This window comes from Moschus berezovskii, chromosome 17 (genome assembly GCF_049115385.1).
Source record: "Moschus berezovskii isolate FMDL1 chromosome 17, NW_MosBer_1.0, whole genome shotgun sequence".
Lineage (NCBI taxonomy): Eukaryota > Metazoa > Chordata > Mammalia > Artiodactyla > Moschidae > Moschus > Moschus berezovskii.
Genome location: NC_142476.1, coordinates 37980793 through 38052525, shown reverse-complemented (window position 1 = coordinate 38052525; position 71733 = coordinate 37980793). Strand labels below are relative to the sequence as shown.

Sequence of the window (71733 nt, the reverse complement as noted above, 5' to 3'; positions counted from 1 at the left end):
CTCTAAGAGGTGGGTAGTTCTCTTTCCTTTCTAATCATGCCAGAGTCTCCCTCACCTCCCTTCTGGGGAGGGATATACTGAGCAAGCTTCCCTGATAGCTCAGTTGGTATAGAATCTACCTACAATGCAGGAGACTGTGGCTTGATTCCTGGGTTGGGAAGATCCCCTGCAGAAGGGAAAGGCTACCCACTCCAGTATTCTGGCCTGGAGAATTCCACGGACTGTATAGTCCATGAGGTTGCAAAGAGTAGGATATGACTGAGTGACTTTCACTTTCAGGTGTACAGCAAAGTGATTCAGTTACACGTATATATGGAAATGTATACATTCTTTTTTTAAAACAATCTCTCCCATTATAGGTTATTGTAAGATATTGAGTAGAGTTCCCTGGCTATACAGTAGGTCCTTGACGATTGTCTGTTTTATATAGAGTGTGCTAAGCAGGAGATATAAGAGGTGCTGGTTCAGTCCCTGAGTCGGGAAGATCCCCTGGAGAAGGATATGGCTACACACTCCTGTATTCTTGCCTGGAGAATTCCATGGACAGAGGAGCCTGGTGGGCTACAGTTCATAGGGTGGCAAAGAGTCAGACATGACTGAGCAACTTAGCAAACACTCCCGCGCAGCCACAGGCAAGGTAGCTTCTGCCACTGCCACACCAGCACTTCTGTGTGTCCAGTGTGAGGAGCTGTGAAATTCTAGATCAGAGCAGGGGGAGTGAATTCCCCTCTGACGTCAGTGACTGATCCGACCTGTGTTCTGAAGCCTGTGAAGGAATGACTGGCATTTCTCTCCCACTTGGAGCCTTGTGGATATAATCCCAGGGACAGAGGGAGGGCCAAGCATCCAGGCAGGGCTGTTTATGTCTTCTGAGTGCTGGGCAGCTTGATTTAAGTCAGCTTTAAGTCATTGACTAAATGCTTGCATGTGCTTCTTCAGGTTAGAATTATCCGGAGCCATCCAAGGACATCTGGACCCACGCAGCTGCTTCCTCTGACTCTGTATTTTGCCAACGGATGAGGTTTCTTTTCTTCTGAAGCTTCTCCAGAGTGGAAAAAATGACTTAAGGCTGTGGTTTGTGAGACAAAGTGTTCAAATTGTACTGTGAGCTTCATGTTAAAAATGTGACGTTATGATGTATGGCAGAAACCAACACAATATTGTAAAGCAATTATCCTCCAATTGAAAGTAAATTTTAAAAAGATATAATCTATGTTTAAAAAAAAGTGTGATGTTATTATCATCATTATCATGATTGTTGGCTGTTGATTTACCCAGAACTAAAGGGGAGGTATTGGGGGAAGGAGGAGAAGGGGACGACAGAGGATGAGATGGCTGGATGGCATCACCGACTTGATGGACATGAGTTTGAGTAAACTCCGGGAGTTGGTGACCGACAGAGAGGCCTGGCGTGCTGTGATTCATGGGGTCGCAAAGAGTCGGACAAGACTGAGCGACTGAACTGAACTGAACTGAAAGGGGTGTTTGGGCTTCCCTGGTGGCTCAAATGGTAAAGAATCTGCCTGCAATGCAGAAGACCTGGGTTCTATCCATGGGTCAGGAAGGTCCCTTGGAGAAGGGAATGGCAACCCATGCCAGTGTTTCTTGCCTGGAAAACTCCATGGACAGAGGAGCCTGGCTATAGTCTGTGTGGACACAAAGAGTCAGACAGGACTGAGTGACTGAGCACTCATGCACGCAGAGGGCTGTCTTCTTCTTAGAGAAATGAAAACTTTCATTCAATTAATTCAAGAAATCCTGGGTCTTCCCTGTTGGTCCAGTGGTTAAGACTTTGCCTTCCGATGCAGGGGTTGTGGGTTTGATCTCACGTCTGGGATCTAGGATCCTACACACTTTGTGACCAAAAACCCAAAACATAAAACAGAGGCAACACTGTGGCAAATGCAGTAAAGACTTTAAAAATGGTCCACAACAAAATGAGTAAGTAAATGAATAGAGTTGTAAAAAAGAAATGAATTAAAAAAAATCCTTATTGAGTGTTACCACTGTATAACAAGCAGGAGGTGGGTCTCCTCTGGGCGAACCAAAGATGATAATAATTGCTACTGTCCCAGGGACGGCGGAGCCTGGTGGGCTGCCGTCTATGGGGTCACACAGAGTCGGACACGACTGAAGCGACTTAGCAGCAGCAGCAGCAGCAGGGATCAGATACTGAAGTGGGTACCCTGTGTGTGTGAACTCACTGGAACCTCCAGCCACTCTGTTGAGGGGTGGGGTGTGGGGAGTGTTATTTTATTCCCATTTGACAGGTGAGAAGTCTGAATCCTAGAGGGAGGTGAAGCCATGTGCCGAGTTGCCCAGCTAATATCATGGACAGTTTGGAGAAGACCTGTCTGTGCACTCCAGTGCCCAAGCTCATGATCACCACCCCATCATGGTGGTGGGAAGAAAGTTGATGACCTAAATCCTTTGGCTTTGTCCCCAACCTTAAGATGGGTCTGCCAGGCCCAGTGAAAAGGAATCAGCTTGTCATCACCTCTCTCATCTGTAATCTTAAAAAAAAAAAAAGCTCAACAAATGGAAGATGGATTACTTGATGAAGAATTCTTCATTCCAGAGAGAAGGTTATCAAAGGTCTGACAAGCTTGAAAAACACAGTTCATTAGGAGACCACCTGAGGCTAGATTAAAGGAACCTCAGAAGCTCACCGGGAGTCCACACAAGACCAGGTTAAAGGAATGCAGGTTCTGTACACACCCTGATCCTTCTCAGCAACCCCACCATTGACCCATTGCTGTTAAACTCCTCACCAATCACTCTCAGTTGGAACATACAGGTTTTGAGGGCCTCAGCCCACTGTGTCCCCCCTTGCCTGGTAAAGCAACAAAGCTATGCTATGTCACCCCAAACTGTCTCCAGGATTCACTTTGGCACTTTGCACAGAGGCTGAGTTTGGGACATCAGTCTCTTTGTCGTAGTTTTTCAGTCACGAGTCCTGTCTGACTCTGTAGCCTCACTGACTGTAGCATGCCATGCTCCTCTCCCCACTTCTCCCGGAGTTTGCTCAAAATCACGTCCAATGAGTCGGTGATGCTATCTAACCAGCTCATCCTCTGCTGCCCTCTTCTCCACTGGCCTTCAGTCTTTCCCAGCATCAGGGTCTTTTCCAATGAGTCGGCTCTTCGCATCAGGTGGCCAAAGTATTGGAGCTTCAGCATCAGTTCTTCCAATGAATATTAAGGGTTGATTTCCTTTAGGATTGACTGGTTTGATCTCCTTGCAGTCCGGGGAGCTCTCCAGAGTCTTCTCTAGTGCCACAGTTCAAAAGCATCACTTCTTCAGCATTCAGCCTTCTTTGCCATGTGGCAAAGCTCTCTAGAGGCAGCCTGAGTGTCCTCACCAATGGCAACTGGCTCCCCACCAGAGACTTAGAGATGGTCTTAGGCTGTAGTCTTCTAATAACCGAAAACCAGAATTGACATGCCATGAGCATGGAACCACCTTAGTATGTGTGGAAGGGGACTCAGGGTGAGAAATCCAGGAGAAGGAGCACTGGGGGCTGTCTTGCAGGCCAGCTTCCACATGGTTGTGAAATAGGAACACTGGCGTCTTTAGAAAGTCAACTTGTGAAGCCAGTAGTTGCTCCCCCAGCTTGAGATCCCCAGACTCTGCAGATCTCGGGAGGTTTCAGCGGTCGAACCCTTTTATGCCTGACACATGCTCTGTGGATGGGCTCCCCTCCTGTTCATTTAAAGTTGAGCTCTGAATGGTGGGGTCTTTGTCTTGTCACCCATTCAGCCTCACCTATGCTGTTATGAAAGCCAACGTATTTCATTAGGGGTTTGGATACAACCACTGAACAGCAAAAGGCATGACTGGTTTCTCACCCCTCCCTCCACCAAAGGACTCTTTTTAAAAAACATTTATTTATTTGACTGCATCAGGTCTTGGTTGCAGCATGTAGGATCTTCATTGCATCATGCAGGATCTTTTGTTGTGGCACACGGACTCTCTGCTTGTGGCACACAGGTTCTGGAGTGCACAGGCTCAATGGTCGCAGCAAACAGGCTCTCCAGTTGTGTCATGTGTCACTTGGGTTTCCGTAGCTGCGGTGCTTAGGCTCAGTTACTCCATGGCAGATGGGATCTTAGTTCCCCAAACAGGGATCAAACCTGTGTCCCCTGCATTTGCAAGGAGATTCTTAACCACTGGACCAGCAGGAAAGACCCTGAAGGACTCTTGAGGAAGGAACCTGTTAGAACCTGGGTCTGTGTTGTGTTTCATGTAGCAGCTGAGGTTGTTGCTGGGGGCTGCTGCTTGTTTGGTTTCTTAACTTAAGATCTTTAAACCAGGTATCTAGGGTGAAGTGGGAAATATACAAAACCTAGGGTCATTCAGGGAGAAGGCAATGGAACCCCACTCTACTACTCTTGCCTGGAAAATCCCATGGGCGGAGGAGCCTGGTAGGCTGCAGTCCATGGGGTCACGAAGAGTTGGACACGACTGAGCGACTTCACTTTCACTTTTCACTTTCATGCACTGGAGAAGGAAATGGCAACCCACTCCAGTGTTCTTGCCTGGAGAATCCCAGGGGCGGGGGAGCCTGGTGGGCTGCTGCCTATGGGGTCGCACAGAGTCAGACACGACTGAAGCGACCTAGCAGCAGCAGCAGCAGGGGCATCCAGACCTAGCATGAATTCCAGCTGTGTGGGTTAGTTGCTTTATCTCCCTAAACTTTATTATTGCATAAAAAATGGAAATAATGATACCTAACTCACAGGACTATTACGGGAATTAGATTAGATAGCATGTGAAAATGTCTCACTTGGTTCCCCAAACTTAGTAACTACCTAGGAAGTGGTGGTTGACATGGAAACTATTGCACTATATAGAGAAATAACCCTAGCTATTTTATTTCATGTTTTTTCAGCTTTTATGAAATGTAATTTTTTTTAATATAAGAAAATGGTCAGTTTTAGCTATAAAAATGTTCATATTAAAGGTTTTCTGCAGCCTTAACTGTGGTTTTATTACATTCTACAGCTTAAAATATTCTGTGGACCCATTTTTTCAAGGAAGGTATTGGAAAAAGCATGATTGAGGTTATAAAAATTCCAATTTGCAGTTAACTTTTCAGAAATGCGTCTCTTCCCTAAGTGAGGAGCATGTGTATCCCAGATGAGATGAAAAATTCCCTGTTCCCTTTTTGTCCCTTCATTTCCTCATAATCAGACACTAGTGTCTTTTGGAAAATAGTTGCCTGTTGACAGGCACAATTTCTCAGAATCAATTGCCTCAAAAGTTCTTTTTCTGAGAGTTGCATTGGCAAGGTGCTTTCTCATCAAAGATACATTTCTATTTTCAAGGCAGCAATTCTGCCTGTTTTTTGAATATACATTATCATTCTGTGCAGAGGGCTCCCTCCCTGAGTTCTGCACTTCAGGATATTGAAAATCCCCACAACTCCAAGGTAAGTATCACCCATCAACAGCTCTGGAATAACTAATCAGGAGTGGGAGATGGAGCATCACAATGCAGAATTCATTTTCTTCTCTTACAGGGCTCATGATGAGGCTGAGAAAAAGGCCTTGAGTCACCCTCTGTGTTTATGTATGTGTCTGTGCCTTACATTTGCAGGTGGAGGGTAGACCAGATGACCAGAGGGACTTGGCTTGGAGGGCCTGGAAATGGGATGGAAACTGGTAATTAGGTGTCATTTCTTATGAAACGTCTCCCATATTTTCTTCCCATATTTTCAGGTCATAAAATCCACCCTTCACTGAGGTCATTTGCTCCCTAAAGAATCGGACAGCTGGCCTCCTAATAGACACTGGAAAATTTCCAAACGTAACATCTCCAATCTGACTTAAGTGGCTCTGCCTTAAGTGCTTCTCTCTTCAACCAGTGATGGTTAAGAGCATTTCCACAATGAACAAACTACCTGAAGATTAGACTTCATTGACTGTTGAGAACCAAGCATTCACACCTGCGGCTCAGAATTATACCTTCCCTTGTCTTCCTCTCCTTCTGACTGAATACCTGGTCTAGGACTGGTTTAGGGCTCTGTGTGCACACAGGAGGTGCTTAGTAAATGCTTACCAACTGACATGGATCTTCACACTCACATGTATATAGCTTGTTTAGCTTATTCTGCTCCTTTCCTTGAGTGACTGCAGCTTTAACTGTGCCCACTCACCTTTCCATTCCACCACCCTGGTCACTTGTGAAATCTGTTCCGTCTCATTCATTGATAGGCCTGAATGTACCTTGCATGTAAACTGCCAGTTGTTGCTGTTCAGTCCCTCAGTCGTGTCTGACGCTTTGCGACCCCTTGGACTGCAGCACCCCAGGCTTCCCTGTCCTTCACTATCTCCTGGAGCTTGCTCAAACTCATGTCCATTGAGTTGGTGATGCCATCCAACCATCTCATCCTCTGTCATACTGCTAGGGAAAATACTAATGTCAACAAAAAATTAATCAGAAAGCTTTAAGAACTCTTCCATCCCTTAGCGGCAAAGCACAGTTGTATAGGATTTTTTATTCAGAGGACTGTACATGAAATAAAATAAACAGTTTGCACAATACACATTTGTAAGTACAAAAGTAGTGAGTCATCATGACTGTTTTACAAGATCAGGAGGAAATATTTTTTAAGGACTTGTCTTCTTGGTGATTAGGAGAATATTGCTCTTTATAACTGAGCAGGTATTTCTGTCAATGGGGAGGTTTGTTTTTCTATATTTAAATTTTTCTTGCCTTCAATTATTGTTCCTGAACTCAAGTTTTGTTGCTCACTACTCAAGAGCCAATGCTCAAGAATCAAGTGTTGGTTGGAAAGGAAAGTCTGCTTTATTCAGGAGACTTTCAACCTGGCACCTTGTTCACCTTGGTTTCTCTGGAGGAGAGAAATCAGAAGTGAGTGTGTTTCCTGGGACATCGTTGAAGTCAATTTCTGATCTCTTGAGCAGATTGCAAACTGCTAGTTATTAATTTCATGTTTATGTTACTTGGTTAATTGACTAAAAGTTAGACATCAATGAAAGGAAAATTGATTAAAAGTTAGAAATCAATGAAAGTAAAATTGACTAAAAGTTAGAAATCAATGAAAGGAAAGACTATAATGAACCCTCTTTTGTGTCTCTGGTGTTTTCCCAGACAGCTAGCACACAATTCTCCAAATCTTTGGACATTAGCTGTATACCTAGCTATTTGATTCAATTCTGACATTATCTACATGGAGATCTTAAGTCTCTCCTGAATGTCTCTTTTTCAAAACATTTATTTATTTATTTTTGCTGAACTAGTTCTTCATTACTCTGGACAGGATTTCTCTAGTTGTGGTGTGTGGCCTTTTCCTTGCAGTGGCTTCTCTTGTTGCAGAGCATGGATGGGCTCTAGGGCACTCAAGCTTCAGCAGCTGTGCACCTGGGCTTTGTTGTTCAGCAGCATGTGGAAGCTTCCCAGATGAGGGATCAAACCCGTGTCCTTTGAATTGACAGGTAGTTTCCTATCCACTGGACTACCAGGGAAGTCCTCACCTGAACTTCTGATTGACTGGCTGTAAATCTGGGTTCCCATAACTCCCTCAGGTTTGACAGTTTGATGGAACAGCTCATGGAACTTGGAAAAACACTTCTGTTTACCAGTTTATTATAAAGGACTGTGGATCAGATCGTGAACTCCTTAATGCTAAATTCAGACTTAAATTGAAGAAAGTAGGGAAAACCACTAGACCATTCATGTATGACCTAAACCAGATCCCTTATGATTATACAGTGGGAGTGACAAATAGAGTCAAGAGATTAGATCTGATAGACAGAGTGCCTGAAGAACTATGGATGGAGGTTCGTGACATTGTACAGGAGGTGGTGATCAAGGCCATCCCCAAGAAAAAGAAACACAAAAAGGCAAAATGGTTGTCTGACAAGGCCTTACAAATAGCTGAGAAAAGAAGACAAGCAAAAGGCAAAAGAGAAAAGGAAAGATATACCCATTTGAATGCAGAGTTCCAAGGAATAGCAAAGAGAGATAAGAAAGCCTTCCTCAGTGATCAGTGCAAAGAAACAGAGGAAAACAATAGAACAGGAAAGACTAGAGATATCTTCAAGAAAATTAGAGATAGCAAGGGAACATTTCACGCAAAGATGGGCACAATAAAGGACAGAAATGGTATGGACCTAACAGAAGCAGAAGATATTAAGAAGAGGTGGCAAGAATACACAGAAGAACTATACAAAAAAGATCTTCATGACCCAGATAACCATGATAGTGTGATCACTCACCTACAGCCAGATGTCCTGGAGTGCAAAGTCGAGTGGGCCTTAGTAAGGATCACTATGAACAAAGCTAGTGGAGGTGATGGAATTTCAGTTGAGCTGTTTCAAATCCTAAAAGATGATGCTGTGAAAGTGCTGCACTCAATATGCCAGCACATTTGGAAAACTCAGCAGTGGCCACAAGACTGGAAAAGGTCAGTTTTCATTCCAATCCCTAAGGCAATGCCAAAGAATGTCCAAACTACCCACAATTGTACTCATCTCACATACTAGAAAAGTAATGCTCAAAATTCTCCAAGCCAGGCTTCAACAATATGTGAACCATGAGATTCCAGGTGTTTAAGCTGGATTTAGAAAAGGCAGAGGAACCAGAGATCAAATTGCCAACATCTGTTGGATCACTGAAAAAGCAAGAGAATTCCAGAAAAACATCTACTTCTGCATTATTTATGCTGAGGCCTTTGACTGTATGGATCACAACAAACTGTGGAAAACTCTCAAAGAGAGGAGAATACCAGACCACCTTACCTGTCTCCTGAGAAATCTGTATGCAGGTCAAGAAGCAACAGTCAGAATTGGTCGTGGAACAACAGACTGGTTCCAAATTGGGAAAGGAGTATATCAAGGCTATATATTGTCACCCTGCTTATTTAATTTATATGCAGAGTACATCATGAGAAATGCTGGGCTGGATGAAGCACAAACTGGAATCAAGATTGCCAAGAGAAATGTCAATAACCTCAGATATGCAGATGACACCACCCTTATGGCAGAAAGGGAAGAACCAAAGAACATCTTGATGGAAGTGAAAGAGGAGAGTGAAAAAGTTGGCTTAAAGCTCAATATTCAAAAAACTAAGATCATGGCATCTGGTCCCATCACTTCCTGGCAAATATGTGGGGAAACAATGGAAACAGTGACAGACTTTATTCTTTTGGGGCTCCAAAATCACTGCAGATGGTGACTGCAACCATGAAATTAAAAGATGCTTGCTCCTTGGAAGAAAAGCTGTGACCAACCTAGACAGCATATTAAAAAGCAGAGACTTTGCCAACAAAGGTCCATGAAGTCAAATCTATGGTTTTTCCAGTAGTCGTGTATGGATGTGAGAGTTGGACTAAAAAGAAAGCTGAGCGCTGAAGAACTGATGCTTTTGAACTGTGGTGTTGGAGAAGACTCTTGAGAGTTCCTTGGACTGCAAGGAGATCCAACCAGTCAATTCTAAAGGAAATCAGTCCTGAATATTCCCTGGAAGGACTGATGTTGAAGCTGAAGCTCCAACACTTTGGCCACCCAATGCGAAGAACTGACTCATTGGAAAATACCCTGATGCTGGGAAAGATTGAAGATGGGAGAAGGGGATGACAGAGGATTAAATGGTTGAATGGTACCACTGACTGGATGAATATGAGTTTGAGCAAGCTCTGGGAGTTGGTGATGGACAGGGAAGCCTGGCACGCTGTCCATGGGGTCGCAAAGAGTGGGACATGACTGAGCGACTGAACTGAACTAATAAAGGACAATCCAGAAATAACCCAATGGGAGAGATGCATAGGGCAAGGCATGGGAAAGGGTATGCAGAGCTTCTGGGCTCTCTCTGAGAGCACCACCCTCCAGCAACTGATGGGCTCACCAACCCAGAAGCTCTCTAAATCAACCTATTCAAAAAATTAAAAAAAAAATTTTTAAAGTCGTGTTTATTGAAGTTGAATTTGCATTCAATAAAACTCACTCTGAAATTTGACAAATGTCATCAGCACCATAATCAAAGTGTAGAAGTGTTCCACAAACTTCCTCCACCTCCAAATCCATGTGCAACAAGCTCCTCCACTGTTCTGTCAAAAGGGTCAAATTTAATCATCAAATGATTTATTATAGAAAAAACTGTAAGCAAAGAAACCCAAGGTTTTAAAAGGATACTTCGAAACATACAATGTTTAGAATAGTCAAAAGAATGGGATTTAAAAAACAACCTTTGTAAATCAAAGCAGCTGACAAACTTAAGACCATTGTAGAATAGCTAATCTAGTTACCATGTCAAGCTTCAGGCTGGGATTCATTGGCAGAAAAATTATTTTAAATAATGGAATTGAATTCTACAGAAATTCTCTATGAGGCAGATATATATTCTTACATATTCTTGGTGCCTTTTCTAAAGTTCACTCCAGCTACCACCATGAGAAGGACAGTAGGCAAACACCTCTGTTCTGCATGTATTATTCATACCCTCTAGTTACTTGGTCTTTCTGGTGACCAGTCCTATCCTGAAGTGGTCTAGGGGCCCCACCCTAAGTCATTGCATTGCATTAGCACAAACTCAGGTGTGATCTAAAGAGGCTTGTGTCAGAATCGAGTTGGATTGTTGGGCACGCAAAGAAATGAAGAATTGTGTGGCATCAGAGAAAACACACCAGAAATACAAAAGAGGATTTTGTTATGAATAACAGAAGACACTCCTATCACTCATGGATTTCCAAGGGTTTCTGAAGCTCTGTGCCAGGAATGGGGGCAGAGTTTGAATATATTCTTATTATACTATAACACCCAAAGGTGATTTTTTTTTCAGCCTTTCAGCCCTTCATCTGTGCAACTTACACGGGATGATTTTTCTAAGTGTTCCCACTGTTTCCCCAGGATCTCGGCAGATCAAAGGCACTGACTAGGGCTTCTCTGGTGGCTCAGTGGTAAAGAAGCTGCCTGCCGATGCAGGAGACACAGGTTCGATCCCTGGTTCAGGAAGATCCTACATGCCACGAGCAACACAATTATTGAGCCTGTGCTCTAGAGCTTGGGAGTCACAACTACTGAGCCCACGTACCCTAGAGACCATGCTCCACAACAAGAGAAGCCGCTGCAATGAAAACCCTGCACACTGAAACCAGATAGCAGCCCCTGCTGACCACAACTAGAGAAAGCCCATGTAGCAATAAAGACCCCAACACAGTCAAAAATAAAAATAAATAAATAAAAATTTTAAAAAGAAAGGAAAGGCAGACTTTATTCAGGACTGCAGCAATCGATATACGGTTAGGGTTAGGGGATGGAGCCAGTGCTCCGAACCTGCAGAAGAATGGTGCTCAGTCCCCGAACTGCTGGGGAAGTGGGTGGTTAATGTGAGTTTGTTTCATCTATTTGCCCAGCATGGCCACTCTTTAAGGTGCAGTTACTCGAATAACTGGGTTTGCCTTTTGGTGGGCGATGAGCCAAAAGACACAACCAAGGTAAAGATGAGGAGAAGGAAGGAGTTACTCCTTGCAGCAAGTAAGGAGAACACCAGGGATCTCTCCCAAAGCAGCATCTCCCCGAACTGCACAATGAGGAAAGTTTTAAGCTAGGAGTACACGCATATTCATGGAAGGGCTTGGGCGGTTGGGAGTCCAGGCTTTAGTTGATAGACGTCATGAGGGTCAGAAAAGGACCACATCATCACCCCTCAGAGTCCAGTTCAACTGGTGGTTGAGCACCTGGGGTGGGGGTGGGGGTGGGGATTTAAATTCTGCAAAACAGCTCAGGAAAGTGCTCTAGGCGTGTCTTCATCATTGAAATGGAACTCAAGAGTCTTTAATTGTCATCTTTGCTTTCATTACATCTCTTGTTTGATAGAAGTTTGTTCTCTCATTCCCTTAAGATCATTTTTACTGAGATCTGTTCAAGGACAAGTGTTACAACCAGCCTTAGGTTACAGATGGCTTAGGTCAAAAATGTCTTCACTTCAGTCAAGAAAGCCACGTCTGGTTCTCTTTCTCCAGGGGTCCCCTACCTTATTTGTTTACAGATCCTCAGGAAGGGATATTACACACCATCTAGACTTGGAGTCTCATTTCTGAGATGAGACCAGGAATGAGAGAGCTTTGTGGCTTGCTCCAAATGACAGTGAGTTAGAGGCTGCACTGACTCCATAACACAGATCTGCTGGCTCAGAGTTCAGAGCTCTGTCTCCTGCCTGAAGCTGGCTGGAAGGTGACAGCCTAAGGTGCCCTGGAACCAGTTCCTGTCCACCCAAGAGCCAATCATTAAATATTCAGGAATTTTGCAAGCTGGTTAGTAAAAGAGTCATTATTAAAAATCAAATGCTACAAACATATTAAAAATGAAGACAATTACAAGTGTTCATAGCAGTGCTATCTACAATAGCTAACATGTAGAAACAACCCAAATGTCCATCCACAGACAAATGGATAAATGAAATGTGGTAGATCCATGCAATGGACTATTATTCAACCACGAAAAAGAATGAAGTATTGACATACGCTACAATATGGATTTTGAAAACATTATCATCAGTGAAAGAAGCCAGACACAGAAGGCCACATATTATAAGATTCTCTTTATATGAAGTATCCTCTGTAAACAAATCCACAGAGAAAGAAAACAGGTTAGTGTTTGCTAGGGTCTAGGGGTGGAGGTGGGGGCGTGGTGATGGGTATGGGATTTCAGATGGGGTCCTGAAAGAGTTCTTTAAATAATGGTGTTGGTTACATGACAACATTGTGAATATACTTAATGCTACTGAATTGAGTATATTAAAATGGCAAAACAGGCAATAAATACTCAAAGCTCAACATCTTTTAATTTTTAACTACATTTAATTATTAATATCTATGCTCAAGAGTTTATTTACATCTAAGATGTCTGCCTGGTATAAAGTCTATTAAACCATGTTCTACCTACTGTATATCTTCAAGTCCATATTCAAGATTACCATGAGAAATAACAACCTCAGATATGCAGATGATACCACTCTAATGGCAGAAAGTGAAGAGGAACTAAAGAGCTTCTTGGCAAGGGTGAAAGAGGAGAGTGAAAAAGCTGGCTTGAAACTCAACATTAAAAAAACTAAGATTATGGCATCCGGTCCCATCACTTCCTGGCAAATAGAAAGGGAGAAAGTGGAAACAGTGAGAGATTTTCTTCTCTTGGGTGCCAAAATCACTGTAGATGATGATTGCAGACATGAAATTAAAAGATGCTTGTTCCTTGGAAGGAAAGCTGTGGCAAGCCTAGAGAGCATATTAAAAAACAGGGACATCACTTTGCCGACAAAGGTCTGTATAGTCAAAGTTACAGTTTTTTCCCAGTCACCATGTATAGATGTGAGAATTGGACCATAAGAAAGGCTGAGTGCCAAAGAATTGATGCTTTTGAATTGTGGTGCTGGAGAAGACGCTTGAAAGTCCCTTGGACTGCAAGAAGATTAAACCAGTCAATCCTAAAGGAAATCAACCTTGAATATTCATTGGAAGGACTGATGCTGAAACTGAAGCTCCAATACTTTGACCACCTGATGCAAAGAGCTGATTTACTGGAAAAGACGCTGATTCTGGGAAAGACTGAAAGCAAAAGCAGAAGCGGGGGGCAGAGGACGAGAGGGTTAGATAGCATCACTGGCTCAAAAGACAAGAATTTGAGCAGACTCTGAGAGATGGTGTACAGAGGAGCCTGGCGTGCTGCAGTCCATGGGTTGCGAAGAGTTGGACATGACTTAGCAACTGCCACACTCAGTATCATCACGCTGGTACAAGAGGTTATCATGATGGGAGTTTGCACCACAGAAGCTGGAAAACCTTTACAAATCAGGGCTTACTTGGCTGGGCTTTTAAAACATTTGCATGGATTTAAGAAAGTGATGGGAAAACACTAACAAGGCAAAGTGTATGTGTCTGTGGTTATGACATTGAAGTCAGTCAAAAAACTAAGGAAATATTCTACTATTGGAAAACTGTTACCTGATTCAGCCAAGCAGTTGCTCACATAATTAATGAAATTAATACTCCTTCATTGCTTTACTTTTGCCTTAGTTATTAAGACAAATGAAGACATCAATTAATATTCACATTAGAACTACACTCAGCAGCCAGTGACGTGAGTAACCGATTAGCTGAATCAGAGAGTGATTGAGAAGTTATTTGTAGTCTGATTTTGCTAAATCATGGTTGAATTGTGACCAGAGGTTTGCTACAAGCTCAAGAATTCTAAAAAAAATCAATGAAAACATTCTGTGAGAGTGTCTTGGGCTTATGGAATTCAAAAGAACAGGTATTGCATAATTTTAGAAATTTTTAAAATTAATTAATTCATTAATTTTTGGCTGCTCTGGATCTTCGTTGCTGCTACCCTCTAGTTGTGGGCTTCTAGCTGCAGTTGCTTCTCGTGCTGTGGAGCCTGGCCTCTAGGGTGCCGGGGCTTCAGTGATTGTGACTCGCAGGCTCTAGAGCGCAGTGGGCTCAGTAGCTGTGGTGTGTGGGCTTAATTGCACCATGGTATGTGATTCATGGGGTCGCAAAGAGTCGGACAAGACTGAGCGACTGAACTGAACTGAACTGAATGTGGGATCTTCCTGGACCAGGGACTGAACCCGTGTCCTCTGCATTGGCAGTTAGATTCTTAACCACTAGATGCTTAGAGAAGTCCTGGTATTGCATAACCTATTATTAATCATAAATTGTGTGCTCTATATCTTTTATGTCAGTGAAAATTTTAATTTGTTTATGCATATATGTATTTGGAATATGTGTGTTTTGTTTTTTTTTTTTTTGGTAGAGGCAGATGGTTGAACACAGCACATCACTGGCTACAATGTGATAGGGTCCGATTTAAATGGGTAAAGCACTTCAAAGTTTCCCCCAAACGTGACAATCCCACTAGGGCTATCATAAATTACCATAAAGACCCAGAAACAGAATGTTGGCAGTATGGAGAATAAGGGGAACTGGTATTTTTTGGGAAAAGTAGGATAAATTAAGAGACTTCTTGCTTAGAATTAGGTCAGTTTATTCCTAACTGTCAGCTGAAATAAGAACATTTTCCCCACTCAGAGAACCAGTCTGCGGTATATTCTTTCAAACTTGCCTCCAAGAATTCAACTGGGAAACCAAGTTGTTTGATGTTTCAATAAATGAGAAAAAGGACGTTTATTTAGAGCATGTTGTATAAAGTTCAGAAAAAAGTGTTTTGGCATCCCCCAAACCTACCGGTTATTTATGTGCTTGTCAAGAGAAATACAAAGTCTTCTAGGTATATAAGTGTATAGGATCCCCACCAAAGGACCAAAGTCCCCCCAAAGAACTCAGAACTCATCTGTTTATCACACCATCCCAAGAGGGGAGCATTCTCAGTGAAAAACAGGTGTGTCGGACTTTTCAGCTCTTTCATATTTGAATGAAGAATGGATGGATCGCAGTTTCCAGGGGTTCAGAAAACTGAGGGCCAGATATTTGTGAAGCATTTTAGAATAAATCAGGAGCTTCACAGATGCATCCCATTTAATCCTCGTGGCAAATTTGAAGGGAGTCATGTTATTGACATAGTACGTGAGGCAAGGAAACTGGGGTCCAGAGAGAAACTGGGACCCACAGAGAGAAAATGGTCTAACCTCTTATGACTTTAGGAAAATCAGATTTGAACTCAGCCAGGAGACAAGCAAGGGCCAACAGATTGAAAAAGGGAGTGAAGTAGCACTGTGGATTTTCTATTGATTTTCAGAGATGAAGAAAGTTGCTTTGGGGAGGAGTGGTTAAAACTAGTATCTGGGAGGCTTAGAAAAGTAAGTAAGAAAACGTCATCTGTACAGATTAGGCTTGCTGGGAAGAGGTGGGAGGCTGAGCAGGGACGTGGTAGGATTCCAAGTGGCCTGATAAGTACCATCCTTGTCCCCACCTGAGTCCCGGATCAACTGAGAAACAAGAGAACTGTCAGTGGACAGAGGTCTGGAACATTCATCTTTATTACTAAGACTTTGGAGAAGGTGATTTAAATCTGAGAGCAAGAGGACAGCCCATAGTGGATGGGCAGATGAAGGTGCCAGGTGAATGCAGAGCTGGGCCAGCGTGGTGCTACCTCTGTGAACCCCCAGTGTGGAGGCACACGGCTCCCAGGAAAGAGGTATGAGAGGGGCTGTGTCAGCCAGGCTCAGTTTCTCTAAGCTGCTCTTCTTTCCCTGTGAGGGATGGGTGAACCGACTGAGGACAGCTCCGTCCAGGTTGCGGGAGACATTGCCCACCATCTGGTGCTGAGAGCTGTGGCTGCCATGGCCTTGGATGGTCTGTGTGTTGCATGGCACCTTTCTTAGCCTTGAATCTGCAGCTCACCTATCACGTGACAATGGGCATTCCAGCGCCCGGAACTGGAAATTTCTTTCCCACCTGCACAGCCCAGCAGCTAAGGAATGATGGCATATCTGCCTTCACAGCACTTCCTCTCCATCTTCTTGGGAGGGTTCTGTCCTTTCTATCTTTTCTGGGCTTTTGAGATACCAAATTGGGACCATGAGTGGGGAAAAGCAGAGACAGGATGGGAAAGGCAAGTGGGCTGAGGCTTCGGAGAGCATGGAGAGTGAGGGATTTGGAGGGTTCTGGGACAGCTGTGTGGATTTTTGCTTACATGTGAAATCTAAAAGAAATGGTACAAATGAGCCTATTTATAAATCAGAACTAGTGTCACAGATGTAGAAAACAAACTTACAGTTGCCAAGAGGGAAAGTGGGGGAGGGGGAGAGGGATAAATTGGGAGATTGGGATTTATATATACACACTACTAGATATAAAACAGCTTACCAAAAGAACCTACTGAACAGCACAGAGAACTCTACTCAAAGTTCTGTAATGACCTATATCGGAAGAATAGAATCTAAAAAAGAGTGGATATATCAATATGTATATGTATAACTGATTCACTTTGCTGTACAACAGAAACTAACAGAACATTGTAAATAAACTATACTTCAATAAAAATTAATTAACCAAAAGAGAGAGAGTTGAGAAGAGAATGAGACAGCAGAGATATCTAAAAAAGTTGCCCTAGCTTGTTACTTGAGAAATGGCAGCAAGGATTGAGCCTATATTGTAATTACTTTCAGGTACAGGATGGCACTGCTTTGAATTTGACACGATAGAGACTCTTAATATGTATTCCTGACTTAGAGTTGGGACGCCCTAGGTATTAAAACGACAGGCTTCTACATCTGAAATGTGGTGGGAGCTGACAGTCAGGGTGAGTCTTGGAATCTCTCCTTTTGGAGTCCATGATTTCATGTGAGAGACAGACAGGTTAGCAAATAATCATAACTCGGTGAGGCTAGGGTTGCATCAGAGGATATACCAAGGGTCAGAAGGACACAGATGAGTGTAGGGTCCATTCTATCCTGGGGAGCAGAGCAGGCAGAAGGGGGCCCTAGGAAGGAGGTGATACAGAGCAGGGAAGAGCATTCAGCAGGGAGATAACAGCAGGATAGAGGCACAGAGCACCAATGGCCACTGCATTTAGAAGCAGGAGAGAGGCTGGCTGGAGATTGAGACCCAGGATGAGGTGGCTTTGGAACACTGAAAACTTTGATGTGTGCTCAGACTTTCTGTAAGGACAAAGGTAAGCCGTCGAAGGTTTTTATTTTGATTTTAATACCCTTTTCCTCATTCAGTTCAGTTCAGTCCAGTCGCTCATTCATGTCTGACTCTTTGCGATCCCATGAACTGCAGCATGCCAGGCCTCCCTGTCCATCACTAACTCCCGGAGTCCACCCAATCCCACGTCCATTGAGTCGGTGATGCCATCCAACCATCTCATCCTCTGTTGTCCCCTTCTCCTCCTGCCCTCAATCTTTATAAAATGCTAATTAAACTGTTTATTGGAAAAGGAAATGGCAACCCACTCCAGTATTCTTGCCTAGGAAATCCCATGGACAGAGTCTGAGCCTGGTGGGTTACAGTCCTTGGGGTCGCAAAGAGTCAGACATGACTTAGCAACTGAGCAGAGAGCACATTTTTCCTCATTATAAAATGCCAATTTAACTGTTCTATTTTATTTTTTTTCTCTGTGTGCATGGCTGTGAAACAAAATTTGGACTATCCTACATATAACGTTTTGTAAACAGTGTCTTTTCACGATATTTTCCATATCATTGAACAGTCTTCTAAAAATAACATTTCTAAGAGCTGCATAGCATTTACTTAGGTGGACATTGTATGATTTATTTATTTTTAAAATTATTTATTTACAAAAATTATTTATTTACTTATTTCTTTTTGGTTGAGCTAGGTCGTCATTGCTGCTAGCAGACTTTCTCTAGTTGCAGCAAGTGGGGGCGGGGCTACTCTCTTCTTGCAGAGCACGGACTCTAGGGCACATGGGTTTCAGTCGTTGCAGCTCATGGGCTTAGTTGCTTTACTACACGTGGAATCTTCCCAGACCAGGGACTGAGCCTGTGTCTCCTCCATTGGCAGTCAAGTCCTTAACCACTGGACCATCAGGGAAATCCATAAACTCACAGTTTTCAGCCTGGTTACTGACTTCGGCTTTGTGGTAAGCAGTAAGATCTGTGACAGGCCTAACTTGTCCAGTGTGCATCAGGAAAGGAAGGGTTGTGGGCGTCCCTGTCCAGAGGGCAGGAGAAGGGGACGGCAGAGAATGAGATGGCTGGATGGCATCACCGACTCGATGGACATGAGTTTGAGTGAACTCCAGGAGTTGGTGTGGTGGACAAGACCTCCTTCCACCTTTCCCCTAGTCTCCTTCTGGCCTCTCAGCCCCCATGGTCAAGATCCTAGTTCAGGACTCCGTCATCACTCTTGTTTTAAAACACTTTGCTGAAATATAACTTCAGTTCAGTTCAGTCGCTCAGTCGTGTCCGACTTTTTGTGACCCCATGAATCACAGCACGCCAGGCGTCCCTGTCCAGCACCAACTCCCGGAGTTCACTCAAACTCATGTCCATCGAGTCGGTGATGCCATCCAGCCATCTCATTCTCTGTCGTCCCCTTCTCCTCCCGCCCCCAATCCCTCCCAGCATCAGAGTCTTTTCCAGTGAGGCAACTCTTCACATGAGGTGGCCAAAGTATTGGAGTTTCAGCTTTAGCATCAGTCCTTCCAATGAACACCCAGATTGATCTCCTTTAGAATGGACTGGTTGGATCTCCTTGCAGTCCAAGGGATTCTCAAGAGTCTTCTCCAGCACCACAGTTCAAAAGCATCAATTCTTCAGCGATCAGCTTTCTTCACAGTCCAACTCTCACATTCATACATGACTACTGGATAAACCAAAGCCTTGACTAGATGGACCTTGGTTGGCAAAGTAAAGTCTCTACTTTTTAATATGCTATCTAGGTTGGTCATAACTTTCCTTCCAAGGAGTAAGCGTCTTTTAATTTCATGGCTGCACATCAGCATCTGCAGTGATTTTGGAGCCCAAAAAAATAAAGTCTGACACTGTTTCCACTGTTCCCCAATCTATTTCCCATGAAGTGATGGAACCAGATGCCATGATCTTTATTTTCTGAATGTTGAGCTTCAAGCCAACCTTTTCACTCTCCTCTTTCACTTTCATCAAGAGGCTTTTGAGTTCCTCTTCACTTTCTGCCATAAGGGTGGTGTCATCTGCATATCTGAGGTTACTGATATTTCTCCCAGCAAACTTGATTCCAGCTTGTGCTTCTTCCAGCCCAGCGTTCCTCATGATGTACTCTGCATATAAGTTAAATAAGAAGGGTGACAATATACAACCTTGATGTACTCCTTTTCCTATTTGGAACCAGTCTGTTGTTCCATGTCCAGTTCGAACTGTTGCTTCCTGACCTGCATACAGACGCAAGACGCCGGCTCCAGGGGCGCAACCGACCATGCGCAGAAACGTGGCCGAGAGGAGCTTCCCCACGTCCAAGAGGCGGTGGCTGCGCGGGCGCAGGAGGGCCGAGAGGAGCTCTTCCAAGTTCAAGGTCAGGAGGGGCGGCCTTGAGGAGATACCCCTTGTCCAAGGAAATATAACTTACATACCACCAAATTTGCTCATTGTAAGTGTCCAACTCAATGATTCTTAGTAAATTTATAAGTTCTGTGGCCACCATGGTCCAGTTTCAGAATATTTCCACCTCCGAAGTTTCCTCATGCTTGTGTGTGTTAATCCCCACTTCTACTGTTATCTTTCTGCTTTCTGTGTAAAGATTTGTGTATTCTGGACAATTCATGTGTACGCGATTTTAAAATACATGGTCTTTCTCACTGACTTCCTTCACTTAGCATTGCAAGTGCTCGGTCAGTGGTTCAGCCGTGTCTGACACTTTGAGACCCAAGCCTACCAGGCTTCTCTGACCATGCCATTTTCCAGGCAAGACTACTGGAGGGCGTTGCCATTTCCTCCTGCAGGGCAACTTCCCAACCCAGGGACCCAATCTGTGTCTGTTGCATCTCCTGCATTGGCAGGTGGATGATTTACCACTGAGCCACTTAGGAAACCCTCACTGAGTGTGATGCAAGATTAATCCATGTTGTAACATGGACCAGGAGTTCATTATTTTTTTAATTACTAAATACTATTCCATTGTATGGACATACCACACTTTGTTTATCTATTCACCAGTGGGTGAACATTTAGGTTGTTTCGGCTTGGGGCAATGATGAGTAATGCTGCTGGGAGCATTAGCTTAGATGTTTTGGGGTAGATTCACCTTGTTCCTTCTCTTGGGTAGAGTCCTTGGAGTCCTGGTGATATAATCACCCCCTTGAATTGCTGTGAAAGAGTCTTGCCACCCCCCCACCCCCAATCTCTATTCTGTCCTCATGGTCTTCTCTCTAAAAGGTACACCCAGTTATATCTCTTCCCAGTATAAAACTTTTCAAAGGCTCAGAACAAAGTCCAGACTCTTGGCCTCAAAATGTACTGTGACCTTCCTCCTGCAGCCGACTCTCTTCTCTCAAACCCCTTTTTCATGTTGGGGAGCAGCCCAGGCAGGGTGTCACTGTGTCCCCAGTGTTTGAGTCCACTTAGAATGAATGCATTAAGTCATTCCCATTTCTGGGTGAATGCATGGCAATAGAAGCTCTGTGATCAGAGCTTTAAAAATCCTTGTATAAAACCCCAAGATTGACAGTGAGACCCCGGAACAGCTGCAAAAGAAGGCCCAAAACTAGTAAACTAGGAATCAGGAGGCTTGGGTTACCTCCCAGCAGTGATTTTAGAGGTTTAGTTGTTGCTGTCATTGTTCAGTTGCTAAGCTGTGTCTGACTCTTTTCGATCCCTTGGACTGCAGCACACCAATCTCTCTGTCCCTCAGTATCTCCTGGACTTTGCCTTTCATGTCCATTGAGTTGGTGACGCTATCCAACTATCTCATCCTCTGCTGCCTTCTTTTTCTTTCAGTCTTTAGTAGCCTTTCTCAAACATTCATGGCCAAACTCTAAATTATTTCATAAGACCTCTGTGCTTTTATGCAAACAGCTCTTTCTTGCTGGAATAATATTCCTTACCTGGAACAGAATCCCCAACTGTTTGGAGAACAGTTCCTGTTCATCCTTCAAAACCTTAGTCAGCTATATGTATAGTAACTGAATCACTTTGCTGTACACCTGAAACATTGTAAGTCATCTATACTTCAATAAAAAAAAAAAGAGAAAAACCAAAACCTTAGTCAGCTGTCACTTATTCTGTGATACTTTGTCTGATCCTTCCCATCTAGGTAGAATTATCATTCCCTTCTTTCTCCATACCACTGTATTTTGTGTACAGTTTTATTATTATTTGCTTTACAAATCATTAATGTGTCCATTTCTGCCACTGGCTGGCACAGATGAAGTGGATTCACCTATTAATTGTTTGTTTCATGAACTCGGTGTGATGGCTTTGGGAAAATACATGCAAATATATGCAAATTACATGCAAATTGACACAAAAATAGCTCCCTTGTACCTCCACATTTACTAGAAAGAATTCTAGTGGCTTTATACCCTGTTCGGGTTATGTCACGTTCTGTTCCTCATTTACACTCTCAGAAAGACACACCTGGCTGGAAGGAGTGGGTGTGTGTGCAGGTGGGGGTGTGCACATATTGGCAGGATGGTGGCCCCGAGGGCAGAGGTAGCTAGTGAGGGTGGCTTAATACTGCTCGAATCAGATATATGTGAACCAAAATAAACAACAATTTTAGACTCTGAGGCTACAGCCAATCAGTCCACCTAATCAGCAGCCATCTAACCACCTCCCATCATTATTAGTAATTAACAGCTCCCATTTGACCACAAGAGTTTCTAAAAGAGCACCGGGAACTTGTTCCTGGAGTGGGAATGTCAAACATCCTTGGAGCTCCCCAGCTGTGCAAGCTGAGTGTTCAGTGAGCCATCTGAGGCTGGGTTTCTGTAAAATGGACACAATGACATCTGGCCTGCATCCCTGACAACTGCTTTGAGATCATGGGTGTAAAGGGCTTTGCAGTCCTGTAAATGGTTAATGAGAGGGCTTGGGGTCAGTGTCATTATTACTGGGGTGGGGTGGTGGCAGGGAGCAGCAGCCACGGGGCCACAGAACAGGCATGTAGTACTTGTGGGGTTGAATGAACTGTTCTGTGGTATAATTACAGAGATCTCATACCACTTGAGCTTTCCAAAGCAATTCAGACTTCAAATATCCTTTGCCTGAGTATCATTCCAAATGGCAGAATCATTCATTTATATATGCCCACACTCATTTGTTCATCAGGCAAAGATATGGAGCAGCTGACCCATGCTGGGTTCCAAGATTTAAAGATGGAAAAGACGCCCACTTGGTTCACAAGGACCTTGTCCTGAAGTCCTCGTTCCTAAGGACCTTTCTTCTCACACCAGAACTCACTAATATGCAGCAGGGGAGACAAACATGTCATCAATAAATGCCACAGCACATGCAAGGGACAGTGACAGAAGCCTGGAGAGCAAGAGAGGTGAAGGAGGCTGCACCCGGGAAGGTCAAGGCCACCTAAAGAAATGCACAGTGTCTTGAAGGGTGAGCAGGCACCTGCCAGGTGGACCGGCAGAGGGAATGCCGCATGCCAGAGTACAGAGCAGGAAGCCAAACGTGCTCCAAAATCTGATTTAGAAAATATGGTTAATGGTGTCAGATGTACGTTTCCCCAGTCATACCAACCTGAGCTTCCTTGGTTCCTCCAGGTGCCAGTGACATTTATGAACTCATGAGGCTTGTTGGCAGTTATCACACAGTGAGTCCTTGAGTTGTCTGCTCTCTGCTGCTGCTGTGTGTCCTGTCTCTTCAAAGAGATTGCGAGTCACCTGAGAGCGGAGGCTGTCTCCTCTATCTTTAGCTCCTCAGAACCCAGGTCAATGCCTTTCTTGTGAATATTAAACAGGCAACAGACGTTTGTTGCAGGAGGCACCTAAATGGATGACAGGTCAGGTGTTGCTACTTTGAACACCCGGTTGATGTGTTAACGTGCTAATTTGTACATTATCTCATTTCATCCTCATGGTGACCCTACGAGGTGGATACAATTAGTCTCCATTTTACAGATGAAGCCTCTGGAGCTTTGAGAGATAACTTGCAGAAAAGATGCAGTCTACAAGTGATGGAAGTAGGATTGGAAAGCAGCCTGACCGGCCCACAGGCCGACGCTTTTAGCTCTGACTCTACTTAGTTTACTGCCCATTTCAGTGTGATTAACAAAGCAGCATGCGTTGGAGTTTTCAGACAGACAGGTAAGTCCTGAACTGTAACCAAATTGTGGTTATCTCTTCCAATGGCTGCCTCCTAAGTTAGGGGCCCCTTGAGCATGGGGCCATCCTTGCTTCATCCTTGTACCTCCATACCTAACACAGAACCTATTATCCCAGGATGGATCATAAGGGGACCAGGGAATTGTTCAGAGCAATTCTGGAAGGCTCCTTGGAGGAGGCTAAGTTTCCTTGAGCCAAACTGGGAACATAATAAGAGGCAAGCAGGAAAGAGAATGTGTGTGAAGACTTGAAGGTAAATGCAATAAAGTGCTGTGGACTTTGATGGGGTAGAGTGTAGCTAAAAATGTGTTTGGGGGAGCCCAAACTCCCAGGCTACTTCAAGCATACAGCTGGCACTTTGTGTTCCACACATGAATCCCTCTCCCTCCATGAGACCAGAGCTGAGGTCACCTATGGAGGGATGAAGGTCCTTGCTCCCTCTAAGAGATGGGTGGGCATCTCCAGGTGAAACACCACTGGGAGCTATGGAGAAACTGGTGGCCTAGTGGAAAAGCATAATTTGTAGATGGAAATTAAGCATTTTCCAAATGCCTATTATATTTTGGGGCTGATTCTAGGAACTGGGGCAATATAGTGTCCTCATGCTGTCCATGGGGTTCTCCAGGCAAGAATACTGAAGCAGAAGCTCCAGTACTTTGGCCACCTGATGGGAACAGCTGACTCTGGAAAAGACCCTGATGCTGGGAAAGACTGAGGTCAGGAAAAAGGGGAGGCAGAGGATGAGATGGTTGGATGGTATCACCAACTCAATGGACATGAATTTGAGGAAACTCTGGAAGATAGTGGAGGACAGAGGAGCCTGGTATACTACAGTCCATGGAGTCACAAAGAGTTGGGCCTGACTTAGCAACTGAACAACAACACTAAAATGTCCTCTTCGAAGTTCTATTTCAGTGGCAGGAGGTAAAGTGAATAAGTAAACTATCTAGCAGGCTAGGTAATATGAGGTGGTAAGGAATGCTCTGAAGAAAACAAAACTAGGTGGTAGCACAGAAGTGATGCAGGGGGAGAAGGAGCTCAGTGGAGGCCAGTCAGAGGAGATGACATTTGGGCTGAGAAAATCAGAATGACCAAATAGCACCAACCATGTCAAAAGCTGGGGGTGGAGTGGGGCAGGAAGTGTTCCAGCCAGAGGGCACAGCATGTGCAGAGGTCCTGGTATTGGAACAAACATGATAAATTAGACGTACAAAAAGACGAGAGTGCCTAGAGGGTGGTAAGCCAAGGGGAGAGGGGTCCAAAATGGGTGAGAGAGGCACATGGGGCCAGAGCATGCAGGGTCTGGTAGAGTTTTATTCCAAGTGCCAAGGTGTATTAGCTAGCTATTGCTGTGTAACAAATGCCCCAGAAATTTAGCAATTTAAAACAAAAAAGCAGGGCTTCCTTGGTGGCTCAGTGGTAAAGAATCTGTCTGCCAATGCAGGAGACATGGGTTCGATCCCTGATGTGGGAAGATCCCATATGCTGTGAAGCAACTAAGCCCATGCTGTTGCTGCTGCTGCTAAGTCACTTCTGTCGTGTCCGACTCTGTGCGACCCCATAGATGGAAGCCCACCAGGCTCCTCCATTCCTGGGATTCTCCAGGCAAGAATCTTGGAGTGGGTTGCCATTTCCTTCTCCAATGCATGAAAGTGAAATGTGAAAGTGAAGTCGCTTAGTCGTGTCTGACTCTTCGAGACCCCATGGACTGCAGCCTACCAGGCTCCTCCGTCCATAGGATTTTCCAGGCAAGTGTACTGGAGTGAGTTGCCATTGCCTTCTCCAACTAAGCCCATGAGCCACAACTATTGAGCCTGTGCTCTAGAGCCCAGGAGTTGCAACCACTGAAGCCCAAGCACCCTAGAGCCTGTGCTCCCCAATGAGAGAAGCCACTGCAATGAGAAGCCCAAGCACTGCAACTGGAGAGTAACCCCCCAACCCCACAACTAGAGAAAAATGTCTGTCCAGCAACAAAGACCCAGCACAGTCAAAGACAAATAAAATTAAAAAATAAAAACAAAAAACAAGGACTTCCCTGACAATCCAGTGGTTAAGACTCTATGATTCCAATGTAGAGGGTGTGGGTTGGATCCCTGGTCAGGGAACTAAGATCATACACACTGCATGATGTGGCCAAAACAAAAGGATCCCCCAAACATTTTAATCTGACTGTTTCTGTGGGTCAGGAGTCTGACAGGCCTTCGCTGGGTCCTCTGCTTAGTCTCGTTGACAGGCTGCAGCGAAAATGTTTTCTGGGTTTATGTGGTTGTTTGCAGGACTCAGTTCCTCGTGGGCTGGTAGACCTGAGCCATCTTTAGCTCCTCGCTGTGCAGGACACTCCAACATGGCAGCTTGCTTCATCAGAGCACATGAGACAGAGTGACAGCAGAAAGGATCTCATAGATGGTGGAAGTCACCGTCTCTCATGATCGAGTCACAGAAATGGCATCCCTCACCTTTGCCAAACATGTTAGGAGCAAGTTATGGGGGTGGGGAGAGAGTTAGGGAGTTTGGGACAGACATGCACACACTGCTCTATTTAAAATGGATAACCAACAAGGACCTACTGTAGAGCTCAGGGAACTCTGCTTAATGTTATATGGCAGCTTGGATGGGAGAGGAGCCTGGGGGAGAATGCATACACGAATATGTATGACTGAGTCCCTTTGCTGTCCGTCTGAGACTATCACAACATTGCTAATCAGTTATGTGAAAGTGAAGGCAGCTCAGTCATGTCCGACTCTTTGCGACCCCATGGACTACAGAGTTCATGGAATTCTCCAGGCCAGAATACTGGAGTGGGTAGCCTTTCCCTTCTCCAGGGGATCTTCCCAACCCAGGGATCAAACCCAGGCCTCCCGCATTGCATGCGGCTTCTTTACCAGCTGGGCTGCAAGGGAAGCCCTTAATTGGCTATACTCCAATATAAAATAAAAAGTTAAAAAAAAGAAGCAAGTTACAGGTCATGCCCTCATTCAGGGATCAGTGGGGATCACTGGCGGATCCCTTAGAAGTCTGCCTACCGCTCACAGGAAGCCATGGGGGTATCTGGACAGGAAGGTGATGTGGTCCAGTGTATATTTTCAAAGGCTTACTTTGGCTTTCTTGAGTGTTGGGAGAGTGAGTGGGGACTGGGCAAGGCTGGAGGCAGGAAAGCCAGTGGGGGCTTCTGTAAAAGACGATGCCTGTCTGGGAGAAGGAGGCCCTAGTGGAGGCAGAGCCATAGCACCAAGGGGCCTTGTCAGTGGACAGGAGCTGAGTGTGAGGGGAGAGGGAGCAGGATGAGTCCTGAGCGTGCTGGGACCTGAGCCTCCTGCCTGAGGGGTGATGGTGCCCTTGACTCATGGGACGTGTGCTCTGTTTTTCTCCTGCGGGAGACAGGGTGGCACCGTCTCCATCCTCCTTAACCAAGGTCACACATTTGCTGGATGGCTGGCCAGCACTAGGAGCACCGGCCGTGAGCAGAGAACAGATGTCTCCTTGTGCCGGGCCGAGGGACTGACCCCATGTCCTTGGTCTCATTAGTCTGCCCACGCTCAGGCCAACCAAGCCAGGATGCTGGAAGCTGCTCACCTACAACTGGGCTCACAAAGTCAGCCAGAGCTGGAGAGGGCTAAAGGTGTGTGTGTGTCTGTGTATGTGTGTGTCTGTCTGAGAGATGCTACATTTGGAATAAGGTTCAGGACAGGGAGAGTTATTAAAACCGATTCTAGAATGTTAGGACAAATATGCATATATATCTGCAGCAGATATGAGTTTCCCAGGTGGGTCAGTGGTAAAGAACTCACCTGCCAATGCAGGAGACTCAAGAGATGCAAGTTCGATCCCTGGGCCAGGAAGATCCATTGGAGTAGGAAAGGGTAACCCACTCCAGTATTCTTGCCTGGAGAATCTCATGGACAGAGGAATCTGGCAGGCTACAGTCCATGGGGTTGCCAAGAGTTGGACACAACTGAATGTGCACACACACACACGCACACACACTGAGGCAAATATATTTCAGACAAACACTTTTATTCTTTAACTAAAAGATACCACCTCCATTAAACATCTATGTGCTATCCGTGAAAAAATAAAGAAATAGATAATTAAGAGGTCATTTATGATGTCAAACTCACTGCTAAGCACTCCACAGATATGCCATTTAATCCTCATAACAACCCAGTGAAGTAGGCACCAGTGTAATCCCATTTCATTGATGGGAAAACTGAGGTTTAGAGAAATGAAGCAACTTGCCAGAGGTGACCGAGCCAGGGAACAAGAGAGCCAAGTTTGACCCGACTGTGTGACTCCAAATCCATGTTCTTAACCACAACCATCCCTGTCCGTGGGATTACTCAGGCGAGAAGACTGGAGTGGGTTGCCATTTCCTTCTCCTGGAGATCTTCCAGACCCAGGGGATGCAAAGAGCTGGGCGCGACTTAGCGACTAAACAAGCACCACAAGCACCATCTGCCTCCCACTCCGTCTGGTTAAGGATCCGTTTCCCAGTTCCAGGGGTGAAACAGGGGCAAGAGCTTTTCTTCCAAAAAGTGGGTCTAGACTTGCCAGAGAGGAGCAAAACAAAAGCAAGTTTTACCGTTCCTCTCACCACCCAACCTAACCGAGGACACAGCTAGTGCCTTGAGAGAGGAAGGGGTGGGGGTGGGGGGGGTCAGTTCTCACCTATACAAGCGGCGGAGGGTTCCCCCTGGTGGTGGTAGCTGGGAAGGGCAGCGGGTGGGAACAAAGAAGAGCTTGGTGTTAAACAGTTAATGGGGGCACAGATACACAGCAATGTCCTGGGGCAGAGAGCCAGTTCGCCAGAGTCAGCCCGCTCCCAGGCAAAGGGTCAGGGCACATCTCCAATCTTGGGGTCCATGGTGTGCCAGGTCAGCCAGGCGTTCATCAGAGGTGATACATGCCAGTAACCCAAATGACATCACCAAGCAGCAGCCACACTCTTATCATTCAAATCTAGCGCCTGTACCCATTTTCAGACTCCAGCACATACCATACTGGGATCATCTTGTTTACAATTTAAGGCCTAGGATTTGGACTAATGTAGAGGTCAGTCTGGCAACCAAGAGGGCTGGCCTCACAACCAGATGGTTTTTGCTTAGGGACAAGATACCACATGGGGGATTGATGCTAAAGCTGAAACTCCAATACTTTGGCCACCTCATGCGAAGAGTTGACTCACTGGAAAAGACTCTGATGCTGGGAAGGATTGGGGGCGGGTGGAGAAGGGGACGACAGAGAATGAGATGGCTGGAGGGCATCACCGACTCGATGGACATGAGTTTGAGTGAACTCCGGGAGTTGGTGATAGACAGGGAGGCCTGGCGTGCTGTGATTCATGGGGTCGCAAAGAGTCAGACACGACTGAGCGACTGAACTGAACTGAACCACCCACATTATAGTTGCTCAGTTGTGTCTGACTCTTTTGTGACCGCATGGAATTCTGCACGCAAGAATACTGGAGTGGGTTGCCATTCCCTTCTCCACGGTATCTTCCCAGCCCAGGGACTGAACCTAGGTCTCCTGCATTGCAGGCAGATTCTTTGCAATGCCAGCAAAGCCCACTTACATAGCTCCCAAGGCTCAATCTCAGGGGGAGTCAGACCAGGGGCCACTTATAGGAAGTGCCCCATAGCTTGGGGAGCTCAGAAGAGGAGCCAGGGTTTCTGCTTGGTGACTTGGGGAATGTGTGACATCAGGTTTTGAAAACATGAGAGATACCTTGGGTATTTATCCCCCTGTTTTGAACCTCTTGATCAGGAATCACAAAGTGTGTTGACTCTGGGAATATAGAAAGGGAGTTGACAAACCGAGTCTCTGAAGGTCTGGCCACATCACTTGCAGTGTTTTGTCCTGGGGTTGTAAGAGGCCCCCTTCAAGGGGAGGGAGCTGGGGAGTCGGTTGCCTGTGTTCTATTTCCAGCAGCTATCACTGACTCACGGTGTGACCTTGCTGAGGTCACAGCTATGTTTTCCTTGCTGGGGAACATCGGAGGTGGCAAACCTTGCATTTTCCCAAGGAATGAGAGTCCTGGAATATGGGGAGGGGCTCTCTGCACCCCACAAACCCTAGTCATGTCTGTTCCTGCTGTTATTCATGAAAAATGGCTTTTGATTTAAATTCAAGGCACCTTGGGGGACACTCAAAGCAAGAAGCAAGGCGTTCCTGCCACAGCAAGACTTATGGCCATTTTTATATGCACTGTCTCTCCAAACACTTTCCAGCTCACGTTCCAAACCAATATTTCCCCACGTGGCCTTCACATCGGCTGTGGAAGGGGAGAGGGAAGGTATTTTCTCTCTAGTTTCAAGAGGAGGCAGTCAAGGCCAAGAGTGTCATTTCTCAACATTCTCCTTACCGAGGACCCTTTTATTATCTTACCACCGCACATCCCCGTTTTGCAGGCCTTTGCTAAAGGCTCTGCATTTATTAGGTAGAAATTCATCTGTTTCCATTAATCAAAGTCACCAGTTTCTGCTCAGTGCAAAAGAACTAGGGCTATCACTGACTTCATTGCCAAGAACTGTGGCATTTGCTCTGGGTGACCTCCTCATAGATAAAGGCTCAATTTTCACCAGAGTTTTTGAAATTCTGCAGAGTTGATCTTCAGGGATCCCAGGCTGGGTAGTATTTCCCCAGAGAGAATGAGCAGCCTGTGGAAAGTTCTATAGCGAGTAGTGGGGCCAGGACCAAGTCCAGGAGCTTGACACTCAGGCCAGGGCTCCAACCAACCAGATCAATTGGCAGGGAAGGTTGATACACACTCAGACACACAGGCACATGGGTGCGTGCACGCAAAATGGCAGCCCAGTCAAATGCAGGTGCCCTGCAGCAGTGATGCGAGGGGCTCAAACCAGTAAGAAATAGGTTCCCCTCGATACTGGAGCAAGGAATGGGAGCTGAGCCTGAGGTTCGAGGAATGGAGGGTGTAGCAGATGCTTCCAGAGTGCTCCTGGATAGTTGCAATGGGGGGACCTGTTTGTTCTGTCACTGGCCTTTGCTTTGACACTGCAATAATGCATCATTAATGCAGCCAGAGACCAGAGCAGGGGCTGAGCTCTTGCAGCTGGGACAACAAAGACAAACTGGGGACCCCAAGAGAGTGGGGACAGACAGGAAACTCAGGAGGTCTGGCATGGAGGCTGGGGGTGTAAACAGGACCCCAAGTGCCTCGAAGCTTCCCCCAGGGCTCTGTGCCCCTCCTCTCCCAGGGCTCCTGCAAATACTCATTCTCTGTTGAGCCCTTGGCTCGGTCCCAGAGGCTCAGGGTTTTGATCCATCGGAAAGCATCGGGCCTCACATACCTTTGGAAAAAGGCCGAGGGCTTAGCTTTGCGGCTTCAGAATTCAAGCCTCCACCAATCTGCGTGGGGCCAGGGGCCAGGTCCCAGGGCAGGGTATTGGGGGCCTGCTGCCCAACAGCTGTTGCTAGGTTATTTTGGTCCAATGGGAGCTTATCAATCCAGGACATTTGGACCAAAATAGCCAACAGCAGAACCATCTCTTGGTGGCTCTGTGGGGACTTCTTAGAAAAGTTTCTAAAATGGGGCTGGAGAGAGAAGGGAGTTTGATTGGAGGGGTGGGTGAAATGATGAGGGCTAAACTCACATACTACTCGCTGTCCTCCCTGACCACCTTCCTTGGGGAACAAAGCTGGGGTTTTGCTGGGGAGAGGGTAGAAATTAAGAGGGAAAAGCTCATCCGTAAACACTTTCTCTTGACTCTGTCTTTCTCCCCGCAAGCTGGAGTCCTGTATTACTGTCTCCCATTTGACAGACGGGGTGCACGAGGTCCAGAGAGGAGGAAGCACAGGTACTGGGGACACACAGCTGGAAACCCGGGCCTCTGAGCCCAGGTCAGGCGGCCTCTCGGTTAGGCCTTGGTTAGACCAGCAGAGGATCCGCGCCCGGTGGCTGCCAGGTCCCCGACACGCTCGGGCCAGCGTGCAAACTAATGACTGGCCCTGGCTTTCCTTCGGGCCACAGCGGGGGGCCCTGGCAGCGCCCGCCTCGGTTGACCCCGCCAGCCTCCGTGAGAGGGGTTAAGTGCCGGCGGAGGAAACGAGGTAGGAAGGTCAGCCACCCTGAAGCTCCCTGGAGCCCCGCCCAATGCCGGCTCGGCAGACCCGGGCACGGCCCCCCGAGAGCCTGCCAGGATTGCACCGGGCGCAGAGCCAGAGGGACCCAGGTCGCGCTCCCGTTTGCAGCAGGGAGCGCGCTTTGGCACCTGGCGGGCGCGGAGCTGGGGGGCACGCCCCCGACACGCCCTCAGAAATCCACTGGTGGGGTTGGGGGCGCGTGGGAACTAAACTTGGTCGTCGAGTGTCCCGCGCCAAGTCTGCGCGACAGGTCTTATCGCCCGGCGACGGAAAGAAGCTGCCCGGGCGGGGCCGCGTTTGGCGACGGCCACTCCGCTACCCTTACCGCTCGCGCCTCTCCTCCGGGATTTTCCAGCGGGTTAATTTCCTGTTCGGGTAAATCCTTCGCGAGTCCGCCGCCCCTCCCTTGCTGGTGCCCCGCTCCCCCACCTCCGCCCCGGCCGCTGGGGCTCCCCGGGTCTGTCCGCGCCGCGCTCCCTCGCCCCCGCGCTCCCGGGCGCACGCCCTCCCCGCGCCCGGCCTCCGGGGTCCCGCGCGCCGCCCGGCGCCAGGGCTCAGCCCCAGAGTCGCGGCCGCGTCGCCGGCGTTCGCGCGGGTCCAGGCCATGCGCCCCCGCGCCGCCCCCCGCGCCCCCGCCGGCGCCGCCGCCGCCGCGCTGGGGCTCTTTAGCTTCCTGCTGCTGCTCCGGCCGGGACACGCGTGCCCCGCGGGCTGCGCCTGCACCGACCCGCACACCGTGGACTGCCGCGATCGCGGACTGCCCAGCGTGCCGGATCCCTTCCCCCTGGACGTGCGCAAGCTGCTGGTGGCTGGTAACCGCATCCAGCACATCCCCGAGGACTTCTTCATCTTCTACGGCGACCTGGTCTACCTGGACTTCAGGAACAACTCGCTGCGCTCGCTGGAGGAGGGTACGTTCAGCGGCTCGGCCAAGCTCGCCTTCCTCGACCTCAGCTACAATAACCTGACCCAGCTGGGCGCCGGCGCCTTCCGCTCGGCCGGGAGGCTGGTCAAGCTGAGCCTGGCCAACAACAACCTGGCGGGTGTGCACGAGGCCGCCTTCGAGACCCTGGAGTCGCTGCAGGTGCTGGAGCTCAACGACAACAACCTGCGCAGCCTCAACGTGGCCGCCCTGACCGCGCTCCCGGCGCTGCGCACCCTGCGCCTCGACGGGAACCCCTGGCTCTGCGACTGCGACTTCGCCCACCTCTTCTCCTGGATCCAGGAGAACGTGTCCAAGCTGCCCAAAGGTGAGTCTGCGCGGGGGAGTGGGGGGACGGAGGGACAGCGCGGGGAGAGACTGCGACAGCCGGATAGCCTCGGGGCAGCCGTCTGGGGCAGAGCCCGGAAGGAGAGACCTGGTCGCTCATGGCCACTGCCCTGAATGAGAGCTGCTCCAGGTGTAATCCTCGCACGTTCCCAGCCTGAACTTTTACCGGGAGAGTGGGGAGGGACACATTTGGAATTCTCTGGAATTTCTGGGCCTTGTTGCTGTGCTTTTCCCCTTGCTTACCTCCAACAATATTTGGAACCTGGGTTTCCTAGATCGTCTCATGGGGCTTTGGCTCCTAGCACCCGTGGATGTAGGGCTTTCTAGGTGGCTCAGCAGTAAAGAATCCGAGTTTGATCTCTGGGTGGGAAAGATCCCCTGGAGAAGAAAATGGCAACCCACTCCAGTATTCTTTCCTGGGAAGTCCCATGGACAGAAGAGTCTGTGGGGTCACAAAAGAGTTGGACAGGATCAAACAACAATATCAAAGATGGATGTGCCTTATTTCTGGGCCCCTCCTAAGTGGAAGACTCCCTACTGTGTGAGTCAGCGACTCAGCACCGTTCTCAGTACCCTGAACATGGAGAGAGAGTGCAACAGTTCTAAGAGCTCTCTAATAGCTTCTGGAGCCTGAGCTGGCTTTGACTTCTCAGCTGCCAATTTGCTCTTCTGTCTAAAAGGGGTAAGGAATATTCCTGGTGAGGAATATTCCTCTTTGCAGCCGCCTGCAAAGAGTCAGTGATGCAGTAAAGGTTTGCAGTAGCTTTTCAGCCCAGATGTGAAATTGCTGAACAAAAATCTCCTGGGCTGGGACACCTTTTGCTTGCCTGGTGCTCTTTTTCTGTTGGTGACATAGACATACGTGCCCACCTGGCAGCCAGGAACATAAGGGCACAGTAGGTAAGGGGCCCTGTGAAGGCCAGGAAGAAGGAGCCAAAGGCAGAGCGGAGAAGAGGTGACCCCAGCATCCATAAGGATGAGCCCTGAGCAGGTGGACTGACCTTACCTTCAGTGGGTTCCAGGCTTCCACTGGTGAGCATGTGAGTGTGGTCCCAGCAGCGAGCCCTCAGAGCCAGACTCCACCTCCCACCTTGCCCCTGGGGTCTTGGCAGAATAGGAAGCAGAGCTGTAAGACCCACAGTAAAAAAGGTGACATTGATGTGGATTTATCTTTGAGAAATATATATTTCCATTTATTGAGAATTCAAGGATGCTGCTCATCTATGTCCTGAATTCCTGTGCTCACTTATTCATTCCGTACTGTCACTAAACACACATCCCAGGCAATCATTTTTCTCCTGAGCTGACACTTTCAGCCCAGGCTGGCTGTCCCACACCAGCAAGTTCTAAAAAGACCTGACGTGCAAGGAGCAGAGTCTCCCAACTTTACACTTAGCATTCATTTGCTGTCTGGCTCCCCAGACTCTCCCCACCAGAAGACCGTCCTGGAGACAGGAAGGTCCAGATGCAGACCTCATTGTGGAATGGGGGTTCACCCTGGTTTTAATAGCTTCTGCCTTTGCTTCTCAGTGGTGTTGGCATCATGAACCCCCATTGTCAGTTGAGGGAGTATAATTGGTCCCCACTGTTATTCACATGACAACTGGGTGTTATGGGTCAGGAGCTGTGAATTTCAGTCTCGGTTCTGCCATGGATGGCTGTGACCTTGACCAGGACATGTGTCCTATCTGGGTCTCAGTTTTTTCGTTTCTAAAGTACTTTAATTGATCTCTGAGGTCTCTATAGAGCCCCGGATTTGGAAGGCATAGATTGGAGTTCTGGCTTAAAAACTGAGTGACTCTGGTCAGGTCACTTGAGTTCTTTGAGCTTCCTCTTTCTTCTGTGTGAAATTGGGACACAAGAATGCTGACCAATATTTCTGACTGGTGATTGTCAGTATCAGAGTCATTTAGTGTGGGTAAATGAATGAGCAGTAAAAATAGAAAGGGCTTCCCAGGTGGCTCAGAGGTAGAGAATCTGCTTGCCAGTGCAGGCTACATGGGAGAGGTGGGTTCGATCCCTGGGTAGGGAAGATCCCCTGGAGTAGGAAATGGCAGCCCACTCTAGTATTCTTGCCTAGAAAATTCCATGGACAGAGGAGCCTGGAGGGCTGAAGTCCATGGGGTTGCACAGAGTCAGACACGACGAGGCAACTGAGCACCCATGAGCTTGCAAGAATAGAAAATGTCATTTTTTCTCTTGTCCATAATACAGGAAAGCAAAGAGCCACCCGATGGAGATGTGGGGGTTAAGGATGGACAGGTCCAGAGCAAGGAAGAGTGTCCAGGCCCCGGTGGAGGGTTGGTCTCATTCAGGGAGGGAAGATGGAGGCAGCAGGAGGACAGCTTGGGGGCTCCGGCGTCTCATGGGGTGAAGTACGAGAACATTTGCGACCTCCCTGCCCGTGGCCTGTGGCCAGGGCAGGCTCTGTGAACCAGAGCGGGGCAGGGGGTGGGGTGGGGTGGGCGAGTGTGGAGCACCTAGTCTAGGCCTTGAGGCGAGAGAGCGGGGTTCTGATTGTGACCCTAGGCAAGTCCCAGGCCTCTCTGTGTTTCCGTTTCCCTGCCCCAACTTCAGACTAAAGAACAGAATCCGATAGCAGGGTTGCGGCGAGGGTGGTGTGAGGTCCGCTCTGCTAAGGGCACAGTGATTTTAGCAAGGAGTAGGTGATGGTCAGGCATTAATCACTCCTTTCCCTTCTCCTCATGCATTCGGGCCTCTCATATTTTCACAGAGGCATCTGGTGAGGGGCTGAGAGTGCAGACTCCAGCCCAGACCTGCTTGGCTCACATGCTGCCTTTCCCTCTTACTAGTTGTGTGCGCTTCTGCCTTCCAGTTTCCTCTCCTGTAAAATGGGAATCATGCTAGTACCCACCTCACAGGGCTGTTGGGAGGATTAGAAGCGTAGCCTCTGTAACAGGGTCCCCAGCCTCCAGGATTTAATGCCTGATGATCCGAGGTGGAGCTGATGTCATAATAGTAAGAAATAAAGCTTTATAAGAAATAAAGCACACAATAAATGTAAATGCACTTGAATCACCCCCAAACCATCCATCCCCTGCCCCCTGGTCTGTGGAAAAATTGTCTTCCATGAAACCGGTTTTTGGTGCCAAAAAGGTTGGGAACCACAGATCTGCAAGGTACTTAGAACAGTGCCTGACACACCGGAACTACCAATAAGCATTAGTACTGTTATTACCCTGTTTTGTCCAGAAGGCCTGGAGAGCTGATGGGAGTGACTTGCCCAGGGTCATACAGAGAGTTAAATACAGATGGAGGGGGAGGTGCATCAGGACCTCCTCGCTCCTGGCCTCCACCCATTTGACCATCCACTTCCTGCCAAGGATACTCAGCACCTTGGGGCTTAGGCTCTAGGCCTTTCTAGGCAGAGCCCAAGCTGGGGGGAATTCAGAGGAAAGAGCAGAGACCTCCCTCCCAGCCCCCCCCCACCTCCCGCAACAAAGCCTTTCCGTCACCTCCCCTGCCCCTTCCTCCTCCAGAGAAGCAAACCAGGCTGAACCAGTGACCTTAACGAGCTCTGACAGCACAAAAACATGATGCCTGCCAGGGTAGCCTCTGCGCTGATGGGAGCACTTGGTCACTGGTGGAACACCACGGTGTTGGCCGGTCCCCTCTGTGCAGACTCCTGCAGGGCTCTGTTTTCAGGGCAGACCGGTCTGGGGGAGCCGGCCTGCTGGGGCTGGATCTGAAGGAAGGCTCACCAGCCAACTTGGCAACAGCAAGCAAGCAAACAAACCCCAAGCAAGAAAACAAACAAAATCCCAGGATGCTAATTCACTTTGAATTTCGGGTAAACAATGCATAACATTTTAGAGTAAGTATGTCCCCATGCAATGTTTGGGATATTCGCACACACAGAATTATTTGTTGTTTTTTAAAATTCACATCACTGACCATCCTGTGTTTTATACAGTGGCTTCCCTGATAGCTCAGCTGGTAAAGAATCCACCTGCAATGTAGGAGACCCCGGTTCGATTCCTGGGTTGGGAAGATCCCCTGGAGAAGGGAAAGGCTACCCACTCCAGTATTCTGGCCTGGAGAATCCCATGGACTGTATAGTCCATGGGGTGGCAAAGAGACAGACAGAACTGAGCAACTTTCACTTTCACTACCTTCTGGTAGCAATTTGTGGGTTTACCAGGGCTATCTTTTTAAATAAAATACCCGTGCCTTGCAAGTTACCGTTACCCACAACTGGCCACTGGGTGTGAGGTGCAAAGAAAAGAAGTGGTTTGCACAAGTTCATGTTGTTAGTGGCTGAGATGAGCATGCACTCAGGAGTGTCTGACTCCACTCCTAATTCTTTGTGATGGCCTAGAACAGGAGGGCGAGAATAGCCCCTGCTCTGTTCTACCATCCCTGACTCCCCTGGGGGACAGCTGGCTGCCCTTCCAGCCCCGGATTCTGCTCCTGGTCTGGTGGTTCTCCCAGGAGCCAGTAGGTTCTGGGCCAGGTAGGACACTGTGCCCACAAGGGAACAGTGACCATCCTTCTTTGAGTCCGCCTGCAAACTCAAAGGAGCTCCAGACCTGGAAGATACAGACATGGGAGCTCGCTCAGGTGACTGTGGGGTAGAGAGGGAGAGAAGGTGAGGGTCTGGGAGACAGGGAAGTGGCAGGACAGCACCCTTCTTGGCAGATGGTGATCTTTAAAGCCCTCCAGTCCCTCCTGTTGCCTTCTGTTCACAGCAGCCCAACGAGGTGGGTCGGAAGTGAAAACACACAGGTGGTGAGGAGCCTCTGCGTGCTGATCCCTGGGGAGTTTGTTTGACATGCAGATTCCTGGGCCCTCAGATCGTCTGAATGTTGGCCTGGTGGATGAGGCCTGGGGATCTGCAATTTAGGTGCTGCCATATCCTGAAGGTCTTCCCAGGTGGCTCAGTGGTAAAGAATCAGCCTGCAGTGTGGGAGAACTGGGTTTGATCACAGGGTCAGGAAGATCCCCTGGAGAAGGAAATGGCAACCCACTCCAGTATTCTTGCCTGGATAATCCCCATGAACAGAGAAACCTGGCAGGCTACAGTCCATGGGATTGCAGAAGAATTGGACACGACTTAGTGACTAAACAACAACATTCCCTAAAAGGGGCTTGCAGTGCATACACTCTAAGCTTGAAAACTGCTGCTGGAGGGGGCAGGCTTTTTGCAGCAGCTGTGGAAATGCTGTGTGACATTGTAGGACTTTTCTGTCTCTCTGCCTCAGATTTTTCTTTTATAAACAAAGGCATGTGAGCGGGAGGATTTTAAGGTTCCTTCTAACTCTAAAATTTTGTGTTTTCAAGGGAAGGGAAGATGGTCTGTGTCGTGAAGGTTAGGAAGCTGAGGCCTGGAGAGACCAGGTCCCTCCAGAGACCCCACTGCTGGAATCCAGGGGCCGCAGTCTCTGTGCAGTAGGGAGGGGGTAAGCACACCCAGAAAGCCTGGGGTTCTTGGGCTCACAGTTCATCCCATGTGACCCAGCCTTGCTCCTGGAGCCTTGGGCAGGAAAGACCACTGGGTTTGAGGAATTGTGGCTCAGTGGTAAAGAATCTGCCTGCCAATGCAGGAAACTCAGGAGATGAAGGTTTGATCCCTAGGTTGGGAAGATCCCCTGGAGAAGGAAAGGCAACCCACTCCAATAATCTTACCTGGGAAGTCCCATGGACAGAGGAACCTGCTGGGCTACAGTCTGTGGGGTCGCAAAAAGTCGGACATGACTGAGAGACTAAGCACACATACACATACATCTTACTGGGGCTTCCCAGGTGACGCTAGTGGTAAAGAACCTGCCTGCCAGTGCAGGAGACATAAGAGATGCAGGTTCAATCCCTGGAGAATCCCATGGACAGAGGCGCCTGGCAGGCTACAGCCCATGGGGTGGCAAAGAGTTGGACGCGACTGAAGCGACTTAGCAGGCACGCACAGAGTGCACATTTTCCTTGTGCTTACACACCTAAGAGAACCACGTTCCTGGCAGAGGTAGATCGAGGTCTCACTTGCTCTTTCAAGTGGCCTGCCTCCCGCTGTTGACAGGTCTGTACATGCCCTGGTGCCACAGGCGCTTGTGTTTCTAACTTGTCTCTTAATTAGAGTCGAGTCCTCAGTGTCACTTCTCAGCATCCCCAGTGTCCTGGCTGGGTGTCAGCCTTTATGGGCACCGTGCTCTGGAGTCCCAGGGAGAGTCAGCTGCAGACACGACCCAAGACAACCCCTTGTCTCTTTTCTTGCTGGAGCGCCCACCGAGTCCTGCTACTCTGTCCCAAATGCTGGATCTTTCCGGAAATGACACCTTCATCCTGCTGCTGTTGCTGTTTAGTTACTAAGTCGTGTTCGACTCTTTGTGAGCCCACCAGGCTCCTCTGTCCATGGGATTCTCCAGGCAAGAATACTGGAGTGGGTTGCCATTCTCTTCCTCGGGGAATCTTCCTGCCCCAGGGATTGACCCCGCGTCTCCTGCATCACAGGCCGATTCTTTACCTCTGAGCCACCTGGGAAGTCGGGGTGCTCTATCAATTAACTCAAAGGGCGACCTCATTGCCGGGCCAGTGGATCAGAGGACCTGCCTCTCTGCCTGGCTCAGACAGCCCTGGGGGAGCAGTTGGCAGTTTGCTCTGCAGAGGCCAGTGGCACTGTTACCTGAAGCTGACCAGCTGCCAGCTCACTCAGATCCTGCAAGATTTAGGCCTTTCAGCCAAGTGGCTGTCCATTGCCCACTGTCCCAGAATCCTGTGGTCCCTGATGTAGCTGAGAATGAGGTGCTTGGCTGGCTTTGTCACCCCCAGGCTGGCAGCGTGATGGTGGCCCAGAAGGACCTCCACGTAGGCTGGTTGTCGTGAAGACCTGAATCGGGTGTATTCGTGGTTACTTGAGTCAAATCATATCCTGAACACTGTCACTTTAATATCACAGCAGAGTGTGTCACTCCAGTCCTGGGACTGTCCTGGGCTCCTGCCCTCAGGTCTTCGCCCAAGCGGTGCCAGCCACTTCCCCAATTCTCCCCCCACCCCCGCCCCCCACCTTCCCATCCTCATCTCTACTTCTCTGCCTTTCTGGTTTCTACTTAACCTTCCAGCCTCCAACTCTTTGGGCCTCGAGGCTGCATTGGGAGGCTGGCCTATGATCACTGTTCAACCTGCCAGTTTGCAGGTCTGTCTGGTTTTGAGGGCACAAAGTGTGTCTTTTTCTCCTTGAACCCCCAGCAGTTGGTGCAGTAAATGACATATTTGGAAGCCTTCTGATGGCTTGCATTGCACTTGGAACAAACCAGCTCCCTTCTGTGTCCTGAGAGGGTCTATCCGCACCCCAGCCACACCAGCCTTCCTCTGTCCTGGGAACACACCAGGTGAGGTGACCAACTAGGACCTCCTAAGTTATGGCTTTCTGTCCTGCTGAGACGGTGCCGCCTTCCCATGGCTGTGTCTCCCTCATCAGGTCCCCATGAGATGTCTCCTTCTCAGAGAGGCCTTCCCTGACCACCCCACCCAAGCAGTCCCATCCCCACCCCACTCATTGTTGTCGTATCTCCTTGTCGTGTCTGTGGCATTGCGCTCGTAGAGTTCACATTGTCTTGGTCACAAGTCTTGTCGCTCTAGAAGCACGAGCTCCAGGGCCACATGTTCCCTGCAGTGTCCCCAGTAACTGGGCCATGCCCAGTGTAGAAGGGGCTCCGAGGGGCTGCGGGCATGTGCAAGTGGATGAGTGCACACTCCCGGGGCCTCTGTCTCAAGGGCCATCAGGGGACAGGCCAACATCACTGCCCTTGGCTTTTACCCCCACCAAGTAAGCCCTGCCCGACTGTGGTCAGCCAAAGACACCCAGATCACCTTTCAGCAGGGGCGGAGGCCTGGAGTGGGGGTTCTCTGGGCTCTGTTAGCGGATCCTGCTCAGATCCTCAGGTGGTCGCTGTGAAGGAGGGAGGAGGCCAGCTGCACCTACCCCATCTGTGAGAGCCGTGCTGGCAAGACAGTGAGGCCACCTTTGTCCTTGGAGTCTGTGAGCCTCTGCCCTGCGAGGTGCAGTGTGAGTGGCTGGGGGGAGAGGGTTCAGGACACAAGAGACCACAGATCTGTTTACCCTGCTGAATCGAAACCTGTTTCGTCTGGTGTAAGTAAACAGAAAGGGGTCTTGTAAGGACGTGGGTGTCGCCAGGAGCCCAAGTCCTCAACAGTCAGGCCCAGGGAGCTCGTGGGTGAGACCTGGGAGGCTGCAGGGAACGTAGCACCTCCGTCTTTCACTCTCTGCTTCTCACACCATCTCTTTAACTTTTTATTTTACGTTGGTATGTAGCCAAGTAAGGGCTTCCGTGGTGGCTCAGAGGTAAAGAATCTTCCTGCAATGCAAGAATTGCAGGAGATGCAGGTTTGATCCCTGGATTGGGAAGATCCTCTGGGGGAGGGCATAGCAACCCACTCCAGTATTCTTGCCTGGAGAATCCTATGGACAGAGAGCCTGGTGGGCTACAGTCCATAGGGTCTCAAAAGAATTGGACACGACTGAAGTGACAGCACACAGGCACGCATGGCCGGTTAACAATGTTGTGATAATTTCAGGTGGACAGCAAAGGGACTCAGCCATATGTATATGTGTATCCATTCTCTCCCAAACTCCCCTCCCATCCAGACTGGCACGTAACATTGAGCAGAGTTCCCTGTGCTCACATCGTCTTTTATTCTTCTCTTCATATATTGATAGGCTTTCTCAGTTTTTTCCATCCATGTGACAAAATAATATGCTGCTCCATTCACGGGACCAGCTGAGGCTGGGCGAGACTGTGCTGTCCTGGTTCCAAGTTCCAGATCCGGAGAGGAGGCTCTAGGGGCAGAGCTTAGGGATGGGGGCTTGGCAGACCACCCACTAGGCATGGAGCTAGGCATGCATGACTCTGGCCGGGCTTCCTGTGAGCTGATCCTGGGCCCTGGTGTCCCCTCTGGCAAATGCAGGTGATAGCATCTGCTCTTTTACCTCGAGTGACATCATATGAAGATGCTCAGAGTACAACTTCCTCCAGCACTGCATGTAGAAGCTGTTGTTTTCTTCCTTATCCAATTCATAGAAATGTGGACAAACAGGCTTACAAATCCCTCTGGATTTAAGCATTGCCTGTTAAATCCCAGATGTCCACAATCCATGCAGAAGGGCATTAGCTGTGTGTTCACAGCATGTCCTCCCAGGGGCTCTCAGCCTGGCCCCTCTGCTTCAGAAGCTGCCCATCAAAGAGCCCCCAGTGCCTCATCTCCTCCATCCTCCAGGCTGCCCATGGGGATAAATGCCAGAGGCAGGAGTCAGGACCTCACAGGAGCTGCGGGTCACTCAGGATTAAGGGGCAGCTTCTCAGACATGAACCCAAACCAGAGATCTAGGAATTGGGTCCCTGTCCCTACTTCTCTGTTGGCCAGCGGTTGACCTGAGTCACGTCCTCTTTCTCAGTTGCTCTTGATAATGAACCCCAGATGCCTCCAGGGGCTTAGGTGGGAGTCCTCAGAGGAGGCGGGGCAGAAGGAGACTCACAGGCACGTGAGAAAGAACTTGGAGCTCTGTGCTGACTAGACTCCCCGAACGCAGTGGTGTCTGAGTTCCTCTGCCAGCTGCAGACCCAGAGCTGGATGACCTGGAAGGCCTCTTCTAGCTCTGATTTTGGCTGGCTCTGCACCCTCTCCAGCCAGCCTCCTCCAGGTCTTGGAATGAGAGGGTCCAACAGCCCTTTGTCCCAGCTCCCAGCAAAAGTCTCCTGGGCGGGCTCCCTTGACACTGGCCCCACCACCCTGGTAGCTCTCTTTCAGATCAGCAGGTACAAGAGTATGTTCTTCTCTTCTTCTGCCCCCACCACATTATTAGAAACAATGGCATTGCTTTTTCACAAAACACCAAGAGGATGATATCTCTTTTTAACATAAGCTTCCCTGGTGGCTCAGATGGTAAAGATTCCGCCTGTAATGAGGGAACCCTGGGTTTGATCCCTGGGTCAGGAAGATCCCCTGGAGAAGGGTGTGGTATTCTTCCCTGGAGAATCCCCAAGGACAGAGGAGCCTGGTGGGCTACAGTCTGTGGGGTTGCAAAGAGTTGGACACGACTGAGCAACTAAGCACAGAGAATCATGGATGATTATCTGCATCAGAAACGAAGATGTCACATGGTCCTGTTCAGGGCCTAAGGACTTAGAACTGAAGGTCAGGATACCTACTGCCACGTCCTTGACCTGGACAGGCCACCTGACTTGTTTGATATGTGGTTCCTTCATCTGTAACCCTAAGGTTTGTCAGGAACATCAGGGAACATCAGGGAAAGCCTAATATAAAAGGGCTTTAGGAAAAAATGGGGGTGTGCAGACATGGATATGATTGTTGTTTTTTTTTCTTTGCTTTTTTTCCATGTGTTATATTACGTATAGTCTTAAAATTACTCATGGAAAGCAATTTAGATTTTTTTTTTTTGAGCCTTAAAACCAGAATTAGGTGCTATTTATTTATTTTGTCTGTGTGGCATGTGGAATCTTACTTCCCCAACCAGGGATTGAGCCTGCACTCCCTGCATTGGAAGAACAGAATCTTAACCACTGCACTGCCGTGAAAGACCCCTGAAATGACTATCTCGAAGGATGAAGTTTTATACTCACAGATATCTAGAGACAGGAGAAATGGAAGCCATGCACGGCCACACTGGGAAGCAGCAGGGATGGTCAGGAGGCAGATGAAGTAAAAAGAAAAAGAGATGAAGGTCTTTACTGTGGTTTTTGCAGGAAGGAATGGGTGAGGCAGGTTAAGCAGAGGACGCAGGTTTAAGGTTGGCTAGTTTGAGTAATTTCAGGAAACTCTCATTAAAAGGGTGATCCCTAGCTATCTAGTAACCTAGCCCTGCAGTGTTTTAGGGCAGAAAGATAGAATCTGGGATTGCATGAACCTGATCAAAGGAGGTGGTGGGATACCAACTGGGTTTGGTAGTTTTGCATATCAAGGGTGTACTCATTGGCAAGGGTTTAGGAACTGGCCAACACTGGGAGGGACAGTCCTTTCCCAAGTGGCAAGGTGTCAAGATGCCAAAGCTAAATAAAATATAGAATGTAAAAATCATGATAAATACAAGGGTCATTGCTGATATAATTGAGTGGTATTTTATTTAATCCAGCATATCCAAAATGTTAAACTTTCAACTTGTAATCAAAAGAAAACTCATTCATGAGCTATTTTTCCATTCTTTATTTCATACAAAGTCTTCAAAATCTGGGTGCGTTTTATACTTACAGCACATCTCAGTCCAGACTGGCTGTGATCAATTTCTCAGCATGTGGCTGGTGGCTATGGTAGTGGACAGTATAGCTCTAAGTCTACTCGTGTCTTTCAAAGAGGTCAGTCCCAGGCTTACCCCATTTTACAGGTGAGAATATCAAGGCACAGACGGGTTAATGTAACTTGGCCAAGGTTACCAGCCAAGAAGTGACAGAGGGAGAGATGAGCCGGGGTCTTTATCACTAAACGTTTTGTGATTTCTCAAATCTTATGTCAAAACCAGGTCCCTTAGTCACAAACCCAATCTCTCATCCACAGCTCCTGCTTTAGGCTTAGAACCAGACTTAGTGAGCCTTGCTAACTCAGAACCTTGACTTGGCTGAATCAAAGGTGACCTGAATGTATTAGTGGAAGCCAGAGTAGACCTGTTGAAAGCAAGTTCACCTCCTACTTTAGGCTCTTCTGAGACGTTATCTGGAACAATGACCCCTCCCTGCTTGCCAGACAGATATCAAGTTGTGTCTTTCCTCCGCTCAGAACTCTCCAGTAACTCCCATGTTGCTGAGATTAGAAGCCAAGTTTCTTCCAAGGGCTTCCCCACCCTCTCTGCAATCTGACCTCCTTTCTTTCTGGCCTCACTTCCTACTACTCTCCTTTCACTCACTCTGGTCCAGGCACCCAGACCCCGTGTTTCCCAAATGTCACAGGCATATTCCTACCTAAAACCTTGCTGTTCCCTCCGCCTGGACCGCCCTTGTCCTGATGTCCACATGACGCCCCCCCTGGCTCCTTTCAGCTGCTTGCTCAAATGCTACCTTCTCATGGAGCCTTCCCTCGCTGCGCCAGTGAGCTCTGGGACCTGCCACCTCCAGCTATTCTTCCCTCCCCACTTTGCTTTTTCTTCATCACACCTGTCACCACCTGCTGACAAAAAGATGATAATACATCTTACGGATTGACTTGTGGGCTGTCTGTTTCCCCTCACTAAATTGTAGCCACAAGTTATTTTTTCACTGATTTTACTCCAGGGCTGGTGTGTATTGGGTACTCAATATGTTTTTGATTTTTTTGGCTGCTATGTGACATGTGGGATCTTAGTTCCCTGACCAGGGATTGAACTCATGCCCTCTGCATTGGGAGTATGGAGTCATAACCACTGGATTGCCAGGGAAGTCGCCTTCAATATGCATTTGTTGACTGAATGAATGGCTCAGTGATGGATGCTAACACCAGGCAAAGGGGAGAAGAGCAGAGAGGAGGCAGTCTCCAGGACCACTCTCATGTTTAGATGAACTAGTTTGGTAAACTGATTCTCATCAACGTGTTAGTGACTCGAGGCTTAACCAGGAATAGACACAGTAAAGGCAGAAGAAAGGGACCTCTGCTTACCACGGAGGCACAGTCTGCATAGAATTTCAGACACAGGAATGTCAGGTGGAGGCCTGGTGGGAAGGTCAGAGCCCCAGGCCTCATCAAATTACAGCTTCTAAGCATTACCTGGGCTTCCTGTCTCTTAAAAGAGGCAAGATACTCTTTGTATTTGGACAGCAAGACCATGTTGACATAGGAAAATGGATATTTAACTAAGGAGAGATGTGGAAGGACATAATCCCTGTTGTCAGATGTTTGAGGAGCTGTCACGGAACGTAGGAGACTTGTTTTGGCCTCAGAAGGTGGACCTGTGTCTGTAAACAAAAAGGAGACTGATTCTGATGCATTGTAAGGAGGAACAATGGAAAAGAGTCTGATGCTAGGAGGGATTGGGGGCGGGAGGAGAAGGGGACGACAGAGAATGAGATGGCTGGATGACATCACCAACTCGATGGACATGAGTTTGAGTGAACTCTGGGAGTTGGTGATGGACAAGGAGGCCTGGCGTGCTGTGATTCATGGGGTGGCAAAGAGTCAGACACGACTGAGCGACTGAACTGAACTGAAGGAGGAACAGCTAGCTGATAGAACTCTGCAAATGGGTAGCCTAGGGAGACAGTGAGGTTGCAGTTCTTAGAGGCATTCAAGCAGAGACCAAATGACCACTTGTCAGTGGTGCTAAAGGGAGCATTAAGGAATGGGTGAGATTTCTGCCCACAGTGCTTCAGGCCTCTGAATCTGGCTTTCTAGGGTTATTTTCATGTCCTCCTTCTCTGGCCAGAGAAGCTGTCTTGAAGGAAGCTCCAGCATGCTGGAGATCCAGTTACTGTGTCTGTCCTGATGCCTGGGGCAATCACTCCACCTTTCTTCTGTTCCCTTTCTCACCCATGCTTCTTTCTGAACCTAAATCGACAAAGCTTTTAAGTCGTGCAGCTGGAAAGAAAGTCAGAGCTCCTAGCCCCTTGCTTACTGCACGTCTGGCTCTGCTCATGCTAGTCACTGTAGGAAACCAGATCACTTGACAACTATCAGAACTGGTTTCTAAAATGTATCATGTATGTCCAGTTCAGGTGGCTTAGTGGTAAAGAATCCACCTGCCAATGCAGGAAACATGAGTTCGATCCCTGGGTCAGGAAGATCTCCTGGAGAAGGAAATGGCAACCCACTGCAATATTCTTGCCTGGAAAATCCCATGGACAGAGGAGCATGGCAGGGCTATAGTCCACGGGGTTGCAAAGAATTGGACATGAATTAGTGACTAAACATCAGCAACAACAACACCATGTCAGTTCATGTTCGGTTCCCCTTGAACCAGGATACTGGTCTTCTTGGGCTCTCCCCTAAGCCCACATAATCCGAGCTTCCAGACACAGCAGGAATGCCCCCTGTATATGCCACCAGATTCTTCCCTTCACTCACCTGTGAATGTTTGTCTTCCTTCTGCTCTGTGCTCCAGAGAGCCCGGCTCCAGGGGCTCTGTCCCTAACCATTGTGTGGCTTCCCAAATCTCATATCAGAAACCAAGGGCTCTTAGTTACAAGCCTATCCTATTGGGTCCAGAGCCTCTAAATTACTCATTGAGCTTCCCTGATCCAGAACCTGGTCTTGGAGGGTTTAAACCAATGATGACTTGAACAGCTTAGTGGAAAACAAAGCAAGCTAAACACCATGAGGACAAATTCAACTCCCAGTCTCGAGGACATAATAGTGCACCTGACGAGCGCTCTGACCTCTTGGAGTGAACTTTCCAGAAGACTCAGAAAAGCTTAGATAATAGGGTTACCTTGTCTACTTTTCTTTACTTTCAGATAGGAAACTGTGGCTCAGCAACACTGAGTGACTTGCCCAAAGTCACACAGCAAACTGGTGAAAAGCCCAGACAAGTGCCAACACTCCTGTTTCCAGGCTTGTGCGATTTTCTCACCTTGTAGGGCAGGCACTAGAGGGGGTTTTGGGTTTAGATCCACCGTGATTGGAGCCCTGGGCAGATTGCTTAACCTTTCTGTGCTTCAGCTTTCTCGTGTGTAAAATATGTGCTCAGTCACCCAGTCATGTCCGACTCTCTGTGACCGCATGGACTGTAGCCCGCCAGGCTCCACTGTCCATGGTGTTCTCCAGGCAAGAATGCTGCAGTGGGTTGCCATGCCCTCCTCCAGGGGACCGTCCCAACCCAGGGATCAAAGCCAGGTCTCCTGCACTGCAGGCAGGTTCTTTATTGTCTGAGCCACCAGGGCAACTCAAGAACTCTGGATTGGGTAGCCTATCCCTTTCCCAGGGAATCTTCCCAACCCAGGAATCAAACCGGAATCTCCTACATTGCAGGTGGATTCTTTACCAGCTGAGCTAGTATTCACAAGTCTGTCATGTGGGTCAAATAACCCCTGTGACAAGCTTAGCACAGTGCCTGGCAAACAGAAAGCAGTTCATAAATGCAGGCTGTTACTATTATCAGCTGTAGATGAAGGCCTGTGTTACCACCATAAGAACGCAGTTCCAGAGGCTCACCTTGAGCCACAGACATGGCTATCACTGCAAGTGCTGGATCCTGGGGTTCCCTGTGGCTCCTGCTGTCAGAGGAAGCATAAATCTAACAAAAACAACAACAACAAAAAAAACAGTCTGGTTCATGACTTCCTAGAAAAATCAGAGTTTCTGTGTTGGTAAATTGTTTCAGAGCCGTTTGGGCATAGGAAGTATTTTATGGCCTGAAAGGGAAGTGCCAGCACTCATTAGGAGATGTCCTGGAGTGGGTATCCCAAGTTGCATAGATGGGGATGGCCACCAGGTCACTCCAGAGAGATACAGGCAAGTGAAGTCCAACCAGTGACCCATATGTGAGCAAGACCAGTCAAGACTGAGTCTGCCGCGGTGTCATGGAAAGAAGATGGGCTTTGGTGACAGCCAGGCCAGACCTTAAGTCCAGACCCTCACAGATGAATTGCATGACTTCAGGCAAGTCATACAGCTTCTTGGAGCCCCGGTCTCTACATCTAGAACCTCCCCCAATTTGTACCCATGTTCGTAGCAGCATTATTCAAATAACTGAAAGGTGGGAGTGACACAAGTGTCCACTGATGGATGAACGGATAAACAAGATGTGGTCCATCCATACAATGAAATATCAGTCAGCTTTACAAAGAAGGACATTCATGGGGCTTCCCTGGTGGTCCATTGGTTAAGACATCACCATCCAATGCAGGGGGTGCAGGTTTGATCCCTGGTCAGGGAGCTAAGATCCTGCATGCCTTACTGGCCTGAAAGCCAGAACAAACACAGCAGAAGCAATATTGTAACAAACTCAATAAAAAATGGTCCACATTAAAAAAAAAAATCTTTAAAAAAGCAGAAGGAAAATTTGCCACATGCTACAACATGGATGAACCTTGAAGACGTGTTGCTGGGGGGAAGGGGCCGCCAGTCATAAAAGGACAAACATTGTATCATCCACTCACTTGAGGCACCTTCAATTCACTTCAGTTCAGTCACTCAGTCATGTCCAACTCTTTACAACCCCATGAATCACAGTACGCCAGGCCTCCCTGTCCCCTTAGAATAGTCAATTTCATAGACACAGAATGGTGGTTGCCGAGGGCTGAGAGGAGGGAGGGATGGAGGGCTCATGCTTAATAGGAAGAGAGATTTAGTTTTGCAAGATGAAAAGTGCTCTGGAGGTGAACGGTGGGGAGGGTTGTACAACGTTGTGAATGTACTTTATGTCACTGAACTGTACACTTAAACATGGTTAAGATGGTACATTTCATATTATATATATTTTACCACAAAATTTAAATTAAAAAATGGGACTGGAAAAAAAAATACCCCAAAGCAGGGCATCACAGCCTTGATCCTACTGGCAACAGCATCCAGGTGAGCTCAGTGGTGTCCAACTCTTTGTGATCCCGTGGACTGTAGCCGGCCAGGCTCCTCTGTCCATGGGATTTCCCAGGCAAAAATTCTGAAGTGTGTTGCCATTTCCTCCTCCAGGGGATCTTTCTGATCCAGGGATTGAGCCTGTGTCTTCTGTGTCTCCTGCATTGCAGGTGGATTCTTTACCCCTGAGCCATCAGGAAAGCCCCTCCTGTTGGCATTATGGGGAAGAACCCACCTGTCAGTGCAGAAGACGTAACAGACGTGGTTCAATCCCTGGGTCCAGAAGATCCCCTGGAGGAAGGCATGGCAACCCACTCCATTATTTTTGCCTAGAGAATCTCATGGACAGAGGAGCCTGGCCAGCTGCAGTCCTTGGGGCTGCAAAGAGTTGGACACGACTGAAGTGACTTAGCACACATGCATGCAGTGCTGTCTTACGGAGGTCGTCGTGGGCACTGAGTGTTTAGCAGCAGCCCTACCGTCTACCCACGAGATGTCAATAGCACCCCACCCAGTTTCGAGGCCCAAGAACATCTCCAGCCATTGTCAGATGCCTGCCAAGGGGCAAAATCACCCCCAGATGAGAACCACTTTTCTAAAGGGCTGTTGAGAAGAGGATTACAGGACATGGTGGTGGTGCAGTACTTATACTTTCTGGTAAATGGTAAGAGTTTCAATAAATGTTACTTCCCCACAGAAGTAATCTGAAGTACCCACTTAATACATACACTTCTTATCACTCTCAGAACACTCAACGCATCGCTTCTTCCAACTGGCCAGTGAGCTCAACAGCAGATATTAACCGGGGACAATGGATGCTCAGAGGGGCAGGTCCAGGAAGGGAGCTGGAGCTAGTGTCTCTGAGGAGCATGGAGCATCCCACCATGGGTGGGAGGTACCAGTCTCTTAGGGCCAGTCTTAGATTTCCTCACGCTGGTCTTGCCAGAAAGATCTAACTGATTAATCAGTTATCATAAGTAGACACAGGTTGGTGACCTTAGAACTCAGCCCAGGGTCCAACTGGTAGCAAATGTCTGGTATGATAGTGGAGGTGGCAGCAGCAGTGGTGGTGGTAGAGGCAGTGGAGGTGGGCATCAAGGTGGAGATGGTGGTCATAGGGGAGGTGGCCATGGGAGAGGTGGCCGTGGGGGAGGTGGCCATGGGAGAGGTGGAGATGAGGGTGGAGATGGTGGGCGTGGGGGGATAGCCATCATGGTGGAGATGGTGGGTGTAGCGTGGTGGTAATGGGTCAAGATGACAGCAGTGGTGGTGGTAGTGGAAACGCTTGCGTGCTTCCCAGAGAATAAAATTGCAAGCCGTCAGTGATCATCTCTGTCATTTCTTACCAGGGGGAAGACAGGCCAGGAAAACTGCATTGGGAGGCAGTCAGTTTTCCAGGCTCATGTGTGTGACTGAGGTCGGTGTCCAGAGGTTTGGGGTGGGAGACAGGCTGGAGTGGAGGGCAGCAGACACAAGTCACAGTCCTGGTGCAGGATCCACGCTTTCTATAGGACGTGCTCTGCGGAGCCAGGACCAAGCACAGTCCTGGTGCAGGATCCACGCTTTCTATAGGACGTGCTCTGCGGAGCCAGGACCAAGCACAGTCCTGGTGCAGGATCCACGCTTTCTATAGGACGTGCTCTGCGGAGCCAGGACCAAGCACAGTCCTGGTGCAGGATCCACGCTTTCTATAGGACATGCTCTGCGGAGCCAGGACCAAGCACAGTCCTGGTGCAGGATCCACGCTTTCTATAGGACGTGCTCTGCGGAGCCAGGACCAAGCACAGTCCTGGTGCAGGATCCACGCTTTCTACAGGACGTGCTCTGCGGAGCCAGGACCAAGCAGGAGCCCTTGACCTGATGCTGCCGATGCATCTTCCTCGGGGAGAAATCAGCCGATTACTTAATCAGATGGAGTGTCTCCTGGCTGAGATGGTGAAGACAACTGGGAACTTCCCCCATGTGGTGATATTTAGTGAAAGTGGTGATGGGGAGCAAAGGTCAGCACTATAAAAACTGAGAGCTGGTGTTCCCCAGTGCCCGCTCCCCAGGCCCTACCTGCCATCTGCGATGCCCCCTCCTGTAGTCTTCCTTTGCAGCACAAAGTAGCTGTAGCAGGGGGCATGTACGTGCAGCCCCAGGTGCTTGTAGTGAACTAAGAACCTGAGGCCCCAAAAGAGCCCTAAATGAGGAGTCAGAAGATCTGGGTTCCATCCAGACTCTGTGTGACCTCAGGCAAGTTGCCTAACTTCTCTGGGTCTCTCAGCTGTAAAATAAAGGGGAGAGGTTGGGGAGGGGTACTAGATGTCAAACGTGCCTTTGGATTTAACCTTCTATGATGCTGTGAAACCAGGAGACCAAAAGTCTGGCCATGCGTGTGAAAGAACCACACCTGCTTCTGCTTCCTGGCCTTTTGGGTTGGGGTGCTAGGAGGCTGGTAGGGAGGGTGTTTGACTGGCCCAGGCTCAGCCCTCTTACTCCAATGAGCAGGAGAGGAGAGTGACAGCAGTGGTGACCGCTGGCCAAGAGCAGCGGGACCAACACCCGGTGGTCCTGGAGAATGTTCTTCCTCCTGGGTATGGGACAGGGAACCTCCTTCCTTGGGAGTTGTTGCTCCAGAGTGGGTTGGGTGGAGGAGTTCAGCCTGATTCTCTCCCCACTGCTCCTCATCACAGGTCCTTCTCATCCTGGGTAGGACCTGTGAATATCTTAGCATATAGGTCTTGGGCAGGTACTTTACAGAAAAACAACTCCCAGTGGCCGGTGAGCACACCATACATTGTTTACTTAGCTCTATTGCTCATCAGAGAAATGCAAATTCAATGACCAGTGTGCACTTTTATGGCCTATCAGGTTGGCAAAGATGAAAAGGTGACAAAATCCATTGTTGGCATTAATTCAGGGACTCTCACACAATCTGAAACTTGGGGGGGTGTGTGTCTTGTGGAAATAATTAAGGATGTATATACATGGTGCTGGGAAAGATTGAAGGTGGGAGGAGAAGGGGACGACAGAGGATGAGATGGCTGGATGGCATCACTGACTCGATGGACATGAGTTTGAGTAAGCTCTGGGAGTTGGTGATGGACAGGGAAGCCTGGTGTGCTGCAGTCCATGAGGTCGCAAAGAGTCGGACATGACTGAGCAACTGAACTGAACTGATAAATGGTGCTCATTGGAAAAGGAAATGGCAACCCACTCCAAGTGTTCTTGCCTGGGAAATGCCATGGATAGAGGAGCTTGGTAGGCTACAGTCCATGCAGTCACAAAGAGTCAGACACGATAGAGTGACTAAACAACGACAATGTGGTGCTTATAGCAGCTTTGCTTTAGGAAGAAAAAAAACCGGAAGCATTCTGGGATTGGGCAAGTAAGTCATGTTGTTCAGTTGCTAAGTTGCATCTGCCTCTTTGTGATGCTATGGGCTGCAGCACACCAGGCTTCCCTGTCCTGCGCCATCTCCCGGTTTGCTCAGTCCATGGAATCAGTGGTGCTATCTAACCATCTCATCCTCTGTCCTTGCTTTCTCTTCCTGCCTTCAGTCTTTCTCAACATCAGGGTCTTTTCCAATCAGTTGATTCTTTGTGTCAGGTGGCCAAAGTATTGAATCTTCAGCTTCAGTATCAGTCCTTCCAATGAATATTCAGGATTGAGTTCCTTTAGGATTTATTGGTTTGATCTCCTTGCTGTCCAAGGGACCCTCAGGAGTCTTCTCCAGCAGTTCAAAAGGATCAATTCTTTAGCATTCAGCCCTCTTTCTGGTCCAACTCTCACATCCATACCTGACTACTGAAAAAGCCATAGCTTTGACTATATGGACCTTTGTTGGCAAGATGATGTCTCTGCTTTTTAATACGCTGTCTAGGTTGGTCGTAGCTTTTATTCCAAGGATGTAACCATTTCAAGTGATGTTTGGTGATTATGTTGGTGGAGTGAAAGATGTCCCCAGAATGTTTATCAACCAGAGTGGTGGCATATGGATCTACTCTGGGGATTTATGTGCATGCACACAGAGAAGAACGTGCGCTCATCTTCTCTTGCGAGAACTCCAAAATTGCAACTTGCTGCTGAACAACCATTGACAGGAAAATGTTGGATCTCACCAAAAAAAGCGTCCAAGCTCAAAGGAGAGTACATCATATGAAATGCTGGGCTGGATGAAGCACAGGCTGAAACAAGATTGCCAGGAGAAATATCAATAACCTCAGATATGCAGATGACACCCTCCTTATTGCAGAAAGCAAAGAGGAACTAAAGAGCTTCTTGATGAAAGTGAAAGAGGAGAGTGAAAAAGCTGACTTAAAACTCAATATTCAAAAAACAAAGATCATGGCATCCAGTCCCATTACTTCATGGCAAATAGATAGGGAAACAATTGAAACAGTGACAGATTTTATTTTCTTGGGCTCTGAAATCACTGCATATGGTGACCACAGTCATGGAATTAAAAGATGCTTGCTCCATGGAAGAAGAGCTGTGACAAACCTATATAGCATATTAAAAAACAGAGACATTACTTTGTCGACAAATGTCCATCTAGTTAAAGCTATGGTTTTTTCAGTAATCTTGTATGGATGTAAGAGTTGGACCATAAAGAAGGCTGAGTGCAGAAGAATTGATGCTTTTGAGCTGTGGTGTTGGAGAAGACTCTTGAGAGTCCCTTGGACTGCAAGGAAATCCAACCAGTCCATCCTAAAGGAAATTAATCCTGAATGTTCATTGGAAGGACTGATGCTGAAGCGGAAGCTCCAGTACTTTGGGCACCTAATGCAAAGAGCCAACTAATTGGAAAAAACCCTGATGCTGGAAAAGATTGAAGGCAGGACGAGAAGGGGATGACAGAGGATGAGATGGTTGGATGGCATCACCAACTCGATGGACATGAGTTTGAGCAAGCTGCGGGAGTTGGTGATGGACAGGGAAGCCTGGCGTGCTGCATTCCATGGGGTTGCAAAGAGTCAGACATGACTGAATGATTGAACTGAACTGAACACAGAGAAGAAAAAAATTCTAGACAGGTGTAAGCCAATGTATTAAACATGTATTTAAGGGTTCTTTTATCCACCTTCTTTTTAGTTCTGTTGTTTCAGTGGATACACAGGCTTTGCATAATAAGTGGAATTAGGAAGACAAAAATATATTTTTAATGACAAAAGGCACTTAGGAGAGCCTGGCATTAGGCAGGTCCTGAGAGAGGCCAGATCAGGGGAAGGGCCCCATGCAAGCTTCTGGCTGGCTGCAGGCCTGTTTGTTGGCAAAGGGACGAGAGATTAATCTCAATCTGCCTTCCGCTGTGTCACCATCTATTTCAGGAGTGTGGCAGCTCTTCACCCTCTCCGGCTCAGGTGTCAGCTGCTGGGGAGAAGTCATCAGTCAGAGGAGAGGGCCTGGAGGGGCAGCAGCAGGCAGGGAGCCAAACCGCCCTGCATGAGGACTGGCCCATCTCTTCAGAGCGTGCCTGGCAGAGCAGGAGGAGGTGGTTGAAAGTGGGCTGCGTTCTGCCTGGGCCCAGCTGAGCTGGCGCCCACCTTGTTTCAGTGGAAGGTGGATCTGGGTTGGAGGAAGGAGACAGAGGTAGGAACTCAGATTCCCATCAATTGTGCCTGTTCCCTGAGTTGTCTCCCTAGGCCGGGAGATGAGCTGCACAGAGTCATCCCTGCTCCCCCGGGAGCCTGAAACCACAGCATGTGGTTTGGTTGGACAGCTGGGCAGAGTGAGATGATTTGTGGCAGTGGGACAGGTGTCCGGCTCATCCTTGAACTCAGTTTTCCTATAATCTGTTGGTTAATTGGGCCTCTGGAGTGTAAACAAAAGCCAATCCTGGCTAATGTAAGCAAGCAAAGTGCAAGGTTGTCAGGTAATTCACAGAACTGAAGAGAAGGCTTGGGAAGCAGACTCAGGAGAGAACGGGGCAGCCCTGGGAGTCTGGAAAGCAGAGACCAGTTGATGAGTTCTGCAGGGTGGGGCTGCTGGATTGAGTGGGCTCCGGCCATGCTTTTGGTCAGTCCACACAAGATTCAGTGGGCTGGGACAGAGAGACTTGGGCGAGGGGTCATGCATTTTAAGAAAGTCACATCAAGGGACTGTCCTGGTAATCTGGTTGATGAGACTCCACACGACCACTGCAGGGGTTGCATGTTCAATCCCTGTTCAGGGTACTAAGATCCCACATGCTGTGCCGTACGGCCAAAAAATAAATGAATAAAGAAAGAAAGTTGGACAAGACGTACCCAGGGGGTGAGAGGTGATGGCCCAAAATGAAATCTGAAAGCAGACTCCATAAGAGTAGAGATGGAGTGTAAAAAGCTGAAGGATGACTGTTATGTGCTAGACATCTCGACTGGGTGAATTGCATCCCCTAGAGGGATATGTCTAAGCCCTAATACCTGTGAAGGTGACCTTATTTGGAAAACATCTTTGCAGATGTAGTTGAGTTAAGGATCTCGAGATGAGATCATCCAGTTAGGAAGGTCCCTAAATCCAATGACAAGCATCCTTGTAAGAGAAAGAGAGAGATCTGAAGGAGACTGTTGTTGTCATTCAGTCCCTAAGTCGTGTCTGACTCTGCAACCCTGTGGACTGCAGCAAGCCAGGCTTCTCTGTCCTTCAGAAATTATGTTCACACTCATGTCCATTGAGTCAGTGATGCCATCCAACCATCACATCTTCTGTTGCCCACTTCTGCCCTCAATCTTTCCCAGCATCAGGATCTTATCCAATAAGTCAGTTCTTTGAATCAGGTGGCCAAAGTATTGGAGCTTCAGATTCAGCATCAGTCCTTCCAGTGAATATTCAGGGTTGATTTCCTTTTGGGATTGACTGGTTTGGTCAGTCAAATACAGAGCAGAAAGGCAGAAAGAGATACAGAGCAGAAAGTCTTGTGAAGACGGAGGTAGAGACTGGAGTGATGCTGCCCCAAGCCACAGAATGCCACGAGTCACCAGAAGCTGGAAAAGGCCAGAAAGAATTTTCCTCTAGAACTTTCAGTGGGAGTCTGGCCCTACTGGCACTTTAATTTTGGACTTCTGGCCTCAACTATGAGAGGATGAATTTGTTTTAAGCCACCCAGTTTGTGACTATTTTTATGTCAGCCCTAGGAAGTTAGGACAACACCCAAACCCTTAATAAATGACCTCTCCCCACTGAGGACTCTGGGCTTGGGCCTCCACTGGAGGTAGTGAGGGTTCTAGACTGAGGTTATAATTTTCCTGTTCATCTTTGGCTAAAGTCTGTGACCTACTGGGTCTCAGTATCCCCACAAAAACCTGTTCAAGCATTTGTAAGGCAATAGGGGAGGGAAATGACTCCAAATCCAGGCTCCATCATTTCTCTTCTAGGGAATTGGAAGCAGGTAACATAAATAGTATTCGGTTTATTTGTCTGCAAACTGGAGTCACTATAGTACTAGCCATGGAGCTTGTTTTATAGATTACAGGAGCATAGACAATGCAGTAGGGGTTTCCCAGGTGGCTCAGTGCTAAAGAATCCGCCTGCCAATGCAGGAGAGGAAGGAGACACAGGTTCGATCCCTGGGTTGGGAAGGTCCACTGGAGAAGGAAATGACAACCTATTCCAGTATTCTTGCCTGGAGAATCCCATGGACAGAGGAGCCTGGAGGGCTGTAGTCCACGGGGCCACAGAGAGGCGAACATGACTGAGTGACTGAGCACACAGGCAATGCAGTGCTTGGCAGACTGGCCTGTAAGGCTGCAGGGGTGAACTGATTGGCCCTCACTCTCTGTTCTGTTACACCTGTTTCCAAAGAGCAGTGAATATTTCCACCTCCCAAGAGGGAAAAGCATGGGCGAAACTTCTTCCTCTTTTCAGGCAGCTGTGAAGTATATGATGATGAATTTAGGGAAAAGGACTTTTGTCCTGCAAAGGAGGGGCCTGTGCTTGTCCAGCACCATTGGCCATTAGGTGGGACAGTTGGTCCCTTTGGGGAGATGGCTTAGGAACTCCTATGGCCACACAGGTAAGCCATGCTCTCCAATCCTGTCTTTATTCATGTTGTTGTTTTTCAGTTGCTAAGTCATGCTCGATTCTTGGCAACCACATGGATTGCAGCACGCCAGACTTCCTTGTCCTTCACTGTCTCCCAGAGTTTGCTCAAACTCATGTCCATCGAGTCGGTGATGGACCATCCACCACCATAATCCAGCCATCTGAACCTGTCACCCCCTTCTCCTCCTGCCTTCAATCTTTCCCAGCATCAGGGTCTTTTCCAATGAGTTGGGTCTCCGCATCACGTGACCAACGTATTGGAACTTCAGCAGTAGAATCAGTCCTTCTGATGAATATTAAGGGTTGATTTCCTTTAGGATTGACTGGTTTCATCTCCTTGCAGTCCAAGGGACCCTGAAGAGTCTTCTCTCCAGCACTGCAATTCAAAAGCATCAAATCTTCAGCGCTCGGCCTTACTTATGGTCCAGCTCTCACATCCATACCTGACTACTGGAAAAACCATAGCTTTGACTATACGGACCTTTGTCACCAAAATGATGTCTCTAATGGTGTACAGATGTACAAATTTTATCTTTTATAAAATGATGATAGTGTGTGTGTGTGTGTGTGTGTGTGCTCGGTTTCCTAACTGAGCAGAATTATCAGCTGCAGTCCTCTGTAAGTCTCATCTATTTCTTACTTTAAAATTTTTTACTACTATGTAAAATTCAGAAGCCTGAGGACCATAGCTCTGGATTCTAGGCTTCCAAGCAATCTTAGTCATGGGCTGATGGTTTTACCCTCAACTTCTGCCCATACCTTGCACTTCCTGGCTGCCTCCGGAATGCAGGACATGTAGAAACCCACTGCCCAGGGGGTTACAAGCTCACATGCCTGCACAGGGGCCATCAGGTGACATGAATGAGTGAGCAGGCTCACGCCATGTGTTCTGTCTCATTAGGGCAGCTTGACAATTTGCTCTGTGTGACAGCACTGCCTTATCTCCTGATTTGAATGTTTTCTTAAGATGCTTAAAATAAAAGACCACTGTTGTTGAGTTGGAGTTTCCCACATGGCTCAGTGGTAAAGGATCCTCCTGCCAATGCAGGAGACACAGGTTTGATCCCCGGGTTGGAAAGATCCCCTGGAGAAAAGAATGGCAACCCATCCCAATACACTTGTCTGGGAAATCCCATGGACAGAGGAACCTGGAGGGCTACAGTCCATGGGGTCGTAAAAGAGTCCAACATGATTTAGCGACTAAACAACAACAACAATTGTTGAGTTGATTAAAAAAAAAAAAAGCTTGAAAAGCTATTGCAGCCTGATCCTGGCTCAGGGCTCCCTTCCTTTAATCTCTTAATCCAGATTCTCAATTCCTGGCAGTGATGCTCCAATGACTCCACACGCAGCCACTGGACATCAACTAGTAACAGTCATCTGGGAAGATGTTGTATTTAGGGGGTCCTTTTCGCGGACACGACTGAGCGACTGAACTGAACTGAACTGATTCTAGCCCAGATGTCCCAGATGGTGCTAGTGGTAAAGAACCTGCCTGCCAATGCAGGAAACCTAAGAGACACAGGTTTGATCCCTGGGTCGGGAAGATTCCCTGAAAGAGGGCATAGCAACCCACTCCAGTACTGGGCTTCCTCATGGCTCAGACAGTAAAGAATCTGCCTGCAGTGTGAGAGACCTGGGTTCCACCCCTGGGTTGGGAAGATCTCCTGGAGGAGAGCATGGCAACTCACTCCAGTATTCTTGGCTGGAGAATCCCCATGGACAGAGGAGCCTGGAGGGCTACAGTCCATGGGATCGCAAAGAGTCGGACGCGACTGAGTGACTGCACATGCGCATAGTAGCCCAGGAGGACATATCTCATGCTGTTTCTCTCCCACACGTCCAGATTCTACTCAGGCCTCTTGCCTGCAGTACATTTATCGTTCCTCTCCAATGATCCCCCCAACTCAAAGATAACTCGTTCATTCCATCATGGATGAATACTTACCGTATCTTCCAGACATTCAGCTCTTTATTCTCTGAATTTGCAAAGCCCATACTCTATTCTCAACCGTGCATCATCTTCCCCACTGCTTGCTTGCTGTTTTTAAGTTTGGGCTCCTCTGTCAGACTGTAGCTTCCCAGGTGGCCTAGTGGTAAAGAATCCACCTGTCAATGCAGGAGACGGAGGAGGTATGGGTTTGATCCCTGGGTTGGGAAGATCCCCTGGAGGAGGAAATGGCAACCTATTCCAGTATTCTTGCCTGGGGAATCCCATGGACGAGGAGCCTGGCGGGCTACAGTCCATGGGGTCACAAAGAATAGGACACAACTGAACGACTGAACACACAGGCACACCAGATTATAAGCTTCCTGAGGCTGAATGTGTCCCTTTCTTCAGCATTACACAGGGTGACAGGAAAGACACAGGCTTTGGAGTAAAACAGAGCTGAGAGCGTAAGTTGAATTCAGGCTCTCCTTATTTAATAGTACGTGAATTGACAAGATTTCTGAGGCCCGCTTCCTCGCCTGTGAATTGATGATAATGCCACTCACCGCCCTGAGGGAGGTCAGTTATAAGTGTCATGTGTTAAGGGGTGTGCACTGCATCAGAACATAGTAGGTGCTCAATAAATGCTACCTACCCCCTGCACAAACATTCTTTCCAGTCTGGGAAATGAACGAGGGCTCACTGGATTGGGAGATGTGTATGTCTTTGTTTTCAGAAATCTACCCAGGGTGCCTCTGGGTCTCCCCTGGGCTTTCTTACTGCTTTCCACCCAGTTTTGACTCAGTTGGGACCAGCCATTTGCAATATGGCACTCCTTCCTTTTTTCTTCCTTCCTGCCTTTTTCTCCTTTCTTCTTCTTATTATTTTTTTTATCTAGCATAAAGACTTACCAGTTTGCTTTAAGGCACGAATTAAAAAGCCATTTAACAACTAAATGTGTGCCTCGTAGTTAACAGTAGCCCTTCCTTAGAAAGTTATCTATTTAGCTGAGCATCTCAGTTGAAAGCAGCAGTTCTCAACCAGGAAATTCTGTTTCCTTCCCTGCCCTCCTCTTGGGGACATGTAGCACTGTCTGGAGACATTATTGATTGTCACACTGGGTAAGGATGCTGGCATCTAGTGGGCAGAGGGCAGGGACAATGATAAACATCCTGCAGTGTGTAGGACAGCCCCCTACACCAACGAGTTATCCAGGCCCGAATGTCAGTAGTACCGAGTTTGAGAAACCCTGGTCGAGTAACTCCTGCAGGAGAGAAGGGGTGAGCCCAGAGTAAGATGACTCCAACTCCGGAGTTCTGCAGCCAGCCTTGAATGTGTCCTTAGACAGCCTGACAGCGGTGCCCTGCCCCCCTCCCCTGGGCCCTGCTGACTCTCATTTCTCTGCCCTTTGTGAAATACAAAAACCCATTAAGTCAGTATGTCTTATCGTGATGGCTCCATCAAGCGTGTGTCCAGAGTCTCCCACTCCTGGTGGGCTTGTGTGTGATGTTTTTCAAGCAAGCCTGTTTTCTCTAGCCACAGAGAAATCGGAGATGACATTTTCTAAAAGTGTCTCTTTATAAAAATGCCAAGCCTAATCTCAAGGCACAAAGAACTTATAGAAATCAGAATCGACTTGAGGAGTCATGATCGGCAAAGGTGGATTTAAATGGCAGGCTTTGTGGACTTGTGTTGTTTTTCGGGGGTGGTTGTTGGCCAGTTAATACAGCTCATTGAAAAAAGGACTTCTGGACCTTTTCTCTGGGTCATAATGACCTATTATGGCTTTGAAAATTTCAAATATTACCTTGGTTTTAGAAACTGCCTGGGCTTCATGCAGTCCATTGGTGTCCATCTGGTTTACTTTTGTAATATCTTTGGGGAGGGGTGGGGTGGTTGCTAAGAAGAGGCAGATCAATTGATTTTCTCGATTTTCTGTTGAAGAAAACAGTGTCTGCAAGGGAACCTCACTAAAACTGTCTTTTAAAGCTCTCTGGTTCTGTTTAACTTCATTTAAAAGGCTTGCTGCTGCTGCTGCTAAGTCACTTCAGTTGTGTCCGACTCTGTGTGACCCCATAGACGGCAGCCCACTAGGCTCTGCCGTCCCTGGGATTCTCCAGGCAAGAACACTGGAGTGGGTTTCCATTTCCTTCTCCAATGCGTGAAAGTGAAAAGTGAAAGTGAAGTCGCTCAGTCGTGTCTGACTAGTAGCGACCCCATGGACTGTAGCCCACCAGGCTCCTCTTTCCATGGGATTTTCTAGGCAAGAGTACTGGAGTGGCTTGCCATTGCCTTCTCCGTTAAAAGGCTTAGAGGTAAGCAAAAGCTTGGCTTAAGAAAAGAAATAGGCAGAAACATTGTCAAGTGTAAATTGGAGAAAGCTGCAGAGCTCTGGTCCGGGTAATTCCTTGGATATCTAAGGTAGGCACCGATTCAGGGAGAGGAGGGAATGCGAATCTGGTCGCTAGGCATTGGTTCCCATGGGAAGGAGAACATCAGTGGGTTGGCCGTAGACTACATAAAAGGTGGGTGAGGACAGAAGGAAGGCGAAGCTCAGCCAGTCTGCCTCCATCTTCCATTTCTGAGATAGAAGGAAAGATACACAATAAAGACCAGCTAATTAGTGAGGTGTGAGGAAGTACCCCATGGAGATGGATTGAAGGCAGCTTTCTGAAACCAGGAAACACTGAAAAAGAGAACAATTGAAGGTTTCCTGAGAATGGAGAGGAAGTCAAAGGTAAACAGAAATTGCAGGCAGGTGAGCTTAATGTGAAAACAGTGTCTTCACATCTCTATGAAACTGTGTTGCTGAAGGCAAGCTATATGGATTCTCTGTGCTTCGGTTTTCTCATCCATAAAATGGGTGTAGTAATAATTGTTGTGAGAATTAAGAGTTAATATGCATATAGTACTTCAAATAGTGTTTGCATGTAGTAAGTGCAGTGTGAATGTTAGTTCAGTTCAGTTCAGTCGCTCAGTCGTGTCCGACTCTTTGCGACCCCATGAATCACAGCACGCCAGGCCTCCCTGTCCATCACCAACTCCCGGAGTTCACTCACACTCATGTCCATCGAGTCGGTGATGCCCTCCAGCCATCTCATTCTCTGCCGTCCCCGTCTCCTCCCGCCCCCAATCCTTCCCAGCATCAGAGTCTTTTACTACTACTTTATTTTTCTCTCCTCTTCCAGATCAGAGACACAGCTGACCTTTTTATTCATTTAATATCATACATTTTACTATTATGCATTTTCTCATATTTGAAGTTTGTGAAATTATGGCAGTAATTTGACTTTGTATTAATATATAGTTAGTATTGTATATCCATCAGGATGTGTAGATTATGCTTGGTAATGAACAATTTTTATTGTTTAATACTAACACAAGTCTGTATCTTTTATTTGTGTCCAGTGAGGATTGTTATTTGTCTACTAGGGTTGCCATAACAAAATACCACAGATTGGGGGGCTTAAACAATAGAAATTTATTTTATCACAGTTTCAGAGACTAGGAGTCCAGATCAAGGTGTGGGTAGAGTTGGTTTCTGCTGAGGTCTTTCTTCCTGACTTGCAGATGGCCACCTTCTTGCTGTGTCTTTGCATGGACTTTGCATGCATGGAGAGAGAGCGAGCTCTCTGCTGTCTCTTCTTATAAGGACACCAGTCCCACTGTTCAGAGCCCCACCCTTATGACCCCATTTAGCCTTAATTGCCTTCATAAAGACCTTAAAGGACCTGGTGTCCCAATATAGTCATGTTAGGGCTTCAACACATAAATCTGGGGTGTGGGGAGGTTTAGTCCAGTCCATAACAGGATTGCTGGTGGAGGTGGGCCTCCGTTCATAGTATTTGTTTGGAGACGCGGGTTCTCAGGGGCTCAGCCCATGTCCATCTCTCCTACCCCAGCTCTGGCTAAATTCCCCTTGGCTCACTCTGCAGCCCCAGGTGAACTTTATCCCACATCCTGAGTTCTTTACCAGCTTCCTTCTTCTCTGTCTGGACTCTTCTTCTGTGGCTGGTTCCTTCTCATCCTTTAGACCTTAACTGACCACACCTTCTAAAGATGGTCCTTTGTCCCAGACAAGTCTCAGTTTTAGGCTCCTACAAGTAAGTGGAAGGGGTAAAATTCACCAACCTGCAGTTCTCTAGCTGTCCTCCCACTTTGCTTGATGGCAGATGGGATACCCCAGGAGGAACAGTTTACTGATGAGGGAGCAGTCCTCCAGAGGTATAGAAAATGTCATACACCCATTACGCTAGGAACGTGTCCCTCACCCCCAGGTGACCGACAGCTTCTGTCACCTCCATTCCTGTTGGTGGCAGTCATGGGAAGACAGCATCGGCTTCCTGTGCCCCCTGGCCCCTGTCTTCTTGTCTGTCCTTTCCAGCCCCACATTCCTGTTCTGTTCCTTTTGGAGGCACAGTGGCTATAGGCCAGGTCTACTGGAGGCAGATTATTTGAGTTAGAGTTAAAGTTAGGCCACTTACTAGCTACTAGCTGTGCTGCTTTGGACAAGTTATTTTACCTCTCTGAACCTGTTTCCTCATCTTTAAAATGGGGGTGATAGCAGGACCTGTCTCATGGAGTTGTGAGTATTAAATGATTTGTTATGTGTGAGGTGCTTAGAACAGTGCCTGGCCTATGGTAAGCTCTGTGTGTGTGTGTGTGTGTGTGTGCGTTAGTCGCTCAGTCATGTCCGGTTGTTTGTGACCCCAAGGACTGTAACTCACCAGGCTCCTCTGTCTGTGGAATTCTCTAGGCAAGAATACTGGAATGGGTTGCCATTTCCTTCTCCAGGGGACCTTCCCAACCCAGGGATAGAACCTGGGTCTCCCGCATTGCAGGCAGATTCTCTACTGTCTAAGCCACCAGGGAAGCCCATGGTAAGCTCTAGATTGCATTTATTGTCGCTGCTATGCAGTCCATCCTAAAGGAAATCAGTCCTGAATATTCATTGGAAGGACTGATGTTGAAGCTGAAACTCCAATACTTTGGCCACCTGATGTGAAGAACTGACTCATTTGAAAAGACCCTGATGCTGGGAAAGATTGAAGGCCATGGGGTCTCAAAGAGTCAGACACGACTAAGCGACTGAACTGATGATTCACTTTCTTAGTACATATCCAGGTGTAATATTTTGGGGGGCCTGTGGGTTTGAAACTTCTTTTTAAATTAGCAAGACATTTTTCAAGTGAGATCTTAAAGGGAACCCCAATATATAAAACAGAGATTGAAAGGACTTCTCTGGTTGTAGTGGGGTGGGTGTCCCAGGAACTCTGTCTCAAAACCCCTCACATTCTTCCTCATTAACTAGAAGATAATGTTTCTCAAGTGTGCCTTGGGGACCAGCATCATCAGAATCTCATGGTTATTAAAAATGCAGAGCCTAGGGTCCCACTCCAAACCTGCTGAATTGGATTCTCCAGGAGGTGGAGCCTGAGAATTTTCATTTCAGTATAGTCTTCAGGTACTTCTGAAGCACAAAGGAGCTTAATGCCAGCTTCCTAACTATATACTGAAGGTCACCTTTGGGTGTAGGCTTATTTTCCCCACTACTCTTCTAGGGAAGTGAGTGGAGTCTTTATGATGCTACACCGATTCTTTGTTCAGTTTCGCCTGGGTAGCAGTGAAAAGGAGGCTGGCATTCTTGGAAAGCTACCCTACAAACTGAAGTGTGCCATCATTGGTTGGCACTGGCCCTATACATCCTACCACCTCTGCCCCACCCGTTGCCCCACTCACAAGGCTGGATATTATCAGGTCTGGATTAGGGTCTACTGAGCTTCTAAACCCTAAAAAGGTGATATTCCCTTCCATCAACCACTCTTAGTGATTCAAAATCAGGAGTGCCATGCCTTAAAGCGGTGGTTCCCAACCTTTTGGCTCTAGGGTCTGATTTCATGGAAGAGTAATTTTTCCACGGGCTGATGGGGGAGTGGGCAAAGGGATGGATGGATGGTTTGGGGATGATTCAAGTGCATTATATTCACTGTGCACTTCACTTCTAATCTGACGTTGCTGCTGATCTGATAGGAGGTACATGTCCGTGACCTGGATGTTGGGGACCCCTGTCTTGAAGCGGGTCAAGGGAGACCAGCACATTCTAAATTCCACCATGTGATTACTGTGAGGCCTTTTGAAACGGTCTAAATTGCATTCAAGTCCACTTTGCCCCCCTTTTGTGTTTGGGTGATGCGCCTGCTTTACACTTGGTCAGCACTCACCTTGCTGACTTTTGGGCCATCCTGAGACACAGTCTAAACCTCTCTCTCATTCTGCCTGCCTTTTTTCACAGGCCTGGACGAAATCCAGTGCTCCCTACCCATGGAGAACAGGAGGATATTCCTGCACGAGCTGTCAGAGGCCAGCTTCAGCGAGTGCAAGTTCAGCCTCTCGCTCACAGACCTGTTTGTCATCATCTTCTCCGGCGTGGCTGTGTCCATCGCTGCCATCATCTCCAGCTTCTTTCTGGCCACCGTGGTGCAGTGCTTCCAGAGGTGTGCCCCCAACAAGGACACCGAGGATGAAGACGAGGATGAGGACGACTGAGTCACCCCCAACCCTTTCTCACTCTCCTGAACCCCAGCCGGTGGCTCCCCTCCGAGAAGAGAAGGAAATGCTGAAAGGGAGAAGAACTGACCATCAGTGACCGGAGGAGCGCATGCTTCGAGCCTGGCCCCTGGGTGCATCTGGTGAGACCTCCAATCTCAGAGTTTAGAATCTGCAGAGTAGAGGAGCCAAGGAAGGATTCCCAGAGAAGAGCCTGCCTCATGGCTTGAGATGTGTGCGCTGGGCGAAGACGGCTGAGTCAGGCTTTGGAGCTGACAGCTGAGAACAGCGTGGGGGATATGAAGACTGGAAGGCCTGACCTGTAAAGATGACTTTGTCCTATCCATTTCTCCTACTTGGACTGGGAGACCAGGCAGCCTCCATTTCATCCCCAGAGGCAGCAACCCAGATGGTGGGGACTGGAATTCCAGTCCTGGGAGCAGGACTTCTGCTCCTGAAATAGGCTTCGGCCACCTTGAGATGTTATGCAGAGAACAACCCATGTCTGGCTAAAGTGGCACTGAGGAAAAAGCTGAGACCTGGACAAAGGGTGTTTGTCATTCTGTTCTGGTGAGTGGGTCAGGAAGATTTTGTCGACAGAACTCAAACCCTGATGGTTAACCTGAGATTGCTGTTGTTGTTTCGACACTTTGTCGTGTCCAACTCTTTGTGACCCTGTGGACTGTAGCCCACCAGCCTCCACTGTCTATGGGATTTCCTAGGGAAGAATACTGGAGTGGCTTGTCATGTCCTCCTCTGATCCTAAAAGGTAGCAATTCATAAAGGAAGGACAGTCGATTCATACCTTTGTGATGGCCTCTGCTCAGAGTCTTCCCTCTAAAGTACAGCCAGGTGGTTCCCACTTGCCCTGACACCTCCCCCAACCGTGAGTCCCACCTCCGCTGAATATCACCGGTTCATTCTGTGCCGGCACCATTCCAGACTTGTCATCTCCAGAACTTGCAATAAACTTTCCTGGAGGCCAGGATTCCAAAAAGCAGGTTACCTTGGACCAACAAAATGTTAAAAAAAAACCAAAAAACCAACCCTGGGACTTGGCTTCTGAAAAACCTACATCAGTGGCCTTAGGATGTGTGTGACATTTCTTTGGAGCATAGGCTGTGACAGGCAGTGTTTTCCAGGATGTGGAATGCAGTACTTTGTTTCAGAGATGGTATGAAACTATGTCATAACCCGGCAGGTTGATGCAAGGTGATGGGTGTTAGCATCATCGGACCTTGCTGGGGACTGACACTTAGACAAGGGACTGGTGAGAAGCCCCTGGGATATTTCTGGGAATCATCTCTCCATTGTTTCCCATAATATATTCCTTATGTTTCTTTCTCTGTTGCTCCCCTTGAATTTTCTTTTCACTTTTAGTTTTTAATGACATTTATTTTTTTAAAATTGGAGTATAATTGCTTTACAATGTTGTGTAGTTTTCTGCTGTACAACAACATGAATCAGCTATGTGTATACATATCACCACCTCGATGGACATGAGATTCAGCAAGCTCTGGGAGTTGGCGATGGACAGAGACACCTGGCGTACTGCAGTCTATGGGGTCGCAAAGAGTCGGACACGACTGAGTGACTGAACTGAACTGACTGATACATATATCCTGTCCCTCTTGAGCTTTCCTCCCACCCACACCCCCATCCTACCCCTCTAGGTCATCACAGAGCACTGTGATGCTGATGCTGAGCTCCTTGTGCTATGCAGCTACTTCCCACTAGCTGTCTGTTTCACACATGGCAGTGTGTATACGTCGATGCTACTCTCTCAACTCGTCCCACCCTCTCCTTCCTCCACTGTGTCCACAAGTCCATGCACTACTTCTGCATCTCTATTCCTGCCCTGCAAATAGGCTCATCAGTACCTACAATGCAATATTACTCAGCCATAAAAAGGAACAACATTGGGTCATTTGTAGTGATGTGGATGAACACAGACTCTGTCATACAGAGTGAAGTAAGTCATAAGGAGAAAAACAAATACCATGTATTAATGCATGTATATGGAAGCTCCCTTGTGTCTTTGCCTCCACAGAGAATTACTGAGTGCTTGCTAAGTGTTCTGGCCCAGGTGCTGTGGGTGTGCCTTTCATGATGAAGACAGAGCCCTTGCTGACTTGGGCTTCATATTCTTATGGGTGAAACAGAAAACAAACAAGTAAAGAAAACAGTAATTGCAGGTAGTGATAAGTGCTGTGAAGGAAATAAATGAGGTCTTGTGACAGAGTAACTGCTTGGAGATAGTTGAGAGTGGATGATTGGGTGAATTAGCCAGGACTCTCCAGGGAAACAGCACCAATAGGAAATCATCTATCCGTCTGTCTGTCCGTCTGTCTGGATTATAAGGAATTGGCTCAGGCAGTTATGGAAACCAAGAAGGCCCATGGTCTGCAGCCAGCCATCTAGAGACATGAAAAATGCTAGTGATGTGATTCTAGTCTGAATCCAAAGGCCTGAGAACCAGGAGAGCCAAAGGTTAAGTTCTAGTTTGAGAGCAGGAAAAAACTCAGATCTAGTGGTCAGGCAGAGGGCGAGGGAGAAGGAAAGAGGCAGAGAGGGAGAGGGAGAGAAAGAGAGAGACAGAAATTCCTCTTTCCTCCACCTTTTTGTTCTATTCAGGCCCTTGATGGATTGGATGCTACCCACCCACTTTGGAGAGGGTGATCTGTTTACTCAGTCTGCAGATTAAAGTACTCATTGCTTCCAGAAATACTCTCACAGACACATCCAGAAATAATGTTTAACCAAATATCTGGGTCCCTTATGACCTAGACAAATTGATACATAAAATCAGCCGTCACCCGGGGACCTCTGATTGGGTTGCTTTGAGCACTAAATCCTGCCTTCTCTTCCCACCTCATTGCCTCTCTCACTTCATCCCCTCTTTCCTTCTCTTTCACTCTCTGTCCCTACTTTTCTTTCTCTCCTTCATCCTTGAGGAGACTCCTGGTCACCCTTTCAGCCACCAGCATTGTTGGCTCCAGTGGAGGAGACCCTTGGCTCAGAGGGGCTGTCTTCTCAGAGTCTCTGCACAGGTGGAGCAGTGTGCCAGCATCTTCCCAGAGTTCATAGCAACGTGTAGGCTCCACCCTCGGTGCAGGTAATGCTTCCATTGGGGAAACAATATAGACGAACACACTGGCCATCCTGAACCATTAGATGCTGCTTGAATTCTTGTTGAAAGGCTCCAGCCATCATTTGTACCTTACTGTGAATGAAGGTATCTGGAAATAGTTTTTGATCAAGGGAGAGAACTCCACTGATGTTTGGCCATTGTAGGGAAGATAGAAAAGTTCATGGAGGAGGGAGCTTAGGGCTCAGAGGATGGGAGTTTGAGACACAAAACAGTCTATCACCAGCACCACCCCAGCCTGGCCACAGACTCAGATGAGGCTTATGTGGTATTGGACTTGCTGTCATCACAATCTCCAATCCCCACTCCTGGGAGTATCCTACCAGGGACATAACTGAAGGCCCTGGATCCAACTGTTATTTTTGTTGTTTAGTTGTTGTGTCCAATTCTTTGCAACTCCATGAAGGGTAGCCCACCAGCCTTCTTGGTTCATGGGATTTTTTTCCCAGGCAAGAATACTGGAGTGGGTTGCCATTTCCTTCTTCAGGGGATCTTCCTGACCCAGGGATTGAACCTGCATCTCCTGCATTGGCAGGTAGATTCTTTACCTCTGTGCCATCTCAGTAGCTCAATCCAACTGGACCTCTACCAAAGTCATAGTGTGTTTCTCCCAGAATCCTAGGGAGGTGGTGCCCCCAAGCTGTGGAAACAGCATTACACCCTCATTGTGATAGGTACTGGTAGATGAGTTCCCTCTTAATGAGTCTACTTTATTCCTTCATTCCACCTCCAGTGGTTCATTGTGGTCAGCAGACTCAGCTGGTTGCTCAAATACAAAAGCTCTGCAGAGTATGGAAGTCGGGGGTCATATACTGAATGAACAGGTGAGTGGGGGAGAGGCTCCCTGGCTTGCTGGGTACCGATCAACCATCATTTCTGCCAGCTGCAATGCAGTTTTGGAAAGAACATGATTCTATGGAAGAAGAAGAGTTTTAAAGTATTACCTGTTGAAATAGTCATCTCCTGGATATAAAGTTCCCCTGAAGCACTGGGGACACCATGGGGGACCTAGGGATGTCTGTGGTTAAACCCAGGGAAATACACTGACCAGGAGCTTAACTCAACTAGGGAAACACCTTTTGAGAAGTGACATTGCACAATTAGGTGATGATTTAGTGCTCCCTGACTGGCTATAGTGTCTCAAGATATTATTAGCAATAGTGATAATTCTGCATACCAGTTGAGGGCCTCCTCTGCACCAGGAATGTCCCTCTCCCAAGTCTCCACAAGTGTCATTTGGGTCTCAAATGCTACCTCCTCAGAGTCACTTTCAACACACTGTCATCTACAAAGTGGCCCTTGCCACCTACCGCTACAAGGATTAAATCATGTGCTACCACAGCGGCTGATTTTCAATACCTCCTGAAAGGAGCTCAGGATGGAGAGCAGAAACGAGGCACTCTGTGCTCTGGGAAAAGCTGGCAGAACAGTTCTTTGGGTAGATATTTTCAGGAGCTGATTTTATGAGCTCAGTTATTGTATCTCCTCATGTCTAGAAAAGCACTAAAATTCTTCATGGCGATGGCTGCTCCTCATGACTAGCAGAAAACTTCTGCAAAAAAAATATGTGCTTCATCGTGTGAACTTCCTCTTCACCAAAATCACGCATATACTGACCTTCCCCTCTACCTTTTTGGAGCAGTTTCTCAGGGCTATCTGGATGCTGTCTCCTGGGCTATAGTCCTCATTTTGTTCCCAAGTAAAACTTGACTCACAAATCTCATGTTGTGCATTTTTTTTAAGTCAACAACATTACCCTGTATTATTTTTTGCACAGCACATACTATGGTCTGAAATAATCCCACATATTTATTTACATGTTTATTGTCTACCTTTCTGGACTAAAGCATGAGCTCTCCCAGGGCAGGAACTCAGGCCCTTTGTGTCTCCAGCATTTGAACACAACCGATATGAACATGGGGTGAAAGTGCAAACAAATGAATTCCAGGCACCATGAACTGTAAACTTTACAAACTTGAGTGTAACTAAAACACCTTGCAGCTCCAAGAGTGAGCTGCTTGTTGTTCAGTTGCTGAGTCATGTCTGATTCTGTGCAATCCCATGGACTGCAGCACGCCGGGCTCCTCTGTCCTCCACTGCTTCCACAGCTTGCTCAAATTCATGTCCACTGAGTTGGTGATAAAGTCTAGCCATCTCCTCTGCTGCCCACTTCTCCTCCTCCCTTCAATCCTTCCCAGCATCAGGGTCTTTTCCAATGAGTTAGCTCTTCACATCAGGTGGCCAAAGTATTGGAACTTCAGCTATAGCATCAGTCCTTCCAATGAATATTCAGGATTGATTTCCTTTAAGATTAACAGTTTTGACCTCCTTGCAGTCTGCTGCTGCTGCTGCTAAGTCACTTCAGTCATGTCCGACTCTGTGCGACCCCATAGATGGCAGCCTACCAGGCTCCCCTGTCCTTGGGATTCTCCAGGCAAGAACACTGGAGTGGGTTGCCATTTCCTTCTCCAATGTGTGAAAGTGAAAAGTGAAAGTGAAGTCGCTCAGTCGTGTCCTACCCCCAGCGACCCCACGGACTGCAGCCCACCAGGCTCCTCCATCCATGGGATTTTCTAGG

General features: G+C 47.8%; 1 protein-coding gene across 1 annotated transcript; it reads left to right on the top strand.

Annotated features, from left to right (window-relative positions):
- Positions 1 to 31949: 31949 nt before the first annotated feature.
- LRRC38 (leucine rich repeat containing 38) lies at positions 31950 to 66372 on the top strand. The gene is made up of 2 exons (XM_088845329.1): positions 31950 to 33046; positions 65754 to 66372. The coding sequence occupies exons 1-2, from the start codon at positions 32401 to 32403 to the stop codon at positions 66005 to 66007; spliced, it is 900 nt and encodes a 299-aa protein (XP_088701455.1). The 5' UTR covers positions 31950 to 32400; the 3' UTR covers positions 66008 to 66372.
- The last annotated feature ends 5361 nt before the right edge of the window (positions 66373 to 71733 follow it).

Coding starts and splice junctions, on each gene's coding strand:
- LRRC38 (XM_088845329.1), top strand. CDS start 32,401: ATGCGCCCCCGCGCCGCCCCCCGCGCCCCCGCCGGCGCCGCCGCCGCC. Junction 33,047..65,753: donor CGTGTCCAAGCTGCCCAAAG/GTGAGTCTGCGC, acceptor CTTTTTTCACAG/GCCTGGACGAAATCCAGTGC.